Raw genomic sequence first — 67,174 nt, forward strand, 5'->3', positions numbered from 1 at the left:
AAAGTGTGTTAAGAAGTATGAAACTTTCAGTGCCATCTATTTAAAAAACATAAGTCCCATGGAGGACAGTGCATATAAACGCAGGGATCCCCTGAGTTCATTTAAAAAGCCCCTCCTGCTATAGTGCTGCAGTGTGACCTGCTTTCTTGGGTATAAATAAGGAGCAAATTATGAGTGTAGGCCTATAATGGAGCAAATTTCTCATTTGAGACCTGCACCGAAAATGAATGAGGACAACTAGCCTTAACTTAATATAAGATTAAAATAAGAGGAGCATCGAAGTCAACATTGCAAGACAACAGCACCATGCTTTGTCAGAAAAAGGAAACTCACTCTTCATCACAGGGAATTTTCTCACTCACTTCTCGACTAATAGCAGCCTTGGATGTTAACAGGCTCCTTGTAATAACATTAAAATCTAACACATTTGAAATTTCACCTCCAAATTTGTCATTTTTAGCTCCAGTTTTTTGTGTTATTACCCAGGGGCCAAGCAGGACAAAACACTGACCACTGATGGCATGCTTCCTTCCTTTGCCTTGTCCCCTGGCAACGGAAACCCTGCATGGTTCTGAAAAGAGGACATGAGCCTGGGAAACTGTTTTTGGGAGAGCAGACGGGAGCTCAAAGCACAGCAGGAACTGAATGTCCAGAAGGAAGGAATGATGGACCCGCCATAACCGGACGCAACGTACTGCCGCTCCATTGTTGCAATGGAGCTTCCTGTCTTGTTTCTAACCGTGCCTACTAATGTTTACCCCTTGATGCCCTCATGACTGTGCATGTTTATGATACAGCAGGGCATCAAAATCTCTGCCACATCACAGCAAGATCAAGGATTTTGGATATGAAGTCAAATACATGTCTGGTTATGTTTGTTTTTCTTTCTCTCTCAGGTCTCATTTGCAAAAGAGATCCAAATCTCAATGAGGTTATGTAATTTAATGGTTAGCTTATAAATACGAAAACCTGTCAAGCCAAAACCCAATCAAACAGCAAATAGAGCTGAAATGATTAGCATATTAATTGCTAAGTCCATCAACCGAAAATTTGCTATCAACTATTTGGTTGATCAATTAACTGCTTCAGTCATTTTTCAAGCAATAACACTAAACATTCACTGGTATCAACTTTTCAAAAGAGACGATTTGATGCTTTTATTTGTCATATACTAATATGCATATTCATCTAATAGCAGAGTTAACATCCTGTTGGTCAGACCAAACTAACTATTTAAATATGGCCCCTTTGGCTCAGGGAAATTATAGGCCAATGTGCATGTTTCAATATTTTTAGGCAAAAGGAATAATTGGTTAACTGATAAAATAATCATAATCAATCATTAATAAATTAATCAGTAATGAAAATAATCGTTAGTTGCAGCCCTAAAAGTATAACAGTTTTCTGCTCAGGGTTACAGATCCTAGTTTAACTCTAATGGATGTGGGGCAACTATAGCATAATGGGCAACTGGCTCTCAACAATAAGAAAATGCCCATGTCGCACTTGCCTTTGTGACCTGCACTGCCATCAGTGACACTGTAAGACAGATTTCCTATAGCTGCTCTTACGTACAAAAACAAAGACCTGTTGACAAACCCGCCTCACATACACACTGGATATTCTATAGGCTTATTGTGGGTTTGGCATTACAGTGGAGGAGACCTTATCATGACTTTCATTTGCATCTCTCTTTTAAGCATCCCTAAAAAACCTTTAAATGCAGTGCTCAATGTCATTTTAACTGTTTTATGACATCGCTGTAATGTGATACTGACCACAGCCCTGTATCTTAAAAGAAAGTTGTATCACTGTTATCACCAGTTTTTACCATCATCCTCAAGGATGTATTGAGGATTAATGATTATCCCCATAACAGTTAAAGCAGAATCCAGGAATCTGCTGGATCAGCTGCAGGACTCACTTAACAAGACGGACAGAGGACTTCAATCTGTGATACGGAGTCTGTGAGTCGTTAGATTCTGTAATCCAAGGATTCTTGTGCTTGATATAGTAAAACCTGAAACAGCATATACACCGCTCAATGCTGCTGAATATGACACTGATTTCCAACCTGTTTACTATAAGTCATTGTCCTTAACCATAGAAAAGTCTCCTAAACCCCTTGTAGCTACACCTGCTGTTTTTATTGCACCATAAACCAATATGAATACTACTTTCTACACCTTTAACAGTAAAAATCACTTGCTTTGACTTGGGTGTCTATCTTATTTGCCTGTTTTAACCCACTTCACCCTCAGGGATGAACAATATCCCCTGGAGCAAAAGCTGACTCAGTGGCTCATGATGGGAACATGAAACCACACCAAGCTGTGTTAAGCTGCTCACGTGATGTGCCTGACGATGGTGGTGACGTGACTGAGCGCTATTGGACGACACAAGAGAGGAGCTGTCCTCTCAACATATAGACTAGAGCCATGCAGCCCTGGAAGATGGAGATGGTAATTTCTGATAATACTGATGATGATGATGATGATGATGATGATGATGAAGATAGAAGAGACATAACTGAGGTTTTATCTGTACTAGTGTCTCTAAACACTCTGATGTGTTGAGATCATAAAACTGATCTGCGGACAGAGCTGTCATGCGCCTTTAAAGGTGTCCTGGGATGCCGTCGCCGAAATCATCAGCTGACAGAAAAATCCAGCCTTCCCACTCATTCATGTCATTTATCGTTAGGATAAAAGCAGTGACAGTGATCCTCATGCAGAAACGATGACTTAGGGTTTATCATATGTAAAATAAGGAAAAAAAGGAAAAATAAATCGACACCCCTGACAAAAATAACCCAAATGATGTCATTTATGATGCTCGTGTGCGCTTCTAGTCAAATAAAGGCCAAATAGAGCACAGAGACAAGTTTGTGATTTTAAATGAATGTGTCTCATATAATTGACAAAAACAAACAAACAGATCATTTCCTCCTGGAACTAGAGTATGTCGGTGATAACGTCCCTGTCCACCGAGCACAGATGCACTGTGGGGGAGAAGTGGTCAGAATATCCAGAGGTATCCTGATATTATGTAACATCCACACACAGATCGTGATGCTCCCTTCCACTCAGGCTGGTTTCAGGTACCAGAAAGCCTATAAAACATGCCCCTTGAATCATATCAGATGAGTAAAAATATATGCTTTACCTTGCAGAGCGGTTTCTACCATTCTCCCGGGAGCGCCGTCTTGTGCCGTGGTGGAGATGCGCTTTGAACCCCGGCTCCGCTCACAGACACCGACCTTTGATTTGTCATTCGCTGCCAATCAAAGGTCAAAGCGTTAAAACGTCCCGCGAGACACGCTGTGTTAGAAGGATTCCCCCGGTTGTTCCCAGTTCACCTGTGGGAAAATTTACAGAGGTGGCAACAGACTATACGGCATCATCATAAAATCACATTTTGGCATATGAGCTACAAACAAGGTACCGCGATGGCGAGTGGTAGATCTGTAGAGGACGTGGATGGGCTTAAGCGAGTAGGCCAGAGGGGGTGTGGATGTTCGTGGATCTGTAGAGCAGAAACTGCGCCGCTCAGCGCATCCTGCCTGAGCTGAACCAGTCCGGTAAAACCCTGAGTGGACTTCAGAAACGGTCTGAATGGATGTCCTCATGCGAATTTGCTATGGGAAATCTGCAGTAATCGAGAAAACAATACTGGTGATATGCACCTATAATTAAAAAAAAAAAAAATCATGGAGATTGAAAGCAGCATTAAGTAGGTCTATTTTTGGATGCCACATGAGCAGAACACCACTTTCCTACAGTAGATGTCCCCATAACAACAATGATCAAGAGGGGATTTAAAAAAAAAAAAAAAAAATTGTTGTGTTGCGTTTGAGGTTTTGGGCGTACTGTGGTTATAACCCTCGTGTTATGCAGGTGAGAATACTGTTCCTCATTTTGGTTCACGCATGCACGAACACTCTGTCAGAGGTAAACACAACTAATCAGGCTGTGGTCCGTGACAGTGGAGCGGGACTTCCACTATGTGCACATGGGGTTTATTTACAGAGCTGAGAGGATTAGACCAGAAAGGAGGAGATACAGACAGTATTTCTATGTACGTGCATGCGTGTGTCTTCAGAGCGAATACCACTGTGGCTTCTGTGTTAAGTGCAAGTTTGCACGTCCTGCTGCTTCCTGTTTTTCTCGCATATGAAAGATCAAGGAGCAAAGAAGGGAGGAGCAAAGTTGTTTTCCACTATTTTATATGTTTGCTGGAAAGAAAGCAAGACAGAAAGAAAGAAATCTAAAGCCGGTAGTATGGAGGTAGATTTGTGTCAATATTATTCGTGATAAAGGATTGACAATCAGTGTGTAAATGTGTAATCTGTAAATATAAAACACCTTCCACAAACGGACTGAATATTTAATCTCAGTGGTAAAAAGCAAATGGATTGAAGGATTACAATAAACTCAATAGTAAAAAAAAAAAAAAAGACACCAGTTATCTCTTTACAGGTTAGATGGGTGGAAATGTGGTCTGTTATGGATTTGTGGAAGGTGTCTCACACAAAACATCAGCTGATTGTAAAACATAGTAGATTAACAGCAGCAGGTGTGTTGCTTAACAACTAGTCACATACAAAGAAAAAAGAAAGCAGCAAGATTAAATAGGTTTATTGTTCTTGGAATGTAACATGTGGTATAAAAATATAAAAGAAAAAAAAAAATCAAATCCACTGTGGCACGAAAGCACTGGGCTGTGGTCATGTACAACTCAACACGTTTACACCACACCCATTTATTCAACAGGCTGAGAGGGCACACTGAGCTCCACAACCAAAAACAAAGTGTAAATCAACTGCTCTCTACAGACGACTTCCTACTTTATCAAATGAACATCTACAGACATTTGCTGCTGAAGACACTGAGACAAGTACAGGCAAGTTGCTGACATTTTGTAAATATAGGCATCTTATCCAGTTGTCACCCAAGCAACAAAATTCATTAGTGAAAGAATGTTTTATCTTATTTGATCTTGATCCCACAGTATCATAGTCAAGTCAACTCAAAATCATCTCAAAGAGCTTTACAATCTGTAAACAACACAAACACCCATGACCTTTGACCCCAGACAAGAAAAACAAACAAACAAAAAATCATAATTTCTTCATTTCTTTAACCTCATAAAGCAAATGACAGAAAATATTTTTTGTATGTGCTGTGTTACCTGTGGTCAATTACTGAATTAGTATCTTGCTATTTATGGGTAGAACGTTTCAAAACTGACAGGACAAAAACAATTAAAACATATCTCTTGGTCTTTATTGCACCTGTTAGTGTTACTGTAAAAGGCAAACTCACATTTTGTGCTATTTTGTGCGTCATTTCTGACTGAAACAGTTGTCCACCCTGAAACAATGATTTACACAAAACAATCTGACAAATAAGAGCTTTACAGAAATGACCCTGTCAGAATGATAAAAGTGACCTATTACTTCCTAACCCAACAGTGTTTTTTTTAAATTGGACAAACACTGCACAAACTTTACAGTCTAACAAACATATCATGATATTCTGAAGCTCAAAATCTCAGAGCAACCTTATCGTGTATTTAAAGGAATGTAACAACATTGAAGGCACTATATTCTCTGCATTGGTCTTCATCCCAGCCACAGAGTGTGCTGTGGAGTGACAGTGGGTGCTTTGTGTACCAGTCCAGCACCAGCCCAAACATGACTCCATATGACTCAGCAGCATTCCAGCACAAACTTAAAGAATAGCTGTTAAATTATTTATGTAATTGATGGATATAATCGAGAAACACTGAGCGGATGAAAATAAAAACAAATTCTGCGGAATAGTTACATAAGTAACAGCTGACCTGTAGGCATCATGTACAGCTCACAGTCTCGCAAAAGTTTCAGTTCAGTGAGAAAAGAGAGTTTGGTTTTAGATACAGTGTCAGCATTGCTCTCAATTAATCTGTAACTTCAAGCTACTGTATAGTTAGACTGAACTTTATATAAAGGATTTTGTTGTGCGCATTGTACTCAGTAAAAACTAAAACTCCCCAGTTTCAGTTTGCACACTGAGGAGTAATTTAAGGAGTTGTACTCCACAAAATTATATGTATATTCACAGCGGTAACAATGTGATATTGTTTGCTTCACTATAAAAAATATTATTTAAAGTGGAATTGATCAAATGTGAAAAGATAATATTTCATATTTGCTTTCATTAGAGTTTTATTCTTGTACTGTACCAACAATCTTTTTTTCTTTATCATTTTATAGTTTAGTGTCATATATTTAATGTTTTTGTTTAGGTTTAATATTATTGAGCATTTCACTCTGTTGTTGGATCTAATGAATAAAATATTGGAGAGTTAATGTAAAAAAAAAAAAAATATCCAGCATTCTGTATTTACTTTTTCCTCCACATTTCGCTTTGATTTCACCACCTTTGTCTGATCGAGATTTATATTCAGTGTTCAACAATTAAAAATAAAACATCAGTTAAAGGCTTTGTTTGATCATTAGTGCTTTTGTAAAATTAATGATTTAAAAAAGTGATCAGTTTTGATCTCAATGAATCTTGATATTTCCCTATGATAATATGGAACCCAGCACAATACACAATATAATTGCATCCAACCATTCCTTTGAAAAAAAACCCAACAACTAGTGATTGACACAAAAACATGTTGGCTGACTACAGTTCTGGTCCTTTTCTCTGAACTCCATCATTAAGGAAGAACCTGAAAGCTGACACTGAGGCCAGCGTGTAGAGACATAACCCCACTTCCTCTGGCGGCCTCTTGATGTCTCCCTGTGGTCTTTTCTTTCAGAGTGCTGTCAGGGCGTCTGTGTCTGGCAGGCGTCTGATGGCTGCGTGTGCATCTTGGTGCTGAGGAGAGAGTTGATATAAGGCCAAATCCGGTCCGTCTCTGTACCAGAGAATGAGTGCAGGACTCCCTGTGACCTGAGTGATGAAACCACAAAAAAGAAGGAAAGCAGGTTGTAGCTACAGTTATAACAGTTGTAAATGTTAAAAGAGCGCTTCACCAGTTTAGCATTGCTAAACAATGGACAGTTTTGAAAAATATTTTTTTTTCTTATTCCACCCATTTCTCTTATTTGTCAAAATCTGGTGCTGACATCAGATCAACTATCTGATGTCATCCAGCCTTGTCTATCTCAGTGCAGATTGAATCTCAGTTCATATGTCGTCAGCAAAAACTGACACTACGCACTGCCTGTTAGAAATAAATCTAAAAATATATGGTGCATTTTGGGGAAATCACCACTAAAAATATTTGCAGACTGCTCACTCTGCAAGGTGAGTATTTACTGACTTGTATAAGTCTATGACAGGCTTGGCCACATCCTTGTAGTGTCTCAGTCTGGCCATCAGGGCTTCTGGTTTGTCATCATCATGCTGAATCAGTGGCTCCCCGGTGATGTCATCCTTACCCTGAGGAAGCCAACACAAGGTCACAGATGCAACGATGCAAGAAAGGTAAAGTCAAGAGAGCAGAGGGGATTACAATACAACACAGTAACTCACACATATCTACAGTCCTTATCATATTATGTCAGGATCTTCCTTTTGGAACTCATATATTATATAAAGATATAAAGTTCATGACAGCTTCCCAGCTCCCTCTTATCTCAAGCTCACAAAAAGCTTCATGCATGAATGCTATTGTCCACCTAAAATACAATAATAAACAATAAAATACAACTCCTCTTTTCCCGTCTTTCTTTGCTGCATAATATTTAATTTAAAAAAACTGTGACTAATTTCCTGTGGTGAAGCTGTGTAAACCATGCTCCGAAGCAAATGGTAAATGCCCCCAAAGTCAAGTAGCAAACAAGTGGTGCTGTGAACAGAGGGCATTTGCTGTCAAGGAAAGAAGAAGCCACAATTCTGTCTGCAGAATTGACAGTGTCCTCTTTAAAAAAAACTTATTGAGGCTTATTTTCACAAATTGGCTTCTACTGTAATTAATGGTAATGCTTTACTTTTACAGGCCTGTTACTTCCTAATAATTTCTTAAAAGTTAGTGGCAGCACTTTGAAAATTTGTTTTTAGCTGTATATAAGTTATTGAATAGATTTTAGTTAACTAGTTTATTAAAATAGTATGACAACGACTCTGTAAAGTGAAATAACAAGCAGCAGGAGTGTCATTGTGCAGTAGGGTGGGGTAGTGACTATGGATGCTGTCCCTCATCATTTTGATTTTGAAGCTTCTATCCTGCTGAAGCAAGACACTAAATCTCTACCAGTTCAAAAACACACCGAAACAGATTGTGTGGGGGAAGAAACTGAAAGGACAAAATGTCCTGAAGAAAATCAATGAAGTGTGACTACACTGTCACATCCATCTAGACTTCTGGGACCTGTACTCGTGGCGGGTTGAAGCCCATGTTGTAGACTCTACCGCTGGCTGGATGGATCCAGCGGTCACTCAGTCTCTCTCTCAGAGTCTCATAGGGTATATTGAGGCTGATAACCAAGTCGAGCTGATACAGACTGTTCAAGGCCTGGGCCTGCGCCAGCGTCCGAGGGAAACCTTGACAGAGAGCAGAGGGAGGAGGGTGAATGTGTCAAGCCATCGTCTTATAAAACAGGCATTTTATGAGAGGGATGATAATGATAATATATTGATATATGACCTTTAATTTTTCTGTCAGCTCCATTCAAAACTGTGGTCCATTTGTCTTTTTTAAGTTTTGATTATCATTGTGAAAACATTCTGTACATGAATAAAAGGCCATTATGCACTTTCATACATACAGAGTCATTTCCCGTTTAAATGTTTGATAATATCAGCAGCTGAGAGCAAGTAAATTTAGACTTAAGCTGTTTCCAGTGAAATGGTCTGGAGCCGTGACATTATAACAAGATTATGCACATGTGCATGAACTTACTGAAACATACAATGGTCTCAGTTACGTGACATGGAGGAACCACCAGTAGTAATAACAAGACACAAGCTACAATTACTCTAGCACCTCTCTGAGGCTGTACTTTGAAGTTAAAGGCTAACATCAGCATGCTAACATACTCACAATAATAATGCTAACATGCTGATGTTTAGCCGGTGTGATCACTATCTTGGTTTAGCTTGTTAGCATGCTAACGTTTGCTAATTAGAACTAAACACAAAATACAGCTTAACCTGGTGGCAATGTCTTAAGCTTTGCTTTATCATAAATATATATATATATATTGGAAAAACTGAAACTTTGACTTGATGACAGCCCTAGATTAAAAGTCAGCATCGTCAAAGTTATTGCTTTGTCTAGGAACCATGAATGTCTCAAATATCTGTGCTATCTATTAGACATTTAAATATTTACATGACAAGTGAAAAAACTTTCACCTGATAGTGATAAATTAAAAGTCAGGTGATCACCAAGGTCAGCAGAAATCACCCTCTGGGGAACATGAATATCTAAACCAAATTTCATGGCAATCCATTTATCACAAAAAAAAAAAAAATCAAACTCATGGTGGTCCTAGAGGAAAGGTCAGTAACATTCTCCTTCTAGGCACTATGAATGTCTTTAAGAAATGTCACGGCAGTGGCCCAAACCAGCAGTAAACACAGAAAACCAGAACCAGAACTGCTGTCTTTTATTCCACTTGTGTTAGGAAATGCATTTTGTGATTGGATCATTGGATAATTGTCCCATTACTTTGCCACAATGTCTACAGTGAATAATCTCTTTTACCTCTTGCCCCACTCTCATGATCTGAGGTCAAGGTGACCTACAGGACAGTGCCTTGCTCAAGGACACTTCAGCATGGCAGGCGTTTGCTGACATGGCGAGAATACATGTACTGTCTTCCAGTGTTAAGGCCATTGTCTCTCTAAAACCACAAGACCTTCTTTTGTTTTTAGTATGGTTTGGTATTGTATGCATGAATTTGGGCTTGTCCTTGAAGTTTATTGCTTCCTTATGCATTACAGTGGAATCTGGCAGTCACTCTGTTTGTTCCTTTGTTTGGTCAATAAAGAGCTGTTAAATCCCTCTAACCATCAATGCATCATGTTACCAACAAATGAGTGACAGGAATGCACAAATTAAAGCTTATAGGAGGGAAAGAGACTGAGAGCAGGCAATTATGTCCATATAGTGCTGTATATTTTTTGGCGATATACTGTAGATGTGTCTGTGTTGATTGGAGCATGAAAATGTACCAGTATGAAATACATTTATTGGAAAACACAAAAACGTAGTGAAAAATACCATGTAAATCAATCTGCTGACACTAATAACCCAGCCATTCAGAGTCATGAGATAAACATGATGAACATGCATGTGTGCGTGTGTGTGTGTGTGTGTGTGTGTGTGCATGTGTGTGTCAGTAACCTTGATTTCTGTTGCCCCTTCTCTTGCTAAATTGTTTGTTCGCTGATCGTGTTTCAAGGTTTAAACCAGTTTAACACTGACCAGTTTGTTTCATCTCTGTTTGTCATCTCTCTTGAAGATAGTGGATAATATTTAACTGTGGCTAGACAATGATCTCCATTATTTTGGCCATTTGTAACCCGTGCTTGTACTTTTGTATATGCATAGCAAAAACGTGAAGTATTTTATATATGTATGTATATATATATATATATACAAAAATGGACAATATATTGACATGTAATATGTAATTGACTTATGTTGTGACAAAGGTTACTGAGTGAAACTTGGCACTGGATGTGAACACATCATAAACTGAGAAATTTGCAATAGAGGTCAAAAAAGAACAGAGAACACTGTCACTTTGGAGGAATATCTTTGACTTTTTATTTGAATCTGATGCACAGTAAATCCTCCATGACTACTGTAAATTGGGAGCATGTATAATCTTGCTGGTAACTGGGTTAGGTACCTCAAAGCACTAATTACTCACAGATGTAGGATAATGTAGAGCATATTTTTCCAGACTCAAGTAAAGGGGGCACTGCATAAGGCACTTTGGGGGCCATGTTTCTGAAAATGCAGTGGTGTAAAAAAAAAAAAGAAAAAAAGCTTGACTGATGGCCCTGCCTCTAACATCAGTTCCTGGATTTTTTGGGGGGGTGGCACCTTAGGTGGCCAATCAGATTTAAGGGGTGGCAGGCAGTTCAATCAACAATCAAAGGCAAAGGGTGGAGTCTGCTGTGTGTAAACCTGGTTTATCATAGTGTACAGACCATACACTATGATTGTGTAATAAAAACAAAAACATTGTTTTTACTCACCGTCCAGCAGCCAGCTGTGGTTGCTCAGCTGTTCCAATCTGGGCAGCATCAGCCTGGTCATCACATGGTCAGGAACCAGCATGCTTCTCTCTACATAGGTCCTCACCAGCACACCTGCATCTGATACACAACAGACAGGTAAAGATAGACAATGCATATCAGCCTCTGCTTCCTGATTCTTGGTTATGCGATAAAAAAATAAATAAAAATGATATAAAACTGTCACCACGCCTGTGATTTTATTCATTTAAAATTACACTGGAAACTCTGGAGCCTGCTGTAGTTGATTAAATCAACATTCACACCAGGTCACTGGATTCAGCGAACAAACATACCTATTGAGTTCACTGGTTTATGAACCCTAAAAAACTTATTTCAAAAGGGAAAAGTTAGTTACACTATCCAGCAAGTTACAAATTCACTGTAACATTTCATTTTGCCAAGCACACATGTTTGTACTTAGGCTCTCTGCACTGAGCTCAATTTCACTATCGGTATACATGAGCTTGGCACATGCTGGGAGTTAAATGAATTCCAGTTGGTGAGGAAGTTTAAAGACACAATCAACGGTTTAAAGTGTGGACTACGTTTGGAGAAATTACTATTAAATTAAATTATAATATTAATTGCAACAAAAGCCTTGGCAGGGCGTAAGGACTGACTGGCGTTGGACCTTTTCACAAGTCAACTCTCCACCAGACTGACATCAGAGAAAGAAAAACGAAGTTAGCTCGTGTTCTGGCTCATGGGTGAAGGATGAAGGTTTCCTGTCAAATGAGCTTCAAGGAAACAACTGTCTCCTGTCTCCATTTGCTTCCCTCTGCAAATTCTTTATAATCTTTTTGAGTTATAATTACATGTTTGCGACAATTCTAGTGATACTAGGAAGAAGAAAACATCGGAACTGTCAAACTCACATACGCAACACAAAATGACGCGTTTGAGCAACTTTTTTTTTCCCCCAGCAGACTCACTCTTCCTGATGACACCACTGTACTGAGGTTAGGGTTACTGTACATGGGCACACGTATCCTACCTGTATTTGCCGCTATGCTCTCTCGTAGATAGTGGCCACTGGACAGATATTGCAGGCCAAAGCTTTGCGCAATCCTCTTGGATATCGTTCCTTTCCCTGATCCTGGTGGACCCATGATAGCAGCTCGGAATAACTTAGCCATGTCTTCCTCAGAAACGGGCTGCTACTGTAAAACCTCTGGGATAGGCTACACAAATGTTAGTTTTTTTTCCTGTTTGTGACCCAAGTAAATTGCCTCCTAATTAAAATCCTAATCAGCTGCACGCATGAGCGGTCTGGCGGGTCCAAAGCCTGAGTGGCTTATAAACTAGTCTTGCCAATGTAAATTTCAGCTTATCTCTGGCGTCGGTTCTTTACGCAGAGCCTACTCTCTGCACACATTGGGACTATCCTGCTCTGTGACTCGGATCAAGGCAAACGCGTTTTTCCTTTTTTTTTTTTTTTTCTTGTTGTTTCGGCTCTCTTATAGACACATTACGCCCGTCTACGTCTTTAAGAACGGAGACTTTCCCCTGCGAATGAATGAGGGAGTCTCCACAACGCCCTACTTTCCTGCGCATATCATCCAGAAAAAATGCGGATGACGGATTTGCACAAACTTCGCGGGGTAAACTGGTTACTGTAGTTTTTATTTAAAACTGATGCACAACAGTAGCCTGTTCATGTCAGTCAGTGGCTATATTTTTCCTGAAGTGATGGGAAACTGTAATAATCACGATTGTATTTTAAAGCACACAGTCACAGGAAACTTCTATCTATCTATCTATCTATCTATCTATCTATCTATCTATCTATCTGTCTGTCTGTCTGTCTGTCTGTCTGTCTGTCTATCTATCTATCTATCTATCTATCTATCTATCTATCTATCTATCTATCTGTCTATCTGTCTATCTGTCTGTCTGTCTGTCTGTCTGTCTGTCTGTCTGTCTGTCTAAAAAAAAAAACGAAGAGGAGGAGGAAGAAGAAAAGAAGACAAAATCCTGTCCTCGTGCAGCCTGTTTGGGAAGTTTTTATTATACAGCTGTTTTGATCTGCACATATTTCAATGAGAAATTGATAAATAATTAATAATTTTAATAATCTCGGCTCCAAAAGATGTAATGGTTTATTACAGGGATTTTATAGAAACAAAGTGTCATGCTGCTAATTTATAACAACCAGAAGAAGGAGGGTGTGTCCATTATAATGTCAGCGGATCCCATAAAAATATTCATATTTTAGTTGCAATATGATATAATAGGTACAATTATACCACACCAATAATTGACTTTTCTTATTATTTACCAAAGTAAAAATTTTGAAACTAATTTCTGCAATAAATAAATTTGTAGGAGAGTTTATATATGATGCATGTCATCTCATTAATTTGAAAAGTGGACTATTCTTGGATTCCACCACTTGTTGACAGCACTCCCCTCAGATCAGAGCTTTAATTATTGCTTACAGTGACTATTTTGTCATGGTTTTGAGCTGCTGGCAGCGGGCGCAGAAAAGCACATGAGTCGCTGTCATTCCGCGCAACATTTGCGGACGGGAGGAATCTAGTGAGTACTTGTTGCGAGCCATACGGCGGCGGCAGCGTCTCGGAGCTGTCAAACATTGCGCACAGCCTTCAGTCTCCAGTCAGTGGAGTAACCGGACTAATCCATCAGGCAAACAACTCGGAAGATTAACCTATTTTATCCTCGAGAAACTAGTTTTTGTCTACGCACCCGGAAGCCTGTTTTTAAAACCACGATCATTTTGTCACATGGCTTTGGAGAATTCAATAACAACAAAAAATGGCGACAATCACGTTGCTCTGTGTGGTCTTGCTGCGTCATTAAAAATATTCATGTAAACACGGGGAATTAAACGGGGAAATTGCAGGTGAGTGATCTTAATATTTGTTCTGTATTTAATGCAGAGTTGATGTAATTACTAACAAAGGATTATATTTGGATCCTGTACAGCATGCTATTTGTTTTTGCCCAGAAAAGGGGTGTGTATGCAATGCTGGGCGTTAACGTTTGGCTGCACAATATTCAATACGAACATGGCACTTGTATTTTGCCTGTAGTCGGTGTTTAAAGGACATGCTTAGCCATTTCAAAGTAGGTATGCATGTTATTATGAAATGACATAAATGACGGCGTTGTTGAGCTTTGGTTAACTTTTGTTTATTTGTAGAAAACAGCAACAAGCATGAGCACGGCTTATGTCTGCTCGCGCTGTTGTCTTTATTCCGTGGCGTTAGTACCAGGACCACTGGTGTGTATCCCTTGCCTTCACTGTTAACAGGTTGTGAACCATTCTCCAGTTATTTACATTGAGGGTTTATGTAATATGGACGCGCTTTCTTCACGGGGGTCTCTTTTTACAGTCACTGGTGGCAACAAACGCAGCACCCAGCCCTGACAATGTGTGTGTCCTCTTCCCTATTTAGTTATTGCACATGTTGCTTTGCTGTCCACGTCTGACATGAACATTTTTGGCCAGTGCCCTGTGCAGCGGGGCTAATGGAGTTGTTTACAAGAAGTGAGGAGGGTGGACTGACGGGGAGGAGGAGGAGGATCCGCTACGTCGGCCAGCGACGCGACCGGACTGCTCGAGAGGGGGGCGGAGCCCGCAAGGAGGATCATAACAAGTCTGACGTCACTTGGCCTTGTGGTTGGTATGAATAATATACAGTAGTTAAAAGAAAAAAACATTAAAAAAAAAACAGTTTTCCTCTACAAATTCCCAGCAGGAAAAGAGGTGAGGGGAAAAATATGTTGTTTTAATAACTGTTTTCATGAATTGACACATTAAGGAGCCATTTGTGCACCAGCAGACTGGGAACAAAGACATAGCAATACAATTAAACCACTGAATACCTGAATATTGCCAAACATGGACATCATGATGGAATACATAAAGCTGAAAAGCAGACGTCTTCCTCCATTTTCCAAGAATCAAACAATGTGCTTTGCAGATTCACAGTAGCTCATTGAGTTCTAATACTGGGTGTGCATTATTCACCGTCCAACATTCAGACACAGGTAGAAGTTGGATGAATTAGAGCTGCAATGATTAGTCGATTGATTGATTAGTCATTTAGAAGAACATTAATTGGTGACAATTTTGATATTTGATTGATTGTTTCAGTTATTTTTTGAGCATGAATGCCAACTTTTTTCAGATCTCAGCTTCTCAAATGGGAGGATTTGCTGCTTTTCTTTGTCATATATCATAGTAAATTGAATATCTTTAGGTTTTGGTTGGACAAAAGCAAATTAAAGATGTCACTGTGGGCTTAGAGAAAATGTAAATGTATTTTTTTATTTACTGTTTCTAATATTTCGTAGACTAAATGATTAATCAATTAATCAAAACTAAAAATGTGAAAAAAATAAGACGATCATTAGTTGTAGTCCTAGCACAGAATTAGTGCTGCATTATAAAAAACATTTTCAATCATCATTAGTTTCATTTACAGCATTTAAGTCCTATGTCAAAGGGATTTCCATGTGTGGTTCACAGCATTAGACAAATAGTTACTGTTTTTAGGGAATACCCATGTAACTGGGTGATAAGAAAGAGTCTACAACAACACTGTGTAATGTTAACTACTCTTAAAAGCATTCATGAATCAACAACATCCATTTTACCATATATGGACAACAGAGTCTCTCTTTTGCCAGACAGACTAAATAAATGAAACAAAATAAACTGATAAAATCCCTGAGCAATGTCCCGATTGAGATGCATGCAGGAGCTTATTATAACTTCCAATACTTACGGCTGAGCCTCTCTCACCAACTCTACAATCTTTTGACACTAACAGTAGGGTATAATATAAAGGAAACCTAGATAATGAAGATTCTTTGAGGCCGTGACAGCATAAGGACTCACATCCCCAAACTTTGAAATATATTTTATTTTATACCTTTTTCACTCTGACTTTACTTTCTAATGGTCTTATTATATTTCCCCTCGAATGTTCTATCATTTTAAATGTTACGATCTCGTGGTTAGAGAGCAAAAGACTTGTTGGTGACCCTTGGTGGGAAGGATACTTTAAAAAAAAGTATGTAAAATGTTACTTGAAAATTATATGTATGAATTGCTGGAGATGCAACTTGTGCATGTTTTGTATTAGATGTCACCAAATGAGCTGCATAAAAGCAAAAGGAAAACTTTGTTTATCTTTGCACCTGTTGACCTAGAGCATGGATGTAACGGGTGGATGACGAACGGAGTGAAGCCATGGGCTGCTAGATTTGACAGGCTGCCCTGGTTCAGTTATCACAGTGCTGATGCTGTCCCCATCGAAGGTACAGTACTGTGATAACTGAAGGATGGCTGCCAACTTGACACTAGTGCAGTGGAACGAGACACATTCAGCTAATGAGCCAGAGGACCAGGGAGAAATTCGACAAGTGTGAGTATGAGATAAAAAAAAAAGAAGTGGTATGATGGATCTATTAGCCTGTTATTGTGTATATGAGTGTAAGAAATATTAAACTCAAAACCTGTATGTTAGTATTATCTTCATTACTCATGCATTTCTGTTCGGTTGTAAGAAAAATAAAGTGAAATTTCTTTTATTTAAATGTATTTGTTCTTCTATTATCTCTGCTTGTGAAAATTCAGATGGTTGCGGGTGTGAAACAGTCAACTAATGAGTGACTGAAACAAAATAATAACAGTGGGGTTACAACGATGCCTACTGATATAAGTTTTATGGTTAAATTGTATATTTCTTTATAGATCTCACCATAACATTGCACAGTAAGGTCCATGTGGCATTTAACCAAAACGTCAGGAAACCTTTCAAACTGAATCAGAGTCCAACCTGATGATATTGATTTAAGATTTTTGCATCGCTAGATAAACTTTAACTGCCTAGAAATTTTTCCTTGACTTAACTATTTCAGATTAGGTCCTGTCCCCCTCCATGAGTGTGGGTCTAAAGGCTGAGGTGAAAGGTAGTAATGAATAGTTCTTCACATTGTTGTCAACAGAGGGAGCTAAAGATCTATTACTAATGTGCTTTGTGGTCCGGATAGCAAATTCTGCAGCTCACTTCTCTTGTGTAATCTGTGTCTGGAACCTTAATAATGAATGTGTTTTGGTAAAATTGTAAGAAAGCAAGTGTAGTGTTCATTTGTCATGGTCCATGTAAAACATGGCCTAATAACAAAAACAAAAAAACAGAAGCTCCCACAATGTTCCATGACTATGTCTATATGGATTTTTTTCCAATAGAGCAGAACAGTTGACAATGATCCAAAATATTTGCACTCTGTATGATTCACACCAAGGGCAGCTATAGTCTCCATTTTAGTCATTGTTGTTTGAGTGACTGTTGGGTAATTGAGTTTTGTAACATTAATATTTCATAGAGCAAAACACACTTGTACTTTGATCTGTAATGCCAATACGCTGAAATGAATCACATTTTTCAGAATACTATTTTGAATAATACATGCACTGTTTGAGTCATGTCTGATAAACCACAGGTCACTCTGCAGCTGTCCTTAGCATGTTTCACTCATAGGGTACATACTGTAGCTAATGTGGAAATCCCCAAAGAGTCATGATACTTACTTTGTTTTTGTCTCACTCTAACCTCAATGTGCTCAACTCTCCATGTCACATGTTTTTCTGACTCACCGTGTCATGTCTAGGTACTTTGTGGTAAAGCAAATTTTTGTGAAAATAAAATATGAAAAGTGAGTTTTACACACCTTGAAAGAACTATTTTATACATGAGAACAACCACTTAATTTTACGACAGTGTACCCAGCGGCTGCTTTCGCAGACATCCAAAACTCTTCCTTGCCATTGACGGCCATGATCAGGGGGAACTTCTGTCACACTTAATGTAAGGCAATAAGTGATTACTGGGATGTGGCATGGGAAGTCCCTCCCTTGAAATGAACCACCCACTTATTTTTTTTTCTGCTACAGAAACCTTCACATCCTTGTTCTTGCGTAGAAGGAAGAAAGTATTTTCCCTGTTATCACTGCTGGCCCCTGTCTATTCCCTGAGCTGGTAGAAACAATAGACCAAGAGACTTAGTGCAAACCAAACCTGGCAACACTAAAAGTTTCCCTATCCAGCATTCATAAGCAGAATATAAACCTTTCATAAATGGTTTAGAAACCACTTTAACTTAGTTGTAAGCTATACCTCATCCTGTCTGAGGTACAGACAGATAATGAATGACAATACTGTAAAACTCTGGAGAATTTAGATAATTAAAATGTCCTTATAGTTATGTACAACTACATTGTAGTGTGTTTTAAACCATTTATTAAATGTTTGTACACTGCTTTTAAATGTTAAATAGGAGAACTTAAAGTATTACCATGAACTTATGTTACAGGATTGTAAGTAACTTGTTCCACTGGAATGTACCAGCTCAGGAAGGCTCCATATTGTTGATCTTAACCTTAGTAATGATCATCATTTATGCAAAAAACGTGTTTGTTTTCTGTCTACACTCACACAGCACTATTTATGAAGCATGACATATGTCAATATCTTCGAACAGTCACCTTGTCTGTTTGTTTGATCTTTTGTCGGCAGTCAGCAGGGAAACTCCATTATTTGTTTTGTGATGACATCACAGAGAGGTTAACCTGCTGCTTTAAAGGAGACACGTGTTTTTACATTCTTGGTTTATTTGTTCAAGATTCTTGATTTTCCTTTTCATTAAGAATTCTCTTTTAAAAGCCAAAACTGACATATTGCATATCTTCCAACAGAGTATCTTAGAGGTAACACATTAAGTCAGGGAGACAGTTATGCAAATTTGCCAGGGGTGGGGCTGATGAATCAGTATTACAAATATATGCCATGACCACATGCTATCAGGTTTTGGAAGCACAATCAGAAAGATGTTTAAGATAGCTCAAGCAAAGACCTGAAAGGAACTAGCGTACTTACATTTTTTACCACCTACAGAATGGCAAAGATGATCATTTTGAATGTTTGACCTTCATATTACATAATGATGTGCATGCGGGGTTTGACACTAAAAGGCTTTTGTCATGTTGATCTGCTGAAGGGGGGAAGTTTCTCTTTGCACACCTTAGATCTCAATTTAAATGGCAATTTAAGATGAGTTGCTACAAGCATAATTGGTTACGCTTTGTTTGGCTGCAGTAACACTTTATTTAGACAGTCTGTCTACGGAGAGTTTACAGAGTATCTGTAACACTTCATGTTAAATCTTTGTTGAACATTCGAACGCTCAACTGATGTTTATACAAATATTCAACCAACAGTTAGTAAACCATTTAATGGTTATGATTAGGGTAGGCCAAACAGTTGAACTGTTGAATCTCAACCTGATGAAATGTTACAAATACTCTGTAAACTCTCTGTAGACAAACTGTCCAAATAAAGTGTTACTGCATAATTTTTGTGGCATCAGAACTAGTCTGGAAGCTAATCTTTGTCCAATGTGCAACATACACAACTGTGATGTGGAAACTTTAAACCCCTGCCCCACATACTGGACTTTATAGTGAAGAAGTAGTTAAATGTTTGACGTTAAAATATCATCAGCAACTGAATTGTGTAGGAAATACATTTAAGTGGTTATTAATACCTGGATGGACTCTAACAATGTCTGTTTTTTTTTTTTGTTTGTTTTTTTTTTTTACTTCAGTTAGCCTTACAAAATATAACTTACAATGGTTTACCATTCCAACAACAGTAACAATGCATTATAGGCTCAATGTAGTACACAAATAATAATACATCAACAAAAAGTGTAATAGATAAAAAGCAAAAAATGAAAATAAATTACATTTCAAATTAATTGCATAAGGCTCTGGGTTTCATAGTTTTAGAGTTTGTGCAGTATTTCAGTGTGCAAATGGTCCTGCTTGCCATGAGAGCAGCCAAGAAATGTATTTTACGACAATGGAAGTATGATCATACTGCACCAGAGAGAATATTAGTGTGAGGGGAAAGGTGGACATGTTTTGGAAAATTTGAGGCTCTGTGACACTGAGTATTTCTGTGTTTGATTTAAGGTATGGATGAATGTAAAGGGGAAAACAAGATAAAAAGGAAGAAAAGTATGAAGTATGAAGTATGAATGATTTAAAATTTGTCAGGTGAATCTAGCTATATGAGGGTGTCTATTCTTTAATGTTTAATTTACAACTAAGAGTTACAAAAAGTGTACACTTTGTACGATCCATTAATTGAAATTTATTTTCAAGTTCAAAATAAAATCATATTCATTTAAGATATTGAAAGTCTTCTTAGCTGTTTTATTCTGTATATCTTTGGCTTTGCGGATGGGAAATTTACCAAGAATGACCAGCAATTAAATTATGTAGAGGATATTCACTTCCATCCCACTAACTACAATATCTCCACATGACCTCCACCACCACATGAAATAGCTTACATCAATCCTCCCATTTTCCTATTGATTCTCTGCATATCTATCTATCAAAATAAGCAAGAGTGAATACAGTGAAAAAACTACTGAAAATGTTTCTCTATCTGATTTACAAAAATCACAGGAATAATCTATTATTTGCCCACATTTTTGGCAATTTTTACAGGGGGGATTCGATGTAAAAGCAGTTATACTTCTATAACTTCATTACTAATGCAGTATTTATGTTGGATACAGCAAGCTTTTTCCCCTCTGGATATCACCCAAAATAAAAGAAGATTTTGCTGCAGGAAACATAACATGGTTTAAAGAATCTATTCATCTATTTAAAGAACTTCTGATGTGTCTGGTTACTGTACAGCTTATTCCGACTATCACTGTTTGATTCCCAGATAGAACTGCATTGAAACTATCAGTGGTCACTCGATGTGTAGCCTGAGTCGAAGAAAGGGTAAAAATGCGTCATCTTGAGTGACAGGGTCACCAGCCAATCAGCGGCCGTATTCTACAGACGGCCACTGCGTTGTTTTCGGGAATGGGGCAGTCACTTGTCAGGAAGGGTTAGCACGAAGAGAAGAGGACTACGTCTACACACAAGCTTTGAAGTATCGAAATATTCTGTGGATTTAACGTCATATTTTTACTTCTGGATACTGAAGGTTTTTCTTGAGAGGTTTTGGAATCAAATAGTCGACAAGCCATACGTAAAATCCTTCTAGAGCGGGAGCTCCAACTTGGTTGAAGCGTCTAATGTACTAAACGAAAAGGAAGTAACTTGCCAGCTGTCTGGCTACGCTCGCTAGGTGAGTAAATAACCGTTTATTAAATATACTCATCGAAAAAAAGACCTGTCTTTTGGTCCACTGAGCACACCAACACGTTTGTCATTTCCCCCCCTTATTGTCAAGGGAGGAAACATCGAGCTGCTGTTAGCTTTGGCCATCTATACGTCAACTAGCAGGCTAACAAGCTAATGTCATCCAGCGCCAGTTCACTTGGCATGATAGTAAAAAGAGAGAAAGATGCTGGGCTGTTGTACAGCATGATTAAAATGTAATTTGAATAAAATTGAAGTTAGGAATATCTCATGTTACAGTGAGCAGACAAAATAGGACAAAATACCAGTAAGATCCTATAATATAATGCAATCCAATACAATAATGTCATCACAAACAAGGGCCTACTGAACTTAAAAAAAAGTTAAACAAGTCTCAAGAAAAATACTGGATAACAAGATTCTTTAATTGTCTTTATAGAGTGTGAAATAAAACAAAAATCTACTGTTAGTTTTATCTCTTTGGGATCAGGGGAATCAGAGGGACTTTACTCCAACAAAATAAAGATTGATCCAAGTGAAATTTTTGGGCTGCAAATGATTATTTTCACTGTCGATGAGTCTATCTAATTTTTTCTTGCTTAATCGATTAGTCAGTTGGCTATGATATGTCAGAAAATTGTGTAAAATGCCCTTCACAGTTTCCCAAAGTCCAAGGTGATCTGTTCAGATTTTGAGACTGATCATCATCCAAAAACCCCTAATATTCATTTCCTATCAAGACAAATGAAAATAGAATATTCACATTTGAGAGGATGGAAGCAGGGACTTTTGACATTTTCAAAGATGTTGAAAAACTTTTGGAATTTTCAAAATAGTTATGGATTATGTATATAGGGTCTAAAAGAAAATCTGTTGTTTTGAGAGTTTTGGCTCCCTTGACAAAGGTAACCACACAGGTTCATGCTTCAAACCAGAAAAGGTGGATTTAAATCATATGTTTACATTTTATTATCATTCTGTTAACTGGAAATTCATAGATTATCAGAACAAGCAGAGAATGGCAGTTTTGATATGTCACTTATATTTCTATCATCTGTGTACAGCTGCAACAATTAGTCAATGAATCAGCTGACTCCTTCTATAACAGTAAATTGAATCTATACTACTATTAGGTTTTTGGTTGTTGGTCTGACAACAAGGCATCTCTTTTTCATAATTCTCACCAAAAATCTGGCATTTTTTAAACCAAACATTTAGTTCAATCATAGATTAATCAATAATGAAAATAACTGTTGGCTGCAGCCCTGTCTGTAATGCAAATATTGGATTAAATAATGAAGAAATTTTGAGGTTGACAAAAGGAGGTGTTTCCTTCTGGGCCCAGCACACACAAACACACACACACAAACACAAACATACACACACACACACACGCACACACACACGCACACACACACGCACACGCATGCAGGCATATGTGCGCATGGTCACGCATCAATGCTCATACACGCACACACGCGCACACACACATACACATAGTTTCTGGCCTCACCACCACTCACTAAAACTTCATCTCAAACAATGAAACAACATAGTTTCTTGCAGCTCTTCCTGCTTCTACTCTTGACAGAAACTTGACCTGTCTGGCTTTGAACATTTAAAGCTCTTGAACCATACAGTGGCATTTAATCAGCATTTTGTCCATATCAGAATAAAGAAGTGGTGCACTTCTATAATGCAGAGCTCTCTGATTTTTACTGGTAAAACTTGCGCTGACAAAAATGTTTTTTTTCCATCCAGTGAACTTGGGTATCAAGTTAATGCACTTGTTTGTGTTTTAACTAGTGAAGGGTAATTTTTCATCTGAATGTAGGCTTTGGAAAATGTGAACTCAGTGAAAGGAATTGATATTGGAAATACTAAATGAGGAGCAGAAATGATAATTAAATTGAAATGCAAATATGAATGAATTATCAGAAATATTAATTGCATTTAGATATGGGATAATTATCAAAGTTTAACATTTGTAGTAGTTAGTTTTTCCCAATTTTTACACTTACATGCTTACTTCAGTTGAAGAAAGTAAAGTTGCCCACCTTTTGGTACTCACCATGGTAGCATGATATTTAACACCAAAGAGCACTAGACTAGCGCTCACTTGATCTTTTCTTGTAATAACCAAGTGACCTTTGTGATGTTAATACTTTCTCAGCCTATTGTCTGCCTACTGTATTTTCATTTTAGGCACAGAGGGTCTGTGGCTTTGAGGAAGTGAGACCACAATTTGCTGAGATGCAGTGACCTATTACAAAAAGTGAAAGACTATGTTTATGAAATTTATAAAATGTTGTTAAGATTCAAATTAGGAGAGAAATCATGTGCCATGATTTACATTCAAATTAAACATTTTAATGGCCAATTTCACCAATAACTTTCAACTTTTATGGTTTAAATTCTGTTAATTGGTTAAGTCACTTGTTCATGTAGTAACAAAATGTACATTTACCCATTTGGCAGAAGCTTTTATCCAAAGTTACTTACAAGTAAGTGACATCACACAACACTAGAACTCTTAGTTCAGTCAGTACTAAAAGCCTGCAGTAAATGTATCAATTCTTGATATGGTAGTTATGTTGAAATTAAATTACATATGGGTACAGTATCAAGTATAGAATATGGTGCAGAATTTCATTACTTGCCTTGAAAACTCAAGAAGTTTTAGGAACCAATAAGGAAGAGCCCATAATGAAGCATCTCTGACTATCAAAGCACTTATTCTGAATCATCAAAAACAGTTAATGCTCAGATATTTGAGGGCATGTCCTTCCCCAGAAAGTGCACTGGCAACAATGCTGCAACTAAGCACTAATCTATTTTATGACATTAAGCACAACAATATCACCAACAGGAGCGCCATATTATGAACAATAATCACAGTAACTGATGAAGAGGTTCCACAAAACATAAGATCAAGGAGGAAAATAAAAACTGTCAGTATCAAACAAAAAACGTCATTGACCTGGGCCAGATGGTTTTAAAATCCTAAGATAAGTCCAAACATTCTTCATCTGTCTGAAAGTAAACACATATAAAAGGTTCTGTTTGTTCATTATTCAGTGTAACTAAATCCTAGTTAATTATCTGTTCATTCAGTGTATATATTACATCATTATTCAGAACACTATGTACTATAATAATCAACATCTTAACCACAAGGGCAGGAGTATCTAAAGGCTCACAATGCTTTATGACCAATGTACTCTCCAGTTCTGCAGTTTGTCAGCACTAGTTGGTGACCGCTCTTTTTGTTGATACCAGAATATTGTTTATCATCGAAATTATAAAAGCTTTTCCAGCTGTTTGAAGAAAGTTGTGGGTATATATTTTAACAACTTATCATTCATCAATGAGTGGATGTAGTTCTTCTCTTTCATCAAAAAATATTTTCAGATCACACCTAACATCAGTTAAGGGTGTGGTCAAAAGTGAGAAATAAAAGTTTCTCACCACCACCTTTCATTGCACCCCAGCTCTGCTCTGTGCCTTTGTTTAATTTGGTAGAACTTTTATTCAATCCTTAAATTATATCACAGTTTTGAGTACAGAAAAGAAACACAAAACAGTAGAGAAACATAGTACAGAAACCCAATAGAGTAGTGTATAGAAATGCTGTAAATAAACACAGTAGCGTACAGTAGAGAAATAGCAGTACAGTAGAAAAACACAGAAAGGAAACACAAGAGTACAGTAAAGAAAGCTGTAAAGAAACACAGTACAGTACAGTAAATAAACACAGTATAGTACAGTAGAGAAACACAGTAAAGCAACACAGTAAAGATACACAGTAGAGTACAGTAAAAAAACAAAGTTATGAATGATGTTGTGAGTTTTGTACCATGTAGTGTTTTATGTAGTGTGTATTTTTTCCACAGTAGCATACAGTAGGGAAAGCAGTAAAGAAACACAGTAGATAAAAGCAATGAAACAAAGTACAGCACAGTGAAGAAACACAGTAGAGTACTGTAAGGAAATACAGTAAAGAAATGAAGTACACTAGAACACAGTGAAGTAATACAGTAGAGTACAGTATAGAAACAGAGTACAGTAAAGAAACACAGTAGAGAAACATAGTAGAGTACAGTAAAGAAACACAGTTAATGTCTGTGTTTGATGTTATCAGTTTTGTACTACAGTGCTGTGTTTTATGCAGTATGTATTTTTCCATAGTAGAGTACAGTAGAGAAACATTGTAAAGAAACAAAGAAACGTAGTAGTGTACAGTAGAAAACAGTAAAGAATCATATTAGAGTACAGTAAAGAAATGCAGAGCACAGTAGAGAAATACAGTAAAGAAACAGTAGAGAAACACAGTACAGCACAGTGAAGAAACATAGTAGAGACAGTGATGAAACACAGTACAGACAGTGAAGAAACAAAGTAGAGACAGTGATGAAACACAGTACAGACAGTGAAGAAACAAAGTAGAGACAGTGAAGACAGTTTTTGATTCGGGGTGACTGTAGTGACAGTGTTTTATAACAGTGATGTAGTGTACACAACAGTTTGAACTTAAACTGTGACGTAAAGATAATGTGACTGCCAAAGGACAATGTTAAACGCAGTCAGATGTTTCCCATTGTCTCCCACTGTCGGAAATTAGACTATGTTTACAGTGGCCCTGACCCATCCCCATTTTATAACCCTAATTGTAAAAACCTTGCTCCTCATGAGGACTTTGGCTCCATGATGCTTGTGGTCAGTTTTTTTTCTCAATTTTTTAACTGAGCTACCATACCAATTGCAGGCAAAGAATGTATCTAGATCATTTTTTTTCTTGATTAATCGTTGGTCGTTTGGTGTATAAAATGTCATGTCGTGAAAAATGCCCACCATGGTTTCCCAAAGTCAAGTTTGTGCGACCCACTGTCCAAAGATATTGAGTTTACTTTCATAGAAGAGTTAGGAAAACAATATGGTACACACATTAGAGAAGTTGGAACCAGAGAATTTCAGATTTGAATTACTCAAAGTGATTTATCTGAATAATTTTCTGTTAATTGACTAAAGAATGAATCGACTAATTATTGCATCAAGTAGAGTCCTCTATTTGATTGGTGTTTGTGAACACAGTGATTTCATCACTTGTATACATAAACATACTGAATGTATGAGGGTGCGGAGCCCCCCTGGGGCTTGCCTGAGAAAGAAAAGATCCATGTGTTAGGCTCTAGGTTTGCAAATCTGTGCACATGGTTTAAAAGCTGCACTGTTGGATTCATAGTCCGTGCGCTCAGATTTGTAAACTGTTCCCTCGGATCCATGCAACCAAACTACTCAGTGCAAATGAAAAGCATAGTAAATACAACATGACACAATGAAAGGCGTGAGAGATGTCCAATGCGCAAAACAATATCGTGCACAGTTGTGTTCCACCTTTCTTAGAACCCTGGTGTTTGCATGCTATAAATTGTCCTGGTTCTGCACCGGCCTTGTAGTGTAGTTCCACCTTTTTCGTCAAGTCAAGTAACATGAAAAGCCATGTTTGAAGCTTTTCTGAGAAACGCTCATCCAAAAAACTTCAGTTGACACTGAACTTCCTTGGGTCCTTATCAATACACCTGTGAAGTTGAAGTCAATTGGACAAGCGATTGTCAAGCTAATTGAAAGGAAGACAGACAGAATCTTACATGTATATTTAGATAAAAACGCTAGCACCAGATGATACATTAATAAGAGGTACTGTCCACCCAAGCTACCAAATCTCATAAAATATTCATAATCTCAAGATTTAAGTGACAACATTTCGATCAACATAAATTAATAAGAAAAAATGCTGATGGTTGATTTTTTTAAGTAATTTTTTTTTAAGTTAAAGAAGGTAAAATTTCTGGTTCCTGCTTTGAACTGGGCATTTTTCATCTTTTTCTAACATAGCCCAAAAAATGAATCAAGAAGATGATCAGTGTTTTGTCCCTTTTTACTGAAACACTAGAAGCAAGTGGAGGCAGTGTTTGTCATGTTTTTTGTGTAGATAATGTCTGTTTTACTATCATCTGAATCACCTCCACAGCTGTCAAAATTAGCTGTTGAACTAGCAGAATTAGCTATAATTTCTGAAATAATAGCTCCAGTCATTTTATCTTTTTCAAAAAAAAAAAAAAAAAAAAAAAAAAAAAAAAGTAAAGACGATGTTCAAACAAAGCAGAGGGACATCACTCAGGGGTAGAGGGGAGAACTGTCAACATTTTTTCTGCTGGACTTGCGAAAAACATGGTCTGATGATTGCATAACTGTAGCTCTGATAAAAGTGGCGCCAGATCAGGCTCAACCATGTAATTTGTTAAAGATAACTTTATTAATTCACCACACCAGATATTAAAAATATATATTTATATGTATATATATATATATTTATTTATGATATACAGTGCAAATAACTATATAATATCTAAAAGAGACAGTCAGAAGTATTATGTTGAATTTAGGTAGAAAGAGGAAGAGCAAGGGAAATTGACACACTGACTGGTTAACTCACATACTGTCAAAGGCAGACAGATGACTCACTGAAAACCTCTTCTCAAGAAATTCAGCTTTAATGAAGAGACTGATGAGAAATAATGACTGGTAGAGGACAGTTCACTTGACAGTTTGGTTAAATCATTTTTTTGGTACTGCAATTTAATACAATTTATTTGTCAGCTTAATAGCAAGTTAACAGAAGTTATGACAAGCAAAAAAGGACAGTGATAAAGCGGATGAACAAAGGCAGTCTGTCTCTCACTGTACTGAAGTTATTTAGGTAACAGTTTGCAGGATGACTCTCTCTCTCTCTCTCTCTTTCTCTCTCATAATTTTTCTTCTCTTTTTACATCTGCATATATCAACCACAACATTAAAACCAGTTGCCTGTTTTAGTATCGTGGCTGATCAGCTTGAGTGTGTGACATGAAGATAACTACCTATGCAATAATTATCAGTGTTGCTGATAATTGCAGGGTTTTGCTAGGTATGCTGGAATACTTTGTCAATGAAGTTATCAGGACATCGCTTGCTACAGTGGTGTGGTGTGTTTTATAGGCTCCTTACTGAACAGTGACATAGTATATAGAGTTTTGTCGATGGATGGCTGTGCAATTCAATGTATAATTATTTTGGTCCTTGATAGCCCTTAATGTATTTATCCTGTCTTATTGTTATGTTCATTTCTGGATTCAGTAGAACGATGTATACACTCTCTGAAAGCCAGAGAACCTTTGCCTCTCACAGGCTTGCTCATGTCAATTAATTTCGTTAATACTCGCCCCTATGTGTGCGTTCATGAACTGTCCCCTTACTTAAATACTATCTCATGTTCACTTATATCTCTGTCTATTACGTGCCTCCGCCCCATCAAACTAACGTTAGTTCGTGTGCACTCAAAGCACTGAGCCTCAGGCTGTGTCCACACTTATATGTTTAAGTTTTAAAACGCATCACTTTTGCTACGTTTACCTGGCGTCCACACTCCTCCTGAGTTTTTGAGCCCCGAAAATGGATACTTTTGGAAATGCTTCTGGTCCCGTTTTAGTTTAAAAATGTGTGAATTAACCGCAATGCAGGTAAAAATTTGAAATAGTAGTTATATTGATTTGAAGTCATGTGGCCCAGCCCTACACACTGCTCATGTGATTTCTTTTAATGTTGTCTCACCTTGTTTTTACTTTATATTCCCACACACTGTATTATAGGACTCCTCATCTGTGAAAACATAGAAAGTTTCAAGTAATATACTCATTGGTGTAAGGTTTTCTCTGTGTGCAACATTTGCATTTTGTAGTTTGCTCAACAGAACAGTGTTTTAACTAATATCTGTGACATCAGTTGTCTTTTCAGTCTTGAAGTTAATTTTTTCCCCATCTATGTGCTTAACTACATAAATGTGTATTTAGCTGTAAATGCAGTCAACACACCATTAAGTACAAAGCAGCACTGTTGAACAGATGCCTTGAAAACAAGGATGAAGGACTCACAGCAGCTGTTGACATGCTGCTTTTGTTATACTACCGGTGTAGACATGGTGTGAGACTCATCCAGTAGTGCGCAGCCCTTGCACAGTGATGATCTGCCTTCCGTATTGATGTCATCTGCTCATTTCAGAGGCTGATGTCATTTCACTAGCACTGCATGAGTTTAGTGGGACGCCATTGTATTCTGTAGGCTTATGTGTGTTAGGGCTCTTTACAGTGTTAATATGAGTCATCAGGTAAATTGAACTCAGAGTCTCTCTGCTGTTTGCTGGAGATCACCACACAATCAATTCTGTTGCCTTACTGTAACATACACACTCACACTTAACACACTTGAGGGCTAGACAAACTAACATGAATACACTCATTCGGGTGAATGTTGTGTCGTACAAGTTTGATTTATTATTCCGGCGACAATCAAAATAGAGTAAATTGTTGGTGGGAGAAATATGAATTAGGGTAAAGATTATGTATATATTAATTCACTTATTTTATTTAATTATCTGATCTGCTGTTTCCCATTTATGTATTCTCTTTTGTTTTATTTTATCCTCAGTTGAAAGGATAACGCTGGCAATATTTTATATTCTTCCTTATTGTCAACATATCCCGTCAAAAGACCAAAACCAACAATGTGTTAGTCTCTCTTAATGATTTCTAACTTCCTTATCCTCCTGTCTGTAAATCAGCTCCAAGCTCAGTCGTTCCTACTGAAGACTTAAATGTTTCAAAATGGCTTACTGATATAAACTTTAATTAAAAAAAAAAAAAATTTCATAAAACAGCCGAGCACTGTAGTTTTTAGCAAACATTATTCAAAAAGGACTAAACAGTGCACTTGTTTGGGACTATTTTCATTGGTGAATTAATGCACGTTTGATACTCACGTGAGTATTTATGGAAGCAGAACAGTGCCCATGTTTTTTGTAATGAAGGAACAAGTCAACTACTACTACGTGTGGCTCATTGATGTGTTTTGTACGACTACGATGGTCTGTGGCACAGCGAAATAAGCTATATCCCGCTCTGGCTACTTCGGCAATACTTGTTGGTGGGTCTACTCATGGAATTAACAATAATTAACATTAAGAAAACTACAAAATCTTTTTTTATATTAGAATTATCCTTGAAATTGGAGTACACAATATAAAAGCTAAGTTGCTGTGTACAGAAACTATGACTATAAAGCAAAAGTTTAATGTATAATTCCCACTTTTTTATTTCACGTTTCCAGTGTCTGAATGCCAACTCTGTGGGTGATGGAGTTGAGCAGGCAACTCTGTGGGAAGATGAGGAGGTCCAGCAAGAGGGCTCCACTGTCCTCTTCTCCTACTACCACTTGGGGCCTGGAGATCCACTTTTACTCACCGGACGTGCACCAGCTAGAGTACTTAAAAGGATGCTACACTGCTGAGGAGCTCTGTGTGGATGCTGCCAAGAAATGCTGTGAGTGACAAACATGTTGGCACGCTAGCATAGTCAAGAATTCCTGCTTTGCTTTTTGTTTTATTCTTTGTTTGTTGCCAGTATTGAGGGATGTGTTGTAAATTTTGCTGTGACTAAAATATGGGACAAGTAGGTGTCCAATGAATTGGTGGATCCATATTCTTAAAATCGGGTCTTCATCCTAGATCCCCACTCTTAAATGACCTTGCATCAAACTTATTATCAATAACCAGTGGTAATGATTTACTGTTATGTCTGTTGGGCTCTAACAAGAACACATTTCACCACACACCATTAGAAGACACTGCCTGCCAGGTCCTGGCTTTAGTTAAGTAGTGATGGTTACAGGAAATTCTTTAATATAACAAATAACAAAGCAAAAGTAAATAAATAAACAAAATAAGAATAGTTACAGCAAGTACACAGACAGACATATTAACACAAGGAGGTACGCGGAAAGTATATCACTATCCGTAAACCAAAGGCAGATCAACGTGATTACAACACATGCAATATGGAGAGATGCATTATACCTGATAACAAAATCCCTCATTGTGATCACAAGATGTTCCTTCATTTTATGAGGTAACAAATGTGTATGTGCAAGAATGTTTGAAACATGCAGTTAAATAGCAGAAACATTGATATTTATTATTCAATATTTATTATAGTAGTTTTACTACCATAGTAATTATAGTTGACCTATCTGTCTATCTGGTTTACCAGCCAGCTTGACAGGTAGTGAGCCAACATTTGAATGTCCTATTCTGTAACAATCAGTCAAAATTGTTAATGAGTAATTTTTCAGCACCTGTGGCTATAAAGTTAAGTGGCTCTGCTCTGCTCTTTTCTCTCTGATTAACTTTATGAAATGTGGCAATGCAGAGTATTGAATAACACTGTCACAGAGGCTCTTACTGTTATCTCAAACCCAGATGGACATTACTGCCTCACCTTTAAAGATACAATATGCAATATCGGTATCAGTAGCTTGCTTGCCTGTAAGTCAGCCATAGCACTGTCTTCGAGCAGCTAATGCTAACTTGAAGAAGGAAGGAGACCAGAAGTGTGTTAATGTATTGATTGAGAGCCGTGAGCACAAAGGCCTTACTCTGGCCTTCTGCGATTGGTTAGGAGGGCAGGGCTCACTCAAAAACTAATAGAGGGGAATATCTGTTAACTGCTGCCTGGCTGTTTAATTAGTCAGACTCACAGAAGCCTTTGACAGCATATTTCAACAAAAAAATATCAAAAAGTTACATACTGTAGGTTTAAGTGCTAACATTCATTTGTCAACATGTAAAATAAAATGCATTAGATTCCAACCAAGATGGACATCATGACTGTTAGAGAATCGATGACTCCCCTTAAATGTTTGCCATTGCTCCTAAATCCTCTCTGTGGAGAGGGGCTGCAAATCACCGGTTCCACTCTAACAATTGGTCAGAATATTGATCTCTCTTTGTCTTTTCTCTTCCCTTTCCCAGCAATCTCTCCCTTGTGCCATAATCTATTTTCCCTGTACAATGAGACTACTGGAACATGGTACCCCCCCAACTACGAGTTCAAGATCACAGATGAAACCAGTATCAAGTTGCACTATCGCATGAGGTAGGTTTTCCTGAAAGAATATGAAATGCAGTGTATTGGAAATATTATTTAAAAAAAATAATGGGAGATAATGGGCGAGATTAAGAGTAATTTGATTTACATTGAATGGTCACCCCAGGAAATAGCAGCCTTGTCTGAACTTGTGACACTGGGACCCCTTCCTGGGCTTATATTGTAGACCAGTATGCCTTGTCCTGTCCTGGGTGCCCAGTCAAGCCTCTGCTCCCAACCCACAAGATTAGGTTTTGCACTACCAGCTGGGCAGCAGGATAAGGCAGGAACCTTGTTGACTCCTGGCTGTGAAAACCGGCTCCTGGGATGTGTCATGTTCCCTGTCTCTAGGGGATGAAGCAGTGGGTAGAGCCATAGTGAATCATGTGCCATTGACAGCCTTAAGGTCACCCTGAAGTAGATTTTGTTCAGCTCACTTTTGCATAACACACAATCTCTATACCTAAACAGATAGGGGTGTGACTGTTTCCTTGTCTGGAGTTTTCCTGTTGCTTTCTGAAGTGAAATAATTCAGATATTTTGCTGTCATTTTATGATTGATGGTAACCTGCAGCATACTGTACGTTTAGACAAGCAGACTTATGTGCCAGCGTTAGTGATGTGGCGATTTGTTAAAGGAGCACAGGAGCTGTGCTTGAATGCAAAATATTTAATTTACCAGTTGATTTACAATCCAAACTGCATCTTCGCTTAAGGAGCTTGCTGTAGTATATTCTCCAGAAGGAGTTGACAGTCTGTCAGAATTGCGGATAAATAAATGTGTACGCCGTCACACCCTCCAAATCTTGGTAACCATCTAAACTTTCATTTTTTCTACGTGTCTCGGTTTTAAAACTAAATGAGTAGGACAAAATGTATATTATTTCTTAGATGAAATAGTAATAGATGATATGTTGTGAATATAACAAGGGTGAGACAGATGCAGTATGCTTTTCAGTGCCAGGTCTATACAGTGCTAGAGGTGCTGCTGACAGAGGAATCAAAAGGGCCCTTCACTTAACTGCATTCAACTTCATAAAACCTTTAACTGAAATTGAAAAGGTGAACATTATTATCAGTAGTGGGTGTGGTCATATGAAATCATGACTTAGCATATGACACTGGGTGGCTTGACAAGCTGAGACACACCGACAAGTTCCCACAGGCTTGTGAGATCTGGATTCTTGCTATCGCAAACAATCTTTAAAATTCAACTAGAGATGAAGGTTAACAGTACTTCAGAGAGAGTTGTTTTAAACCTTTGGTCATACACCAATACCAAGAGTGTCATATTTTCCTGACTGGATTATTTCAAAGCAAGTCAAGTCCCTCCTCCATAGAATCCATTCTACAAGTTTGGTAGCACTTTATGCAAAGAGGGAAAAAAACACATTGCTGTGGTCTCAGTTACACTTCCTCTTTCTCTTTGCTCTGCTTTGACAATAGCTAGTGGAGAGAGAAAAGCAAGTGTGCACAGAGCCTGTGAGTCTTGCTGCAGCCTGCTTTGCCTACTGTAGTGCAGTCTTCCAAACAAGGTTATTGTGGTCAAGTCTTGATATACACACAATCTTTAGTATAAACAAATGTTCAACGCAAACACACACTCAGAGGAATGCCAGTGCCAGCAGAATGGATTTCCATCAAGGCAAAAAAAAAAGAGTCTACAGATACAGACACATGCCACCAGGTCCATGTGACTCTGTTTAGGCACAGTAGTCCTCTTGGCCAAAGACAATGCAACATAGTGATGTTTGGTTGGTAAAATGTCTATCATGTTTTTGTTTTTTTTTTAATATTTTATTTATTTGCATTTTGAACATAACAAATAATGGTAAGAACACATATACAACAAGACAAACAATGGGCCCAGACATGTACATAAATCAGACGAATACGTATGCAAAAATTGAAACAAAAATAACACCGGGTGGCTGCTACTTGAATAAAGTGCTTAATAGTGCTGTACTTAGAGTCTCTGGCAGGAGCCGTGGATCATCCAACACTGGCCGTTTCCAGGTGGGCAAGGAAGGGGTCCCAAGAGTTTTTCCATCTGTATGACTGAGATCATGTCAGCAATCCATCTTTGAAAGGAAGGAGGAATCGTCCATTTCCATTCATGCAAGATTAGCCGCTTGGTGACAATCATCCCCAAAGTGAGAGACAGTTGTATGACTTTAGGGTGTTGTGCAGTGGATTGCGAGCAGCCAAGAATGGCAAGTTCAGCTACTGTTTGGAAAAGTCTCTTATAGGCCTTTGAATACCAGTCAAATATTTTAGACCAAAATCCTGCTAATGAAGGGCAGAGCCAGAAGGCGCAAGACAGTGTGCTCTCTGACACCTGACACCTGTCACACAGTGGTGAGACAGAGGGATAAATCTTGTGTAACCTGAGTTTCAAATAGTTAAATTGAATTAGTTGGTGTCTGCTGTCAGTGGAGCAGGACTGTATTATATGTAGACTCCTGTCCCACACAGTGTTGGATAGGATAATACACAGCTCCTCCTCCCAAACCTCTCTGACCGTTACAATAGAAGCTATTTCACAACCATCAAATACACGCACTTAGAGAGTAAATGCCTTGGATGCCCCGGAGGACTCTGCAGAATATCAAAGAAAATATGTTCCTCTGGGAGGGTTTCGAAATTGTGAATCTTGGATCGGACATAGTGCCTAACTTGCAGATAACAAAAACAATGTGAGTGAGACAATCCAAACCTCTCCTTCAGAGGGTCAAAAGACACAAACAGCCTGTCTATGTCTATCATGTTTACTATCTGATTTTGGTTTGCTAAATTGCAAAAAAGAAAAATATAAACTTTTCAGCATTAAAATGTATAAAACCTTTGTTATATATTTCTTTTGAATTGTGTTACTTACATTATCCCCAAAAGTTTTCTGCAATTTTCAAACTTAGAGAAATTCATAATTTTAATCAAGGTAACAGGCAACATTTAATTTGCTCAGCTGTCAGTGGCGTTATATTCCCTTTGTGGATGCGTCAGTATTGTGGTTGTCTGCCAGAAGCTGTCAGAATGAACTTTTCATCCAGTTTTAAGCCACATTTTTATGATAGACTTTTTTGGTCTTGGTTGTTATTAACGATATATTTTTACCGGAAGAAGGATATTAGGTCTCGAACATCATAAGTTATCAGAAAAACAAGCTGTGCAAACGTTAGTGGTAGCTTGGCTCACAGCAACTCTGGGAAGATTTTTAAGGTGAAACTGCTTTATTCAGTGTTTTTACTGGTTTTAATCACCTGGTGCATTTGTTTTGGAGAGGAGGAGACCTCTGCAGATAATTCGTCTCATGGTAAAAGCCTCCTGAACATTGGTTATTGTTTTGATTGAGAGACCCCATAGTGGCAGAAAATTACACAGTGTATGTTTAAGGCTTGAATAGAGATGTCTTCATTCAGTCAAATGTTATGTTATGAAACATATCATTTCACAACAGTTCCTTCCACTACCCATGTTGTGCTGTTGGTCTAGGAAGGTATACAGACATCAGATCACAAATTTCCTCTGAAAATCGCAGGCTAGCTTAAAAATTGCTTAATTTCAGCAAAAACAAGAAAATAGGTCAAAGCCTAAAAGGAAAGTTAGATGTTGCCCAGCACTGAAAGTCTAACTCACTGGTTAATTTTTTGCATGAAAAATAAAAGTGGAGCTGACAAAATGAGCATTAATGGACATTAATGTTCAGTTCAGACATTTTTTACACTCCAGTAACTGAACACAATACAGGACGCAATAGAGCACTTCCTCTTGAAGGCATCTCTTTCATCAGAGGCTAAGATGCCATCAATGCAGACTCAAGGCCTACCTTGTAAATGATCACTTCCTTTCAGGCAGTAATTTCAAAACTGAGACTTGTTAGATTTAACTAAATTTAAGAATAAAAAGTTCAAGCATGCACACCTTGTATTAATTTTTTCAACCTGTCTTCTCTTTCTCTCCTGTCAGGTTTTATTTCAGAAATTGGCATGGCACCACTGAAGGAGAGTCTCCAGTTTGGAGACATTGCATCAGTAAACTCAGAGGAGGACTTAGCCCACAGAAAACACCGGAGGGAACGCCCCTACTGGATGCTGCATCTCTAGACTACCTGTTTGCCCAGGTGTGCCCTTGCATCAGCTTTAAATGATTTATTCAGAAAAAGTCCTTAATTATAATAAGTTACTAATGACTCTCTTCATATTGTCATGGGAGTGTTTTTGGCATTGCTCTCATATTGTTGTTCATAATATATTTGGGCAGATCACCTAAAAAATATTTGACTCCATCAAAAACATTTTTAATATCTGTGTATTTATTATTTCTTCCTTTGACATAGTTTTGAAAGTACATTCTGTTTTAGAGCTCAAACATCAACTCAGTTCACAGTTGAGTTTCAAAACATCAACAGCTGGGAGGAAATGTAACAATATCAGGAAGTGCATTTCAGGTCAGCGATAGACAGCATACCCCTCAGTTTAATTTAGAGCCACTGATGACGGTTAAATTCCTTCTTGATAAAGATAAAACCACACCACAAATAACAACTTCACTGACCTGTCAGTTGTCCAAAATATAAAAAATACAATATCCTGTGAATGCTTCTTAATTTCATCTTGACAGCATTTGTATGCCACATTAAGCACTTGGTCATACAGGATATTTTGTAATCTCTAATCTCAAAAGGAGTTATTTTTAGGTGGTTATGTTATGTGTTTGATGTGTTGCTATGTTTGCTTTCCTTCTAAATACAACAAACAAACATTTGTTTATTGCTCAGGGCCAGCATGACTTTCAAAAGGGTGTGGCTCCACTGAGGATGTCCCAGTCAGAGGCAGAGCAGCATGAGATAGAGAACGAATGTCTGGGCATGGCTGTGCTCGCCATCACTCACTATACCATTAACACGTCCGTGCCCAATGCTTCCCATGAAATCAGGTAATACACAGACACACACGCACACACACACACACATTATGGCATGTGTTTGAATAATTGATTTTGTAAACAAGTCTGGATGGTGCGGCTTCCACAGACATATGATTAAGATCTTAAAATTACACCCACATTCAAGAGAGACAGTGACTTGAGCCTTCCAGTGCCATCTTGTGAAATTATTTGACATCTGCTTGCTCGCTCCAAGTGTCCCTTTTCAAGGGCATATGAGTGCTCAGCCCACAAGCACCTGTTGTCCCAGAAAACAGGCATTTGCACCTCCACAGGGGGTGGAACAACAAACACTATCTCTCATGTGAATTCCAATGGTTATATTCACAGGCTGGGGAAAACGGATTGTTGTTTATTTCAGAGCATTCTCAGAATTCCAAAGATCTTGTCTTATTTATGATGACGGTAATACCTCAAAAGTTGACTGACTAAACTTCTTAACAAGTCAGGTGGCACTGAGTTGTCTCTCTCGATTGGTGTTATTTTTAGTACAAATCCAATAACAGAAATGCTCTGCTTTTGAAGTGAAACAGGACAGACAGAAATAATGAATTGAGATATTTGGTGGAGGCAGTGTGATTTGTAGCCGTTTCCAGGATAAATTCTGTTCATGCGAAAACTACATATGCATATGATACTCCATATTTTGTCATCTGATTTTTCAGCTACACCTGACACCCTTTTGCTCATGTCCTTCTCTCAAAAACAGTTGTCCATATCACAGGAAGTAGATCAAGAATGATAGCTGCTAATTGATGACTACTCTTGAATTCATAGTTTCTGAGAGGGTATAGGACACATTATTTTTCCTTACCTTCAAAACACTTGCACAAAGCTTAGGATCTAAATGCTGCAAGTTGAGTATAAATGCCTGTCTTTTTATTTTATCCCACCAGCTACAAGCGTTTTATCCCAGAATCCCTGAACTGCAACATTAAGCAGCGCAACTTTCTGACACGCATCCGCATCAACAACGTCTTCAAGAAATTCCTCAGCGAATTCAACCGCCGCACAGTTAAGGACAGCAACATCACACCGTATGACCTGAAGATTAAGTACTTGGCCACTCTGGAGGGCCTGACCAGCGGCCTGGGCAGCGAGCTACTTGAGCCCATCTTGCTTAGTGTCACACAGGAAGGAGAGGTCTACAATGGAGGTTACCATGGTAAGCCGTCAGGAAGATGATGAGGCAGTGCCCATGCTTTTGAATTCTCAACGAGGGCTGTTCATAATTAAGATGAACCGTTAACCAACAATAAGAATTTTGGATATTCTCTGCTGCGGGTCTCACAGACTGCTCACCAGACTAACCCCACAACATCACAACATGTTGCTATTTCTCAATAAAAAACAGTAGGCATGCTGTCCGCTATGCTGAGGACTGAGTTAGACTTGGCCAGATTATTTTATTTTGATTGATTGATTTTTTATGCCAGTCTGCCATTGTGTTGCACGAGCAGTAGTCTGACTGTTCACAACAGAAGCGCATCTCTCTGCGCTGGTCAACAAGCGATTCTTCTCCTCTGCTTTTTTTTTAATCACATGTAGAGCTCATCTTTATAATAACCTCATGAATTTATAACCTGGATTAGTGGGATGTTGCTTCTTTTGCAACAATGATTTTTAAGTTAAAAGGACCATCGCCTTGTGTGATGATCTGCCGGGAGGGGCTTCTCTCCTGCCTGTGTGGGTGCTCATCTGTCTAGCTCTCTGTTTAGATACTCTAGATCATACTGGTCCACTTTAACCCTGGTGCATTGGTATATTTTAACGGGTTACAGACCCTCATCTATTTTAAATAGTACATTTTAATCTTGGTCGGTTAATGGTTGGATAATGATCAGTTAACGAGCGCGGCTATTGTTCCGGGAAAAAATTCAACATCAACATCCGTATTCTCAACCTGTGTCAGGATTGGTGAATACAACAGCTCAGTGTGGGTTCTTGTTTCAGATGTAGTTTTACTAGAATTACAGGAGATTATAAACTAAACTCTTTGTTTACCAAGATAATCCCTGTGGGAGTCCATGTAGTAACAAGTGGGGAAAAACTGTTGTGGCAAATCAAGAGAGGGAGGTTGATAAAATGATCATTATTGGCATGATGTGACAAAATGTAGTTGCTACTCTACCACAAAACTGAGTTAATGTGTTTTTATATTCCTCTTGCAATGTCTGTCACAAATAACACGTATTGGATTATAGCGATTAAGTGATAGTGGTTAGTTTTGGTATGTTTACCTGCAGGGTCCCAACCACAGTTCTAAAAAACTGAGTTTGAACATTGTTGACACACCAAATATACCAAAAACATTGTGTGACTTAGTGCAGATGGTGAAAACCAAAAGTGAAAGAAAAAAGATGTTTACATGTCACACCAACCCACTTATCACATAGTAGACCAGACCCTTGATGATTCTAACCAGTCCGTGAAGTTTTCAAGCACTGATGCAGAACTGGATGGTTTGAGTAACCTATTTAAGATCAGAATCTTCTTTCAATGTAAACATACAGTAACCATAGCCAATAAGACCTTGATTTGACCCGTTGCTTAATAATCACTGCCAGATTTTCCAAAAACATTAAAACCATTAAGCATTAAAATATTTAGTCTTGATGTGTAACTGCTGCGATATAATGTTTGCTTGCTCTTTCTAGGGTACAGCCAGAGCCAAGGGCAAAGCCAGAGCCAGAGTCAGAACATGGAGGCAAGCGGCGACATGCAAGTCCTGGTTACTGGTACCACTGGCATTTCCTGGCGGAAGAAGCCTGCTGCAGTGAGTGAAACAGTGTTTGAGTAATACCTCAGGGATGTCTAGTTTCACAGTAGTGAACTTTCAGTGACAGACATATCTCTTATATTCATGTTATAATATTCATGATTTTTTTTCTTGTATAACTTGTGTGTATGTCTGCTATGTTTATCTTTAAATTAGGTGGTCTCCAAAGAAAAGGGCAAGTCAAAGAAGAACAAACTGAAAACAGAGAAAGAAAATGAAAGAAAACAGGAAAATGACAAAAACAAAGAGACAAAAGAAGGCTGGGTGGTGTTCTGTGACTTCCATGAGATCACACACACTGTCATCAAAGAGGCAACGGTCACCATCTATAGACAGGACAACAAGAGGATGGTGAGACAGACAGGCAAACAAATCAAAGTGCACTGTAGTTCATGTGGGATCAACCTCTGTAATGTCAGTTAGACCTGAATCCTTTTCCTTACCTCAGCTGGACTTTACATGTTTATTTTGAACAGTTGTCTTTTCAAACACAGGGTGTAACTGCATCAATTGTCAATTTCTACATTCGTACATAATTAACACCAGAATTTGCACTCGAACACAAACATTTTCTAAATGTTTTGGTATTTAAAATATTACTTTGAAGATGATTGATTGTACAAAGTTCCTGTGGCTTCATTGTTACAATGACCTTCTCGTCACTCACAGTAAATACCATGTGTCTTAGTACAGCCATAATATGATCACTCTTTATCAGTAATTTAAACAACCTGGGCTAGTGCCTCTATTTCTTCTCCAAGTTAATGTGACCAATGGGAACATTAACTTGTTGAAGCACAGCTGTCTCCTCCTGCATGCCATTAGTCATTACTAATGGTGATATAAACCTTCATTTGAAAATGGGATTTAGTTTTGTAATACATCACAGCTCTTTCAGATAGGCCTCAGGAGTATTGCGGCTTTATAATAGCTGCTACTCTGATCACATCTTGTCTCCCTCTGTCTCTTGATCTGACTTCCCCGGTCTTTTCTCTTTTCAGGAGATGCAAATGGTTTCTCGTGCTGAGGCTCTGTCCTTTGCAGCCCTTGTGGACGGGTACTTCAGGCTGACAGTGGATGCCCACCACTACCTGTGCAAGGAGGTGGCCCCTGCTTCAGTGGTGCACAACATCCACGATGGCTGCCATGGACCCATCTGGTTTGTACTTGCAGCTTTATTGCTGGGATGTGTGTGTGTGAGCATGTCTCTGTTAAAAAATGCAATTTTGCTAGACACAGGTGGTCTTTTTAGATACACACATCCATTATAAACTATCTGTAACTGCTTTTAATTTGTATTTGGTTTTACCCTACCTGGCCTCTACCTCCCCCTGCACAGAGATCACTCTCAGCTTTTTAAAGTCAGCCTAAGTGAAGGTTTTTTGATAAAGGTTATTGTCATCCTCATAGTTAACCAACAGAACTTTTCATTGTAGCATGTAGCATGGTTTGTCTAAATGTTGTTTTTGTTACTGCTCCTGATAAACTAGTGTAGTCATCAATCAATTTGTCAGCAATCATTTTGTAGCTCAACTCTCTTAAAACCTTCAATCTACTTTTGATAAAAACCAAACTAATACTTCCATTTATTGTGTTTTACTTTCTCCAGTACGGAATATGCTATCCACAAGCTGCGTCAAGAGGGCAACGAGGAGGGCACCTACATCTTGCGCTGGAGCTGCACCGACTACCAGTACATCATCATCACTGTGGTCTGCACTGAGGTAGACTTAACTTTTTTCAGAGTGCAAACAAATACAAATATTACCACTGGTCACCAGCCAAAACTGTTTGAAAATTTTAATATAATTAAACTGAAATATTATTCCAGGAAGGTGCCGCAGCTGTTGAAATCAAACCCACCCCTATTGTTGTTGTGGCTGTTAAATTACTATGGGCCACTCTCATACAAATGTTTTAGGGAAAACTGATGTAAGATGAGAACATCTTAAGAAATCTGTCCTCATGGTCTCATGCCAGGAAGTGAGTCTTATGGACATGGAGCAGTGCTTTGTGGCTATAGTGAAATACAATAGGAATGAATCCTGTACATTACCACAGGTAATGACAGGCATCCCAGTGGATGCACTTGAGAGGCCTTGTGTTCAGAGGGCATGACTCACACAGAAGCAACAAACCAAATATTGTATAGTTTATTTTATATTGGATTAGAGGGTGCTTAGATTAAGACGTGTCTCTACAGTGCACTGTAGCGTTATGAGTCAGCATGGGAGGAAACACTTGCACAAACTCATTCACAAAGCAGACTCACTGGGTCTTTGCTAAATAGCCACTGTTTACTATTTTCCTTTCATGCTCACACTCTCTCTGTTCTTCCTAACTCTTCCACATTTCATGTACCACTCAGCTGTTTTCATCTGTTCTCTGCTAAACTTAAACTGTCTTCACTTCAGTTTCACCTTTGACCTCCCACTCTGTTTTATCATTGTTTCATTTTTTTAAACTATTCTCGCTTTTCCCCTCTTTCTCCAACCAGATTGACCTGAGGGAGTCTCGTCCTGTGCGCCACTATAAGAACTTCCAAATTGAAGTGGCTTCTGATGGGTACCGTCTGTACGGCACTGATACATTGCGGCCCACTCTCAGGGAGCTGCTGGAGCACCTGGAGGGCCAGAGTCTTCGCACCGACAACCTCCAGTTCCAGCTGGTCCGCTGCTGCCCCCCACAGCCTAGAGGTAATCTTAATGCAGAAAAGTGATCTACTCAAAGGCACATGCAATAATGTCCAATACTCAAATGAACAGACACACACAGTACCTCAGATTTTCTGAGCACAGACCATCATTCTGAGTTGAGCCATGCATTTAAAGGGCTTTAAGTAATTAAAGACAAAAGGGCTGACTGACAGCACAACTGTTGTATTTCTCTAAAACATACCATATGCGTTCCCGCTCAGTTTGTTTCTTTCTATTCAGATTGAAAAATGAAAAAACACTCAAGTAATTTGCAGTCCATATATTACAAGATACTGCAGAGCAACAGCAATAATGGAGTTTAGAGAAGATAAAGCTAATCAATATAATAAATCGGAAATGAGTATATCTGGTGGCCGTTTCTAACATTTTCAGTTATTTATTACTTGTTTGACTCGGAGCTTTTGTGCTGTGTTATATTAGCTAGCCAGAGCCAACAGTTGTTATCAACACAGGGTATGCAGTAAAATAAAAGATTTGGAAATGAAAGGGTGAGCGCCACACACAAACTTATTTCAAGAATTTTTTACTGGTTTACAGCAAGTTGCGTCATTAGTAAATAGTAAAAATGTCCATATGAAAGCTGACATGACAGTGATAAATGCCACAGCAGGCTGAAAATTCTGCTTGGCATCTAGTAGTCTCTGCACCCTCTGTCTGTGCAGTACAACACTTCACTTTGCACTCCTTTGTGCAGAGCTACATCACAGCTGGGTGTGGTAACAAGTACAACAGACCACACCTAACAGTGATGTTGGGTGGGGTCAGAAGTGCAATAGATTTGAACCTTTCAACCTGTAGAGGTCTGTGAGACAAAGCTTTGCCTCCATACAAAATTTTGAGTGGAGTGTAAGTCTGTGCACTTGTATCCCCCACTAGCTGAGGGTAACTGAACCAGTGCTGGCAGGAACAATAAGTGTGTGTCTGTGTGTCTGTGTGAAATGGTGTCACGGAGGAAGAGAGTTGTAAATGTGGGTTTCCGGAGCCAAACTAGCACTCTTGTGTTTACTTCACTTAGGGAAAGGTGGAGTCATGTATGCATGCACGAATGGATGTGTTGAGCTGTTTATGTTTGTCTCGGGTTGTGTGGTGTTGATTATTATATGCACAGTTGTTTTGGTTTAGAGTTTGGCTTATATCTGCTTTAGAGAAAGATAATAGTGCTGTGTTATTGTTCCTGTTCAAATATTTATGATGCTATGCAATATCCATGCTCCCACAATAGCAAATAATACTTGGTATGCCTACATCCCCAAATAAGATAGAAACAGTTTGCTTTTACTTATTGTTCTTTTGATCCGGTGCATGGTTTTGATCTCTTGAAAACATTGTAAAATAAATATATAATGGCAGATGGATGAAAGACGGACTGCATGGTTTGAGAGTGGACTGGAATTTGTACATGTTTTTCTAGAATTTGGGTTTTTGACATAAGCAAGGTTTGAATGTTGGCAAGTCTTAAACTCAGACTAAATGATAAAGGTTTGATTTAATTAGGTCAAATTGTTAAGGATTGTGTGCAGTGTGATATGTAATATTGGATGGTAGCTGTGGTTGCATGTTATGTTTGGCTTTTGCATAAAAACACAGATTTCATGTCACGGAACATTGCTCTATAACAATCTTTAACGGTGAATGTAGGGTGAAGCTGATTGAGTGCAGATACTCTTTTTTTTTTTTTTTTTTTTTTTTTTTTTTTTTCTCTGTCTCCCTGAAACCACAGCGTGCTGGTTTTGTCACAACATTAGACACCCACAGACACACAGGCACAGACCCACATGCACATATAGTATGGTAACAGGCACAGTCCCATTTTAAGTTTGTCCTCCCACACATTGCTCTGTATATACAAAAAATAAACTGAATCAGTCTGGTAACCTAACCTGAATAGCTGTTCACATCATTGCCACATTGACGTAATTGTTGAGTGCTTGTTTTACCACATGTAAGCACGGTTTTGCTTTCATGCTGAACACCAGTGCATATATGAAGTCCCATACATTTGTGGCATTGTTGGGTGCTGCGAAACACGCTTCAACCCAAATTTACCTTACTACAAACAACATTTATTATCATTATAGCTTTTATTGTTCTCAGAGTTCATTGTTGTGGTGTGAATGCACTGCAGACTTTTCAAATCAATCGAAACATTACCTTAACAACAATACAAGCTGGTGTGACATTCTCTGTGAGGGATTACCTAACACAATCACCAAGTCTCTGCAGGTTGATTAAACAGAAGAATCTAAAACACTAATTACTTTTAACAATGGTCAGCAGTTATGTAAATATACACCTGTAGCATATACAACTTCATACTCTGCTCAAAAAAAATTAAGGGAACATTTAAATCAAACATCGGATCTTGATGAACAAATTATTCAGGTTGAAAATCTTTACTGATGTACATTGTATAATTTATTGAGAACAAATTGACGTAACCACGGTCGATGGAAACCAAAATCATCAACCCATTGAGGGCTGGATTCACAATCACACCGAAAGTCAAAGTGAAAAATTGAAATCACAGGCTGATCCAACTTGTGTGAATTTCATTATGGTAACTCATAATGTGACATAGTGTGTGAGGCCTCCGTGTGCCCGATGCACTCCGAACAACGTCTGAGCATGCTCCTGATGAGTTGGCGGATGGTGTCCTGGGGGATCTCCTCCCAGACCTGGATGAGGGCATCAGTGAGCTCCTGGACAGTCTGTGGCAGTACTTGGCAGCGTTGGATGCACCGATACATAACATCCTATAGGTGCTCAATTGGATTTAGGTCAGGGGAACGTGAGAGCCAGTCAATGGCATCAATGCCTTCGTCATCCAGGAACTGCCTACACACTCTGGCCACATGAGGCTGTGCATTGTCCTGTACCAGGAGGAACCCAGGGCCTACTGCACCAGTGTAAGGTCTGACAATCGCTCTGAGGATTTCATCCCGGTACCTAACAGCAGTCAGGGTACTGTTGGCTATGACATAGAGGTCTGAGCGGCCCTCCAAGGATATGCCTCCCCGGACCATCACTGACCCACCATCCTTGTCACTGCTGGTAGCCTCATGTTACCAGTACTGACAAGGACACTAGCAAAACACAAAACTAGAGAAGAATCAGTCAGGAAGGATAGGAGAGAGCAAAACCACATGCAAAACCATACCCTTTTTAGGGGTTGTCTTGCTTTTGCCTCTCCATTGCATCTCTTATCATTATTATTTGCACCAAAGCAGGTGAAATTGATTCACAATCACTTGTGCTTGTAAATGGACAGATTGATATCCCTGAAGTTTAGCTGACTTGGTGTTATACTGTGATGATTAAGTGTTCCCTTAATTTTTTGAGCAGTGTATAAAGATCCCAGTATGATGCTCTTTTAAAAGTGACTGTGCTTGTGTTTGTGCTGCAGAGGTTTCTAACCTGCTGGTGGTCACTAAAGAAAGAGCACAGGCCCCTCAGACACCCATAGAGGAGAGTCAGCTCAGCTTCCATCGCATTCTCAAGGAGGAGATTGAACAGGTACGCCTTCTCAACTTCATGTCTGTCTCACATGTTGCAACAGCAATGCAGTTCTTATAATGACGTTACAGGATGTAAATACATGTCAAAATGTAAGATGTAAAATTCTCAAAATAAATAATGAAAAAGTAAGTCCATATAATATATTAAAAAGTTTTAAATGATTGCCAATGCATTTTTAACATTGCAGTTTAAGCTTCCAGTGTGCTGCATGTTTTGTATATATAAATGAGGGTGACAAAATATTGAACAAATATGAAACAATTTGAATAAATGTAGCCTTTTCCAAGAGTACCACAAAGTAAAGTCCCAATATATACAAGTTATACAAGTATACAAGTTGAGTTATATTTAAACTCAGTTGTTAGCTTATTTGAAACACTAAGCTGAAACGACTGCTGTGTAATGCAGTCCTGCAATAGATCTTCCTTCATGAATGTTATCATTAAACAGCCGTTGATTCACCTGTATGATGATTTTGGAGGTCGTAGTTTGTGGCGCTGTTGAACTGTATTGAGTTAACATCTGTTTAATACAGTTTCAACAAAGACTGAACATGATAAGCTTCATAAAGGAAGATTTATTGCAGGACTGGTTTATTAGTTTGCATATTTGCACATCTACATCACATATCTGAATTTATTTCTGTCTGCCTATAAGTACTTGTCTTTTCATTTTAAGCATGCACAAGCAGATATGGCTTACAAGGAATAAACAAACTTTAACTATGGGTTCCTCTAGACAGAAAATGTATTTAACAATAGTTTCAGAATCTTCATAACTGTGGAATTTGTTAAAAGTTTGTAATTTGGCTGCAGAAACCCTGTTCTTATAGTAGCCATAGTTTGGATTCTGGATGTAGGTATTTTACACAACACTCTGCTTTCTGTGCTCCCTGCTGTGTGAACCAGGAGGAGCACCTTGGCCTGGGCACAAGAACCAACATTTACTCAGGCACACTGAGGGTGAAAAGTGAGGAGGACGAGGATGCAGGTTACTCATCCTTCCAGGAATTCAAGGTGGTCCTGAAGGTGCTGGGTTCTGGACACAGGGACATCTCCTTGGTGAGACACACTCACAGATACAGTTCATCCTTACACACCTGATCTAATGAGGACTTTGAGTACATCCATTCTGTACCCTCTAACCATAGTTAACACTGACATTATCAACGAGCCTCTTCAAAATCTTAAATTCTAACAGTGTTTGAAATGTGCCATGTCTGGAGTCATCTTTGTGTTTGTGTTGACAGGCCTTCTTCGAAACAGCCAGCATGATGCGACAAGTGTCCCACAAACACATAGTGCTGCTGTATGGAGTATGTGTCCGCCACCTGGAGAGTAAGTGGAAATTACAGGCAGAGTATAGGCACATGAGTGTATGTGAATGTGGTGCCGTGTCTTAACCTTTTTTTGTGTCACAAGATATCATGGTGGAGGAGTTTGTCCAACTCGGACCACTGGACCTGTTTATGAGGAGACAACAGAGTCAACTCAGCACACCATGGAAGTTCCAGGTGGCCAAGCAGTTGGCCTCAGCTCTAAGCTACTTGGTAAGCGAGGAAAGCACAAATACACACAAACAAATTATAGGGATTTAACCGAGGAAGTGTAGTTTACAGTGATGGCATTACCTGCACAATGTTCAACATAATCTGAAAATATGCCCTCATGATTATGCACTAATACATTTGTTTTATTATATGTGTTTGTCTCTGTGTTTGTAGGAGGACAAAAAGCTGGTCCATGGATTTGTGTGTGCTAAGAACATCCTGCTTGCCAGAGACGGACTGGGCACCGATGAAGGAGGACCTTTCATCAAGCTCAGCGACCCAGGAATACCAATCACAGTACTGACCAGAGAGGGTGAGAAACAAAACACACACACACACACACACACACACACACACACACACACACACACACACACACACACACACACACACACACACCCTGTTTCACTGTTACTAAAAGTGAAACCTAAGTGACTGTAAAATAGCTGCCCATGGAAAATTTCCCAATAGCTTCCATTTTCTTAATGAATCAGTTGTAAATGAAAGTAAAACTAAAAGGAGAACACATGCAGTATATGTGATAAAGTTAAACTCAAATAATTTGGACAATTGATTGGTTAGTTGATTCAAATAAATTCTGAGAGCTAACTAAAAGTCCAAAGATACAAAATTGGCTGTAAGGTCAATTAAAACTAATTTACAACTTCATTAAATATTTGAAACTATTTTGGCCATGCCACACACTGTGTGGAAAACACTACCGTTGAGACTTGATCACATGAGTCTGATGACTAGCCACAACAAAGTAATGTCAAAATATGCTTCATGCTTTTACCTGTATGAACTAATAATATGCGTGTTGTAACTTCCTTTATGCACTTCTCAGAGATACTGAGTCTGGCTGTCTGTCATCGTGGCAAAATGTGATCATGGAGACATCTAATGTTGTGGAAATTACCACAAAGGCTGTTCTGAATACTTAGGTGTTTATATGTCTCTGTTTGTGGACAAATGTCACAGCGATAGCGTCACAACTGTATGAGAAAGACTAAACTTTAAAGGTGTTTAGTTGACATCAAAATTATGGCCAAGTTCGAACATGACTGTGATGGACTGCAGAATGCAGAATGCAGAAAAACTCAATAAAAAATAAAATAGAAGGAAAAGAACATTTTGGATCAAGCAAATAGTGATAGGAATGATATTTGTCACAAAATCAATTATATTTCCCTCTCAGTCTGTAATTTGGTTTGTAAAAACTAGATCTAAGTTCAGGGAAGACAACACAACAAGGACATTTCTCAGATTGCACAGTTCCCCTCAAATGGCCGCTTCATGTTTCTGTTTGCCTATTAGAGCCAGAAGTTGTGTGATATAACACAGTGTGGTTGCATCAGCAAACCACAGGACGGACTGGAAATGTTTCTGTGCAAATGTCCATTGCTGCACACTCTTGGGAATATGCCTCTCTCGCTCTCGGTTCCCAGAACTCTTCTTCTGTCTTCTTCACATTGCCTATCAACCGGTCTTCCAGTTACACATCGATGGCCTCATACATAGATTTGATTGAACACATAGTGGATAAAGTGCTCAGAAACCCACTGGGAACACTCCCTTTCTTCCCAGCAATCTCTGATTGCTTTCCTCAAACCCTCCAATCTATGCATCACTTCATCACTTTCTTTCTTTTGGCTCTTTCTGTTGTCCTTCTTTCTTCCCCTTACACCCACTTATCTCTTTTCCCACTCCCATTCCAGTCTCCATTCAGCCCCTTAACTGCTTCTCTCCCTCTTTACTCTTCATCCTGTTTCCCTCCAGTCATTCATTCTGTGTTCCAGTCAGAGGTGCATGCACTTGGTAACACACACCCCTCATCTGATGTTATGGATTTCTGGAGCCAAAAAGCCAACCGTGGAGATTCGCCTTTTCTTCCAGTCAGTGATATATTTCAGTCAGCCGATGCCAATGCCTTTTAGATGCAGTGGAGGCAGCTCAACATTTTAAGCCAAATACCCTCCCAGTCGCCCTGTCAGAGCTGCACAGTATGTTACTGTTGGTGTTTGGATTATGGTTACTCCCAAACAGTGCTTTGACATAAGTGTTTAGCATGGAGATTTTGTCTGCTTGTGGTCAAAGTGATCATATGGATCATATTTTCCCACTTAAAAAATTAGCACTACTACTACTACTAAAACCTGTAATTACGGTTTTTGGGCATCAGAAACAAGTTATGCAAAGGACTCTGACATATCTTTTAAGCTAATATGGCACATTTGTTAGCAAACTTTCGCTTGTTTACACATTCAGCAGAGACGGGATCTCTCTCTTGTAATATTTAATCACTGTTGTATATGTAGACTTGTCACAATATTACATTACAAGCTTAAGTATGTAGAAAGAGAATAACGATCTTCAGAAAATAAAGTGTAACCATGTATGAAGAATATATATATGTATGTATGAGAAGACACAAATCACCATTTGTGTGTAAGAAGTACTTATTTTCTTTGCTTGTTCGAAAGGTTAAGATATTATTTCCTATGATTACACTGTGAGGGGCATGATTTGTCTTTGAGGAGATCATCACTCATCTTCACACTGGTGCTGTCAAACCATCACAATTCAGAACACCTTAAAAAAAAATTTGCCCTAATTATTTGAGCCAGTGTATCTCCTTCAGCTCACTAAGCCAAATAGTTTTGAGTAGACGCCACAGGACTTTAACAAATCTGTGTTTAATTGTTTCACTGTTGCTAAATTCTGACTTTGTTGGCCTCTCCAGAGTGTGTGCATCGTATCCCATGGATCTCTCCGGAGTGTGTGAAGAGCTCGTCTGCCCTGAGTATTGCAGCCGACAAGTGGGGCTTTGGTACCACCCTGTGGGAGATCTGCTATGATGGAGAGGTCCCCCTCAAAGAGAAAAAACTCACAGAGGTATGAGACACACACACACACACACACACACACACACACACAACACACACACACATGTATTGATTATGATATATATGTATATAGTATATAAGTATATTATATATATACTACTATATATATATAGATATATATATATATATAATCATTCATACATCATGCCCTCAAAGTTGATGGCTATCCCAAATATTCCTTGTCTCTTTTTAATGACTTGTCCACTAACACAAATCAATAATCACATTGTCATGTCTCTGTGCTGAGCAGAAGGAGAGGTTTTATGAAAGAGAGTGCCAACTGGCCACTCCAGACTGCAGAGAGCTGGCTGAACTGATGACCCACTGCATGAACTACGACCCCAAGAAGAGACCTTTCTTCAGGGCTATCGTCAGAGACATTGATGTGCTAGAGGAAAAAAGTATGTGTTAGGAGAATTTTATTTATATTTTTATATATATTATGTATGTATACTATATATATATATATATATATATAGTATACATACATAATTGTGTATAATTGGGTTGGTGTACATGTGAAGTAAACCATAGACAGCAATTGTTTCTGGATTTGTTATTTCCCTTGTGTCAAGCTTTCCTGCTTCAACAGCATGCAGAAATGTAAGCCATTAAGATACAATTGAACAGTCCAGGAATGCACACTGCAGAACAGGATAAAAGCAGGTACAGGTTCAGAAATTCAAGGCGGTTGTTTTCAGTTGGAATACAACCTGAATGTTTTGCATGTTTTGTATCTCACCTAGCAGCACCAGCAGCACCAGCAGCAGCAGCAGCAGCAGCAGCAGCAGCTCATAAACAGTGCAAAGAGAGAGAGAGGGTTGTTTACTCGTGTTCATGAGGAAGTTCACTGGGTGCATTATCACTGATCTGCCCCTCAGCTGGGCCCCATGGCAACTTAATAGACTCTGTTCTTCCACCTGCTGGCCAGAATTGGATACTGCAGTCTTGCTAAAGCTAAAGCTAAAGCTTATTACCCCTTGATCTTCTTATTAAAATCCCAAGGCAGGTACAAAACCACCTTAACTAAAACCTGTATATTACAAGTATCACTCAATAAGGTTAAATAAACTACTTTATAATCATTGATGATGGTGATACAGAATGAGATTTGCTTGAATAACTAATGTCACAGTAAAAGTAACCATTTGTGTCGAAACCAGAGCAAGTGAACAGTTACATAACCAAATTCTGGTGGAAACTTTGACACTGTCAACCACAATAGACTTCCTATGATGCAAGCGAGCTGATGCTGAAGAAAGGACACAGCAGGTTTATGTATTTGTTTTCTTTTTTTCATTTCTCAGATCCATCTATCAAACCCCAACCTACACCAGAGGTGGACCCGACTGTGTTTGAAAAGAGATTCCTGAGGAAGATCAGAGACCTGGGAGAGGTAAGCTGTTCCTCCCGTGCTTCTTTGTTTATCTCTGCACAGCAGATCTTATCATTGATAAGAATGATCAAATAAGCAAACAAAACAACTTGGCCATTTAGTTAAGATACATTGGTAAGTGTTTTACATTAAATCTAATTTAATGTGCAACAGAATGCACTAAACAATTTTAGCGCATTCTGTACTGTGAGAACTAGAAGAATGCCCCAAGGAGTATTAGCATTCTTGCGGTGATGCATGTCCTAAAATGAGCTCTGGGGATTAAAGAAAATACAGTGGACAGAACAAAGAGCATTTGCAGACCTGAAAGTATTTACACAGCGATGAGAGACGATTCTCGCCGCATGTAGAGCAGAACTAATACATGATCGTCCAAATAACTTAAATTTCTCATGTTCCTTGTGCAGGGCCACTTTGGTAAGGTAGAGCTGTGTCGATATGATCCGAGGGGAGATAGAACTGGCGAGCCGGTGGCAGTGAAGTCACTGAAGCCTGAGAACCGGGAGGAGCAGAGCAACAACCTCTCAAGCGAGATCAACATCCTGAAGGCACTCTACCATGAAAACATTGTCAAATACAAGGGCATTTGCCAAGAGGAAGGTAAGATCGACAGAGTGTACACACACAGAGATGCACATAAACACTGACCAACAGACAAGTAGAAGCCCACGTGTGTTGTTGGATCTGCACTGTTGTCACTAAAATGTCTTCCTGAGATGTCACATCTGGTTGCTGCCTTCTCATGGGCTTTGGTGCTGAGTCATTCAAAATAAAAGCATGGTAAATACATTTCAGAGTTAGAAAGCTGAGTAAAACGTTTGGTCATATTGGTGATGTAAATTTCAAATGTTTCTTTTAGAGCAGCTGAGAGAGGAGCAAGCCTTTAAGGATAGATGTCACCACACACACACACACACACACACACACACACAAACACACACTCTCTTTCTCTCTCTCTCTCTCTCTCTCTCTCTCTCACACACATTCTCTCTCTATATTAAAGCATTATGTCTGCTCATGAATTACTGTATGTTTATAGGTGGTCAGGCCATTAAGCTGATTATGGAGTATCTTCCACTGGGCAGTTTGAAGGAGTATCTACCCCGAAACAAAAGCAAGACCAACCTCAGCACCCTGCTCAGCTACTCTGTCCAGATATGCAAGGTAACACAGTTTGTTTTCAGAGCTGTTTCCTCAGACCTGTTGACATTTAACTCACAGTGAAACACCAGCTGTCAGTCTTTAATGTTTAACACCTTACTCCTGTGTAGTTACTGTCAATAATAAGCCACGCTCTAACTTTTTTTTTTTTTTTTATGTTCTAACACTTCCTGTGTAGATACTGGTGGTGAGCTGCATTCCAAAACAGTAGTCATGTGATTGTCACATGATTTGATAAAGTTGAACAGGAACCTTCAAACGGTTACTGGCCAAAAACATCTCAGAAAAGAAATGTTGTGGAGGTGTTGTTGACGTAAAAGTTTTTATTGTTGCAGCAAATACGATGGAGATATCAGTGAAACAGTGTGAATTGTTTTAATTAAAAGACGCTGCATCAGGTTTGAATCTGCAAGTTACTGGCTGCTCCTCTCCCACCAGACTTCAGTCGCTCAATCAAAACAACACAAAGCCAAGAGGCTGCATTTCAGTCACTCTGAACTCGTGGATAATGACCCTGTGTATTTTTATTTATTTTTTCTCAGGGAATGGAATATTTGGGATCTCAAAATTACATCCACCGAGACCTGGCTGCCAGAAATGTACTGGTGGAGAACGAGACGACGGTGAAGATCGGAGACTTCGGCCTCACCAAGAGCATCAAGGACAATGATGGATATTACACTGTCAAGGACGACCACGACAGCCCCGTTTTCTGGTGAGTCAAGGGCAGGGACGTTAGAAACTCACTGTAGATTTTAACCTCTCAGACCTGACCATGATAGCTGAGATCCTATTGTTAAAAGAAAGACTTGGTAAAAGGAAGGAGGGAATAGAAAAGGGAGGGAGACATTAAATGAAAATGAATTAACTGCAGACAGATAGTATTTGAATTGAAGAGAGAATTACTTTGTAAAATATGGAAAAATGATGATCCATTCAGGAGCAAATTAAAAGTCGAATATTGAATTGACTCTGGTGTCAGGTGACATATAGCAAAGGAAATTAATATAAAGAACTTGGTAGCACTGAAATGAATTGAAGGAATTGGGTAATGACCAGAGAAACAGTGGTGTAGTGTTAAGCACCAGGCACTGGGTTTGTATAATCTGAGCTGGAATAATCACAAGAGATTCTATTTAAATTAAATTACAATATAGTGTGATTATTTAGAATAAACTCTAACCTTGGTTCACTGACCTCTGAGAGAGTCTAGCATGTTTCTGGTTTCCCAAAAGTATTTTGGTGTTTTTTAGAAAATATGCATCAAGTAAAATTCAACACAGTCTGTCCATTTGTCATTAAGGACACCTGTATGATTTCATTAGTAGTAGTTTCTTGAATCAAACATCCATAAATTTTTTGCAGGTATAGGGTAACGACAAATAATTTCTTCATTCATTCTTTATTCTCCATGGACAACTTTTCAACCACAAAAGCTCTTCCCCTTAATATTTCTAATATGTTTTTTATAGTATAGTGGAGTATTTGGCAGCTAAAGAGCCAGGAGTTGGTAGAGACAAAAAACAGAGCTAAAAGGAGGATGAGTGTTGGAGTTTAGTTCACCAGGTGGTGAGAAACACGACTCCAAATAAATGATGTTTTGTAGCTGCTTAATATGAAAATTAGGAAGTCTGCTAAGAAGTTTTGCCATATTAATTTAAAAGTTGATATTTAAGTATGTCAGTTTTGTGTTAGCCCAAAACATCAATTATTGGTGGTTTAAGCAAATATATTTTTCACAACAGTAAAAGTTCCCTTAGCGGAATGAAATGTGAGAGAGGGCATCGGAAATTTGTTGTTGTCTTTTCTCTCAGTATTGCAGATCATAGTATGTCTGAAGATGTGTGTGATTATACTATATGAAAATGCATTATAGCTGAATATTTAAGTAATACTATACTGTATGTGATAGAAAAACAGGGAAAGTTTGTATGTTAAATTGAACAAGAGTTCATGCTCTTACACTTGATGTTTTTCAGGTATGCTCCAGAGTGTCTGACCCAGTGTAAGTTCTACCTTGCCTCAGACGTCTGGTCCTTCGGGGTGACGATGTACGAGCTCATCACCTACTGTGACTCCACCAAGAGCCCAATGACGGTCAGTGTGCAGCACTCTGCTGATTTCTGGATGATGATTACACATTAAAAATACATATAACACATACTGAACCAGTCTCGCAGAAAGAGAGAAATGAATCACAGCATTACACACAGTCATTTATTTGTGGCAGATGGTGTTGGTCTTTGGCCAGGAGCTGTGTCCAAACTGTGCCGATAAATAAGAGCTTAGTTTATCATGAGGTTCTTTCATTTACAGTACATCAGGCTTTTAACTGCCACTGTCATCCTGACTGACCTGTGACTAGTACTGGAGGGCAGGTACTAACAAAGAAATGCACAGGTCAAGTGAATGTTACAGGCTAAATCGATGAAATAGGAAAAGCTATTACATCTGGATCACAAAGACTGTGTTGTATAGCTCTGTACTCATTGCAGTCTATTTTCATGTTTCATATATCAATAAAAATAGAGCCCGTATTGAATATGTTGTTTCCTCTCTAACTCTCCTTGTCCTCACCCACACAGCTCTTCCTCAGTATGATTGGTCGAACTCACGGTCAGATGACCATCATCCGACTGGTGAAGGTGTTGCAGGAAGGGAGGAGGTTGCCACGTCCAGAGAGCTGTCCTGAGCCTGTAAGACACTGTCTTCTCGTAACAAACATTAACTCAGTAACACACATTAATGACGAGGACACAAGTATTTTTTTTTTAGATGTCTTCTGAAGAATTGTCTTTATTTACAGAAGGAAAGGAAAGCAATACCAGCAATAGTCAAAATGTCTGGCCTCCACAGAGACTCGAAGCGTCTCATGTACAGTAGTGGAAACATAAGAACTTCAGAAAACAACTTCACATATTACAAAAAAAAATTTTTATGCTTGGATGAGTTGGTAAAAAAAACAACAAAAAAAGCCAAAATGCAGTGAAAAATGAATTTGAATAAATCTTGATGTACATGAAGCATGTGATTTAAATGTCAAATGCTTAAATGTTTATTTCATGTTCCTCACGTTTTACATGAAATAAACATAATTACCATAATATTATATCAGGTTTTCTGCATTGTCTTTCACTGTTTGAGGTTTGACAGGCGCCGTTATGCCATATTATTCCTTTCTCGTGATTGTCAGCTTTTGTCTCAGACGCCTGATAACCGCGGTGTAAAGGAGCCTGAAATCAGTCAAATGTGACAGTTTAAAAGTTAACAAATCCCAGGATAACCTGTCATCTTAAAGAACAGAATATGTTCAGTGGTAGGAGAGGTAAACCTGGACCAGTGATCCTTTAGTTTTGGGTTTGCTCGATGACCGTGCTTTTGAAAGGTGGTCAGTCACGACACAGTCAAATATTAGGTGCTGGAAACAGACTTTGAATTGTATTAGTGACAGAAGATGCTGCTCCCAGACTTTTTTTTCTTGGTGTGTGCGTGTCTGAGCAATGAGAACAGTGGGAGTTTCCACATCATGACATTTGACTTACCTATTTAGACTTCTAGAGGCTACTTTGTTTTAATTTCGGCCTTTGAATTTAATCATTTTAAATACGAGAATGTATCCATACATGTAATTAATTCTTAGTTTACTCACGTCTAAGCCTAACCTGACCTGTAAAAAGCCTGTTAGAAACTTGGTTTTCTGTACCAATGGCCAATCTCCAGGAAAAATCCAGCTGGTGAAATCCAGTTTCAGGGAAACCAGGTTTCTCATTTACACGACATTTAAGAAATCATCTTAGTGGAGAAAGCTGAGTGTGACACAGTTACTTAAGTTACCCTACAACATGGAGCAGCTAGATTCTTAAAGTTCGTAAAATACTTTAAAATTTTTCATCCTGATAATCTCTGTCACCGGTGATGCTGGCAATCTCCTGGTGGGCTTAAACTACAGGAGGACATTTATCTTGTGGACTTGAAGCATATTTAAAATAAGGATGTTGACACCTATATTGACCTTAATTAGCAGATCAGGTATCAGCCAAACCTGACTGTTCATTCTTCAGTTAAATGTCATGTTGCTGAATTTTTTTGACACATTAATTGCTGGCTTCATGTTACCTCTAATAAAATAGTCCATGGAGTTGAGACAGATTTTAAATTTGGGCGAAAAAAAGAGTGAACCGTTATCAGCACATCGCAAAACACGTTACATTTGCAGCTTATTTCTTGGTTTGTCTTTACATTTCTTACCACCTGTGATCTAACATAGTGTGTGTTTGACAGGTGTACGACCTGATGCGCAAGTGCTGGGAGCAGATGCCTGACAGGAGAATCACCTTTAAGCGCCTGATCGAGGAGCTGACCAACATGCAGCAGCAGCTCCAACCACAAAACAACTTTCAATAAACCTCCAGCTGTTTGAGGTTCTGGGAGCGTAGTCGACTTTTGCATGCGGACTTGGGAACAGATGCAAACGGCAAAACTGGCCCCAGATCAGCATCTGCTTATGCTGCTTCATTTTTACTGCGAGACAGTCCTGAAGTGTCAGAGCTTCAGACAGTCACGCCTCATCACATATAACCCTTACAAAACCCACATAAAGACTTAAATCCTAATCAACTACCATTTTAGCCTTCCATATATTTTTATATTTTTATTTGCTGGGCTAATATTTTCAGTTATTGTTATATTTCCTTTCTGTATGAATATTGGTTATGAAATGAGTAAATCCTGTTAAACCTTGTAGCCTTAGCCCATGCTAAGTGTGACCTTATATCTACCCAAAGGACTTCCGAGGGTATCTAACACATGTAACTGTCTGCATTGTGAGAAGTGTCAAACTCATGTGGACTCGTCCCTCATATATAGTGTATAATGAGCCTTATAATAGTGCGGACTCGAGGCTGGACAGATGGAAACCGAGCAGAGAGAGAAACCGGTTTAATGCTCACAGCTGTGCGACGGTCGTCTTTGTGACAGACGCTGAGTGGATCACTTGATAAAACCTGTTGAGAAGTGCTTGAATGGACAGAACACAGACATTAACAGATACTAAAGATGTGGTTTCCAGCATTTTTGTGTCACTGCTGTTTGGTTCGTGGACTCCTGGGGGAGAGAAGGGAAAAAAAAAAAAAAAAAATCACCTTATTTGTATCTGTTTTAGTTTCTGGAGCCGCGGGGTGATCTGTGATGCATGTTTAGATTCTCTGCTCAGGATGTGCAGACACAGTCACCTAGAACTGCCATTAAATTAGAGCCAGCAGTCGGTCAGCGGTGTCCTTTTCGCTGCTTTGTCGTCATCATTATACAGTTAAAACAATTAGTCGATCAACTGAAAATTAATCAGAAACCTTTTTGATAACCAGTTATTCTTTATTCATTGATTCAATTTTGTTTACCTGTGTCTTGTCTTTGTAACATTAGTTGGGATTTTATTGGTTTGACAAAAGCAGCAATTTGACAAAATTATTTTGACTTTCAGGACGTTTTTAACCCTTTTTCAGACATTTAATTGACAATATTGAGAAAATATTCCACACATTAATCTTTACTTGCAGCCTAGATTGTTTAAATGTGTAATAATCACTGTCTGACTGATAGTGACGAACCTGACGAGTATTTCTTTCTTTGTGAAGAAGCAGTTTGAGGTTATGACTGTCTATTAATGCTTGATACTCTCCTCCTCCTCCACAAATCACCAGAGTTGGATTAGATTTTGCAGAAAGAGTGAAAAAGTTCTGTTTTGTTCTCTCTGTAAAATCTTCAGATGTAGGAGGTCAAATGTTCGGAAGGAGTTCAGTTTATATTTTGAAAGAAATGCTGCTGTATAACTATAGTCCACACCAGTGGCGACGCCCCTGAACATGTTGACGTTCCGTCCCATGAGCAGTCAGTCATTACCATGGGGACTCAGTGCTCGTGGATGGGACCACACCCATCTTTGAACTCAGCATTCGTTTCAAATAAGTTTGATGACTATCGTACACAGTTGTGATAAAATCTGTCCACAGACATACAAGCACCTGGCAAATGCTCATGGCTGCCTCTGTGGTGTCACCAGGCCACAGTTTGCCATGATATCTCTCTCACACACTCACTCACAAACACACACACACACAGAGAAAACAAAACCAGCCACACTGATAATCCTGCCTGAATCTTCAAAAGTGAAGAAAAAAAGCATGTGTGCTTCAGGGGTGAGAGATTAAGATAAGTACCTGTGACAGACACTTGAGGGCAGTATAATTTCACTTTTCTTCTCCTTCTCCACACACAATATACTATACATTATATTCTAGAGAGCAAAGGATTGTATGTGGAAGAAGTTCAGAAGGTTTTTTGAAGTGAGAGATTAAGATTAGTCAGTGTGACTGATGGCATTGATGTTTCTAAAAATATTTTTTGTTGACAGTCAGTTATTTTTGCATTTTATTTGTAAAATTTTCTTTTTAATTCCCCCATATGCAAGGAAAGTGTATTTTATCTGTGTAAATGTGATACCGTTTGAGCAGAGGGTTTTTTCTGTTTTCAATTGGCTGCGTAGCTGTGAAGTCTCGCTTGGTCACGTATCACCACTTTAGAAATGGTCAGTTGAGTTTAACGCAGCCCTGCGGCTTTTACTGTGAATGTAGGCAGAAAAAAACAAAAGTACTGTCGAGGAGACAAAGTTGAGCTTCAGTCCACATTTTATTTAGGAATGTAAAAGACAATTCCTTCTGCTCAAAATAAGAGAAAAGAAATATATTTTTCAAAATATAAGACCAAAGTATGAATTATGGAAGGTAAAAGTATCCATAAATACACAATGAAAAAATAAATAAAATCAATGTTTGTTGTGTTCTGTGTGTCAGTCCAAATGCAGTATCATTATTATTATCATCATTATTTTTATTATCATTATTACTGAAAACAATTTGTTCTATATATTACAGTTCTAAGTAGGCATGCTAAAATTGCTCTAGAAATACCTTATTCACAGTAAAACAATATCAATGTCAGTGTGATATAAAATTTTGCAAAATCTACAGTATATTTCAGGTCAGAAGAAAATCCACATACTTGAAAAGGAAAAACTTTACAAAACAAGAAGCACAGCAAATCTAGATTTATCTACAGCCATTAAAGTGTCAGAAAATCAGATATACTTCAGTATTGCAAAGCTTTGTGATCAACACATACACACGCACACCATGAGTGATTCATCATTCAATATTGCAAAGTCCAGCCTCACCACTGATAAGTAGTTTTCATACTGGTCCAATGGCAGCACACTTAAGCTTAGAGGAGGCTCCGTTTACACAAGAACAGAAAAATCTGGATTTTAACCTGAAGTCATTCAGCCGTGTTTGTGTTAATCCTACAAACAAACAAAAAATCACAACCAAACTACACAAGACTCCAAATAAGATTTTCTGTTCTGGTTTAAATGAACACTCTAAAAAAAATGAAACTGACTTTCATGTGAGTATCATAGTTCTATTAACAACTAAAGACCAAAAGAAAAAACATAAACTGCATTTACACAGCAACAGAATTGATCCTGAACTCTCTGAGGTGCAAACTGCAGCTGGCTCACTGACAGGTGAAGATCACCAACGTTATATGAGATTCAAGAACATCCTTCAGCTCGTGTGCACATGCAGGCTTTATTTGTGCTGTTATTTTCAGGGAGCCGGGCCCCTATTGTGTACAATCATCATGAGGACGTCACGTCTTAGTGGCACCAAGAGGCACAGAAACTAAAGAGATAAAACCTTTTCTCCATCAGTCTGACCGCTCAAAAAACATTCCTCAGTAGAACAAAAGGGCCTGACGTCTACACAGGTGACTGACAACACACATAAAAAATTATCTCCCCAGTTGTAGAGTAATTTTTATTCTATATGTCATACTCAAACTGTGGGAGGCAGCTTTAAAGATAATATTGCAACATCAGTTCAAGTCCAAAATGATACATCCATCGTTTGGATGTAGTTCTTTGTTAAAATGGAGCAGAACCAGACAGAAAGATGCATTAAGAAAAATGCTGCACGTTAGGACACGTGAAGGTGAAAGAAGAAAAGCTGATCATTTGACAAATCTGACTTGATGGCACAAGTTATCAAGAAAAAAAATAAAAAACAGGCGAAGTGGGAAGCGTCAAAAAGTTTCAAGACTGTCATCACATTTCACATCGGCTGTGTCCCAACTCAGATTCTGTGTCCTGTGAAGGTGTTTCCAGCTCCACCACCAAATGAGACTGTCTAGCGTCACAGAGACCAAAACCCATCACATCATCAGCTGGGAAGAGGTCAAACCATCATGTGTGAACAACTAAACCATCTCCATGAACTGATCAGAATCCATCAGAGGAGGAAGACCACAAAAGGTGGCTGAAAATCAAGAGATACGATATCTGTGCAGCTCCCAGCGATATGTTATTCTCCATACTAGGAAGTGTAAGTGTATAAGTGTAAGTATAAGTATAAGTGTAGACATCAGTGGTGGGATGTAAATATGTATCTTTTCTATCCGTGAAAGGTGCTGTATAAATACATTTTTACTTACTTACATTTACTCAAGTACATATATGAAGTTTAAAGAACTTTTACTTGTATTGGAGTCATTTTACATTGTGGTATTTTTTACCTCGAGTTCAGTAATGATTCTCTGATTTACATTCTGCAGGAGCTGTTTTTATTGATCTAGTTCATGGGATGTTTTGATGACCACCCTCACTCACACACACACACAACTGCTCACCAGATCAACATCTTAAACTCATAAATTAAAAAGAACAACCTGCGTTCCTCACTAACAAATAAGCATGCAGTGGTTTCGGGGGGGACACAGGCCCACTGAGGATACGCCTGTTGTTTCCTACAAATTCGAGTAAAAACCTATCACATTCCTCTGAGCCCTCTGGCATGGGAGACAGCTTTTTCATGCCAATACAGAGGCAGCTCCTGAACAAGGACACGGCGTATGACCAGTCACAGAAACTAAAGTGTGTACTGATGTTTAACTGACTGGAAAATGTTGATAATTATGTTAATGATAAATTTGATTTAAAGTGCCTTTCATGTAACCCAAAGGCACTTTACTTAGAGAAAACTAGTGTAATTCTCTATTGTTCTTAATGACAACAAATCATATGAAAAGATCTAAACCATCATTCTACTAACAAGTGTTGGCAAGTCCGATTGATCTTATTGTTCTGTGCCATAGAGCGCTGATGTCCAAAAACTATTAAACACCTCAGTGAACCACGGCTCACCTGAATGTGGGTATTTTAGTCTATTTTGAGGCAATCCCACAAACACTGTTCTGCTGCTGTAAATATTCACTAAAGCACAAATGTGGATTAATCCGCAGGTGAAAATAGTCCCCGGAATATGCCTCATTTCCCCATTTGAGTAACCTCTGCTAAAATCTACAGCACCCAGCTTTAAAGATTTATGTCTTCAATAGGAAAAATGGGTTTGGGACTGAAAATCATGTTAGAAACAGGAAGTCAGAAAGCGTTCAGAGACAGACTAACCCATTGTTGGATTCTGTCTTTTCATGGGATTTGTTGACAATGAAAAAATAGACAATATCATCAGCCTTGTCCTATAAATGTGATTGATGCAGATTTTGTGGGATTATTCTGCACAAAGCCACATTCACAACATGCCATGACTGACAGTTTTGGAGGTTTGATGCCAACTGTGACCTTATGTGTTTGTATCCGAGCGTCTACAATTAGACTGCTGTCAGATATCTCTTCACCAGTGGGGGAGGAATGGTGTTTGTCAGTTGGCCTGCGGTAAAAATGCAGACACAGATTGTTTTCTCTGTTGATATTGGAGAGGAAGGACAATTTACTCCACAGGAAAGACAATAATAAGGAAAAAAAACATGAGCTTAATAACATATTCATCTAGTTTTGGATCACACTAGGAGAGCTGTGAGAGTGGAGGTGAGAAATGGTCTGTGAGAGTCCATCTGATACTAATACCAGAGCAGGAGAAGAGACATTTCCTGTGTGTTTGGGTGTGTGTGTGTGTGTGTGTGTGTGTGTGTGTGTGTGTGTGTGTGTGTGTGTGTGTGTGTGTGTGTGTGTGTGTGTGTGTGTGTGTGTGTGTGTGACAGCTCTACAGGTACGTGCAAGATGCAGGACTCTGGCAGACATAACCAACACTCTTCACTGAGCAAGCAGAAAGAAGAGGAGAAAGACAAAAAAAAAAATCCCTGCAGGCTGAAGGCAGCTGGAGTTGTTTTTCCATTCCTCTGTCTTTCAGCCTGTCTCTCCTTACTGCCACTACCTGCCAGGAGCGGTACATTTTTAGAGAGCTCCACATGCGCACACACACACACTCAGCTACAATTACTACACAGAGCACCAGCCCAAGTAAACACCAGTTCAACTCTCATTATCCGCAATTCAGTAACGGAAGAAAGTTCAGACTCAAAACTATTGAGTGACAAATAGAGGCTATAATCAATCTGTAGGTCAAAGTGTGAGAGCGGTGAACATGTGAGAACATGTTTTGAACATCAATTTCTTATTTGGTGCAAACTCACATCTACAGCTGTTTGGCTGAGTCTGAACTTTCACAGAAATAATGTAAAAATGTGCCTCTCACCAACAGTTTCTGGCTCCAGCACACACAGTATGTGGCTGTCATGTCTTTCTAAAAGTGGAAGGTACAGGAAAACTTGATGTTAATAAAATCTACTTGTATAGGTGTCGTTGTGATGTACATGTGATGCACATGTGAAAAGCAAAAATCAAAGTAAATTGAAAAAAAAAAAAAAAACATCAAATATTCTCGTCATTTTTCTCAGAAATCGAAGTGGCAGGACAGTGCAGGTGTTTCTACAGATACAAAGTCAAGAAGACGACACAAATAATGCAAAAGTAACTTCAAGGCCCCACACAACAACAACAAAAACATGTGGCTTTTTGTTGCTATGGTAACACGCAAACATGGTTAACAGTACAATGTGAAGGTAATCCCGCAGCTATAGACTGTTGGCTTGAGCCAGATGAGCTTTGAACAACCTGAAGTGAAAACACCGCAGAGCAGCTTCTCCACGTTCACAACAAAACAGAAAACCAGGGCCTGCAACTACTGAGACGATTATTTTCATTATTGATTCGTCTGCTCATTATTTCCTTGATTATTTGCTGGGTCTATAAAAAGTTAGAAAATAGCGAAAAATGCCAATTATGACATATTCAAATTGGTTGTTATCCATCATATTAGCCAAAAAGTCCTCCCATTTGAGAAGCTGGAACCAGCGAGTGTTTGGCATTAATTGACTACCAAAAACTAGCCAATTAATTTTCTGTCAAATAATCAACCAATTGTCTTAGCTCTAAAAGAAATCAATGGAACGTTTGTCTGATGGAATATGAACCTGAGAATTCGATGCCTTACAGAGACCAAATCAATTCATCAAGTTTGTAGTTCAAGCAAATAAATGTCTTTTGTCCTTCTTTTGGAATTGTTCTGGTAAATATGTAGACAAATATTCCTCCTGTTATTGTCTTCACACTGTTAACACTACACAGACGGCAAATGTTCTAACAAGCTAATTACACTGATAACTTGTCAGTCACGGACCAAGAGGTCACGCAGTGTTCCGTATTTGGACAGTTTTCTGTCTATGATTTAAAAAGAACGTAGCGCAATTAACAGTTAATTAGAGGCGAGATGTGCAGCCCAAGACCATTAACACCATTAACAGCTATTTAGTTACAATTTCACACTTTCTTTCCTGCAACTGGAAGGTGATTTCAGAACAGAGACAAACCTGAAAAATGGATTTAAAACTTATGAAACAGGGTCTAACAGGCTGACACAAGTCCAGTAAAGTTACTTCTGCTCTCAGTCCATTTTTTCAAGTGAACGGCTGCTCATTCAAGTTCAGTGACACGACTCTACATGAGGTTTCAAAATTTCAGTTACACTGTATTTACTCATCCTCAAAACTCGTCTCACATATGCAAATCTGTCTCTACAAGCACTTGAATCCGGTTTTGATACATGCACACACACGCCTCAGTAGAATACTGTATAAAGTAATGGCTTTAGAGAAGGTGAGGTTGACACATCTGTTGACTGACTTCAGCACCTGAATCTATTGTGGCAGGCAGTCAGAGTGGAAAACAGACAGACAGGAAGACAGACAGGAAGACAGACAGACGGGAAAACAGACAAGTAGGCTGTGACTTCTAAAGTCTGCTGCCTCAGCTGTTCACGTCCACAAACACAGAGGTCCTGTCTCTGCCTGTGAGACTGTGAGAGTGTGTGTTCAGGCCAGACAGACTTTTCTATCTTGCCTTTTAAAGAGGTGGAGGAGAGAGCTGAGCACTTCTCATCCACTCATACCGGGAAGCAAATCAAACAGTGGCTCTGAGCCAGGCCAGACAGCCAACTAGTGCAGAGGAGCACGTCACCATAAAATGTGTCTACGTGGTCACAGTTGAATCAGGTGAGATCAGGCCAATGAAAGTAAAATAAATAAAATCAATGAAAAAGAACTGCCTGCTTCTGAGCAGAAACCACAAGTGGAGACAGAGATGTCCAGTGTAAGTAGATTGGACTACAAGCATAGACTTCATGGGACAGCTTAATTTCAAATTACATCATTTCTGTTCCATGAATTTTCTGTAATGTGAAGGAAGTTACTTAGTCATATAACATGCTTGAGCCTGACAGTGCAGCATCATGGACTCATTATTAAAAGGAAATCAGTTATAGAAATATCTTAACTTTGTCATTATTTTGTTCAACAGAAGCAAAATTGAAAATTGTAAGTCATTTATAAATTTCTTTTTACAGTAGCTCCAAGCTTTCAAGAAATCTAATTCCTCTGTCAATTTGTTTTCATTTTGATATAGGAAAAACTAAATCACCAAAATAAAAGCATTTTTAAAAAGCGCAGCCAAGACAAGTCACAGTCATACAGATGTCAGAAAGGACGTAAGCCACAACAGTGCAAAGGCAAGTTTGTACAATCAGATAAAATGGAAACCGAAAATATAAAGGCATGCTATGTAGAAACTATATGACATTTTGAAGAAAAATGGGGCAGAAAAACTTAAACATGATTAATTTTTACAGTGTTTACAAATTAAATATTGGATCAATCCAGTGTGCAATTGACATAAACTCTAGCTTTTAGGATCAGTGGGGAAAGCTGGACATGACCACCTGTGTAAATTTAAAGTCTGCCCTCAACGTGTCAGCTGCCAGTGCATGAACACAACAACAGATAGAGTTTGTGGCTAAACTGGAATCAGTCCATGTGCTTCATGAGTCCACAAACAGTGGAGAAAGTCTCCCCTGACAGCTCAGTTTTAATATGTAGAAAAAAGGAGGGGAGCTATTGAGTGCGGCAAATGTGAGAACAGTTATTTTGCTAAAGACAGTATGTGCACACATACAGACATATGTTAGGACAAAGAACTGAAAAAAGGCTTTGGCTTTGCGTTCCTCTTCCTGTCTGTATTTGGGCAAATATTTAGCACATTAAATGTTCTCACTTTTTCTCTATATCGTCGATAAAATCCTTAATGGGTCCATGCTCCATCACGTGCTAGTTACATGTTAAATATGAATTTCTACAGAGTGAAAGCAGGACTGTGACACCATGAAACACATCACAGTCAACACGAGTTAGAAAACATGTAACTGGATGAAGGGCAAACAGCAAAAGAGTCAAGATAAGGGAGTAATGGAAAACCGGAAGGTAGGGTGTGTGGGTGTGT

At 38.7% G+C, this 67,174-nt stretch overlaps 2 protein-coding genes across 3 annotated transcripts; one reads left to right on the top strand and one right to left on the bottom strand.

Annotated features, from left to right (window-relative positions):
• Window positions 1–4,621: 4,621 nt before the first annotated feature.
• Window positions 4,622–12,744, bottom strand: ak4 (adenylate kinase 4). 2 transcript variants are annotated; one of them, XM_022738451.1, is made up of 5 exons: window positions 12,247–12,744; window positions 11,211–11,330; window positions 8,374–8,540; window positions 7,318–7,436; window positions 4,622–6,944 (listed from the first exon to the last, which is right to left on the bottom strand). In XM_022738451.1, exons 1-5 carry the CDS (start codon window positions 12,386–12,388, stop codon window positions 6,818–6,820), a joined length of 675 nt encoding a protein of 224 aa, XP_022594172.1. In that variant the 5' UTR covers window positions 12,389–12,744; the 3' UTR covers window positions 4,622–6,817. The 2 variants fall into 2 exon arrangements, with proteins under 2 accessions (XP_022594172.1, XP_022594105.1); XM_022738384.1 differs by having other exon boundaries at window positions 8,368–8,540.
• An 8,452-nt stretch (window positions 12,745–21,196) lies between these two features.
• Window positions 21,197–60,290, top strand: jak1 (Janus kinase 1). The gene is made up of 25 exons (XM_022743111.1): window positions 21,197–21,439; window positions 30,655–30,866; window positions 32,354–32,477; window positions 36,435–36,588; window positions 37,246–37,403; window positions 38,309–38,577; window positions 40,070–40,188; window positions 40,348–40,542; window positions 41,193–41,350; window positions 41,801–41,915; window positions 42,689–42,887; window positions 46,312–46,421; window positions 47,333–47,485; window positions 47,674–47,761; window positions 47,846–47,973; window positions 48,148–48,286; window positions 50,717–50,868; window positions 51,130–51,280; window positions 52,187–52,275; window positions 52,683–52,875; window positions 53,315–53,439; window positions 53,979–54,151; window positions 55,416–55,533; window positions 56,022–56,132; window positions 57,718–60,290. Exons 2-25 carry the CDS (start codon window positions 30,662–30,664, stop codon window positions 57,838–57,840), a joined length of 3,549 nt encoding a protein of 1,182 aa, XP_022598832.1. The 5' UTR covers window positions 21,197–21,439; window positions 30,655–30,661; the 3' UTR covers window positions 57,841–60,290.
• Window positions 60,291–67,174: the final 6,884 nt, after the last annotated feature.

This window comes from Seriola dumerili, unplaced genomic scaffold, assembly GCF_002260705.1.
Source record: "Seriola dumerili isolate Sdu_G_001 unplaced genomic scaffold, Sdu_1.0 BDQW01000002.1, whole genome shotgun sequence".
In the NCBI taxonomy this organism is placed as follows: Eukaryota; Metazoa; Chordata; class Actinopteri; order Carangiformes; family Carangidae; genus Seriola; species Seriola dumerili.

Excerpts from the sequence above, each read along its gene's own strand:
- jak1 (XM_022743111.1), top strand. The coding sequence starts at position 30,662 with ATGCCAACTCTGTGGGTGATGGAGTTGAGCAGGCAACTCTGTGGGAAG. Across the intron at positions 30,867-32,353 it reads GGATGCTGCCAAGAAATGCT|CAATCTCTCCCTTGTGCCAT; the intron begins GTGAGTGACAAA and ends TCCCTTTCCCAG. Across the intron at positions 42,888-46,311 it reads CTGCCCCCCACAGCCTAGAG|AGGTTTCTAACCTGCTGGTG; the intron begins GTAATCTTAATG and ends TTTGTGCTGCAG.
- ak4 (XM_022738384.1), bottom strand. The coding sequence starts at position 12,388 with ATGGCTAAGTTATTCCGAGCTGCTATCATGGGTCCACCAGGATCAGGG. Across the intron at positions 11,331-12,246 it reads GAGCATAGCGGCAAATACAG|ATGCAGGTGTGCTGGTGAGG; the intron begins GTAGGATACGTG and ends GTTGTGTATCAG. Across the intron at positions 8,541-11,210 it reads CCACAGCTGGCTGCTGGACG|GTTTCCCTCGGACGCTGGCG; the intron begins GTGAGTAAAAAC and ends CTCTCTGTCAAG.